Raw genomic sequence first — 72,089 nt, 5'->3', positions numbered from 1 at the left:
CTAACTCTCCCCTGTAGCCTAACCCTAACTCCTAACTCTAACCCACCTTTCCTGCAGCCTAACCCTAACTCTCCCCTCCCGCAGCCTATGTCTAACTCCTAACCCTATACCTAGCCCTGCCCCTAAACCTAATACTTGCCGTAGGGATGCTGGCAGTCGGGATTCTGGAGAAGGGATTCCGTCTGCTATCAGGATTACAGCGCGTTATTCTGAGCGCCGGCATCCTAACTCACCGAGATGGTAACTACATTCCATATATATTACTTACATACACATTATTTAGTCAATCATAACATCATCTTAAGGGTTATAAGATTAACTAGTCCATTCCTCAGGTCTGTGTTACACCTTTAATTCAAGTATTATAGTTATACAGTTCCTGGCTTAAGGTGGGAAGATGAGCAAGGGTAAGGATAAGTAATTAATGACAAATTAAGAAGACAAGATTGAGGTGAAAACAAAACAACCTGTGTTACTGTAGCTTGCCCTATGTTCTATACAGGAAGAACTAGTTAGGCCTCCTGCAAAATGAAGGACAGCTATTGCCTTCCATGCTTTTTGAGGAAATAATACTATATAGTCCTCCTTTGCAGTGAAGATAGCTGCACTGTCACTGCTGTATATCATCTTACTGGTGAGTATATAGCATTATCTAAGAATAGTACAGAATGCAACAGTGCTGTGAGTGTGTCTAGACACTAAATATGAGTAAATCACGTGTGCAAACATAAAATTATAAATATTTAATTAAGCAAAAAACAGCAGAAATATATGTAACCGACTGTATGAAGGACTATACAGTATTTGAAAATAAATGTATTTGTAACAACGACTCATTCCAGTGAAAAACAATTCTAATATTATAAATTCAAAGTGAAACACTGTATCAGTAAAATTGTATCAGTTTTTCCTAAAATAGAAACATTCACAATTGTCTTTTACTTTCTAGGGAAAAAATCATTCAAAGAGTTCTTAAATACAATGCATCTGGAAAGTATTCACAACGCTTCACTTTTTCCACATTTTGTTATGTTACAGCCTTATTCCAAAATGGAATAAATTCATTTTTGTCCTCAAAATTGTACACACAAATACCCCATAATGACAACGTGTACAAAGATTTTTTGGGATTTTTGCAAATTAAATTAAAAAAAACACTCTAAGAAATCACATGTACATAAGTATTCACAGCCTTTGCCATGAAGCTCAGAATTGAGCTCAGATGCATCCTGTTTCCACTGATCATCCTTTAGATGTTCATACAGCTTAACTGGAGTCCAGCTGTGGTATATTCAGTTGACTGGACATGATTTTGAAAGGCCTACACCTATCTATATAAGGTCCCACACTTGACAGTGCATGTCAGAGCACAAACCAAGCATGAAGTCCAAGGAATTGTCTCGAGGCATAAATCTGAGGAAGGGTACAGAAAAATATCTGCTGCTTTGAAGGTCCCAATGAGCACAGTGGCCTCCATCATCCGTAAATGGAAGAAGTTCGGAACCCCCAGTACTCTTCCTAGAGTTGGCTGGTCATCTAAACTGAGTGATCGTGGGAGAAGGGCCCTAGTCAGGGAGGTGACCAAGAACCTGATGGTCACTCTGTCAGAGCTACAGCATTCCTCTGTGGAGAGAGGAGAACCTTCCAGAAGGACAACCATCTCTGCAGCAATCCACCAATCAGGCCTGTATATTAGAGTGGCCAGACAGAAGCCACTCCTTAGTAAAAAGCACATGGCAGCCCACCTGGAGTTTGCCAAAATGCACCTGAAGGACTCTCTAGTCTGATGAGACAAAGATTGAACTCTTTGGCGTGAATGCCAGGCGTTATGTTTGGTGCAAACCAGGCACCGCTCATCACCTACAGTGAAGCATGGTGGTGGCAACGTCATGCTGTGGGGATGTTTTTCAGCAGCAGGAATTGGAAGACTAGTCAGGATAGAGGGAAAGATGAATGCAGCAATGTACAGAGACATCCTGGATGAAAACCTGCTCCAGAGCGCTCTTGACCTCAGACCGGGGCGATGGTTCATCTTTCAATAGGACAACAACCCTAAGCACACAGCCAAGATATCAAAGGAGTGGCTTCAGAATAACTCTATGAATGTCCTTGAGTGGCCCAGCCAGAGCCCAGACTTGAATCCAATTGAACATCTCTGGACAGATCTGAAAATGGCTGTGCACCAACGCTTCCCATACAACCTGATGGAGCTTGAGAGGTGCTGCAAAGAGGAATGGGCGAAACTGTCCAAAGATAGGTGTGCCATGCTCATATTCAAAAAGACTTGAGGCTGTAATTGCTGCCAAAGGTGCATCAACAAAGTACTGAGCAAAGGTTGTGAATACTTATGTACATGTGATTTCTTAGTTGTTTTATTTTAATTAAATTTGCAAAAAAAATGCAAAAAAACTTTTTACAAATTGTCATTATGGGGTATTGTGTGTAGAAATTTGAGGACAAAAATGAATTTATTCCATTTTGGAATAAGGCGGTAACATAACAAAATGTGGAAAAAGTGAAGCGTTGTGAATACTTTCCAGATGCACTGTATATAATGCACAAAGGGCCTGATTCAGCAGTGGTCGGGAATCTGCGCAGGCGCCTGACCCGTACTGCGCATGTGCATTACAGGTCCAGCGTGTTCACATGCAGACTGGCAGCAGACTGTCAGTGATAGTCTGCTGCCGTTTGTTGGTGGGAGGGGGCGAGAAAGGCGTGTCGCCGCTGTTGGGGGAGTGGGAAGAGGCCAGGATCTCCGTCGGCTGACAGAGATTTCCTGGCCTCTTTCTCTCATCTGCAGCAGATGGCTTGCATGTCCCCATGGCTCACTTAGCTGGCCGATGTTCTTGCACAATATCTGATGCTGTGTTGTACAATGCAGCTCGGATAACGGCAAGGACGGAATTACAAAGCTGCTTTTGTGCAGCTTTGCAATTCAATCCTGAGCTGAATCAGGCCCAAAGTCTCTATTAAGAAAAAAGATGAAGCAGTCATAACTGCACACTTACAATCCCAACCTAAAGCATAATAGTATGCTTGTGATACTTTAAACTAAACCTTTGGTGCAGGATGGAATGTCTGTCGAAAAGGCGGTAAAGTATTTATGCCCGCTGTATATCAAGGCCATAGACTAATAGCCAAAGAAGCATCTCTTTGTTCCAGATCATCACTATTATTAAGGGGTAAATTTACTAAGATTCGAGATTGGTCAAGATGACGATCTCGAGTGAGTTTAGGCATGTTTTTCATCTCGCAAATTTAACTCTGGTGAGTTTGGGAGAGAGTTCTCTCTTCTCACTCGTAAAACTCGGGTGAGATTGCAAACTCGAATCTTATCATCCTCGGGCAAACTCAGAAGTACTTTTCACCTAAAATGTACAGCTGGCAAATTTACCAGGAATCGAGATGACAATCTCGGGTGAGATGACAGCAAACTACAAATTGAAGTTTTAAGCACTCACCTCCGGAGCTGCGAGTTTGCCAGAAACATACACAGACTAGTGTGATTTGTGTATGCTTCTGCCTGTAAATAATAAAAATAGGGTTTTTTGTTTTTTTTAAATTACGTAGGGTCCCCCCCAAAAGCCATAACCAACCCCGGACTTGTCAGCCAGTCCTGGTTCCGAAAATTATGGGGAACAAAACGAGTAACGTTCCACCGTAATTTACGAACCAGCACCTGGCTGCAGGGACAGTGCTGGTTTTAAATATAGGTGGAAAAAAATTGCATAGGGGTCTCCCTATATTTAAAACCAGCACCAGACCCAAACCGACTGGGTTGTAATGCCACAGCCAGGAGACCCCATTACTGGGTCTCCATGGTCAAAGCATTCTCACCCCAAGTCGGTCAGGCCAAGCCAGGGATCTCAGGGGAGGTGGGGACCCCCCAAAAAAAGGTTTGGTCTGAAGCCCAGGCTTGGTCTGAAGCCCTGCAGTCTTCCCCGCGCCCCTGGAGTGGTGGGTACGGGGGTAATAAAGTGTAAAATAGATGAAAACTATTGTATTTTACAGTGGCACTACAGGTGCTAGCATGCCTGCCCTTTGGCACTTGTGGAACTACAAGTGCCAGCGGGCGGCTGGCACCCATACTGTAAAATAAATAGTTAAAAACCACAGTATACACACAATATCTCGTAAAACTTTATTCCATACACCTAATTCACTCACACATACTTACCAAATGTAATAGAGTGTGTAATAGAGTGCAAGCTTTAGTTAAAAATCCACCTTCTCACATTTTTTGAAGGTGCGAGTTGGTTCCGGGACTCGCAAATGTAATAACTTGCAAACTTTTGAGCTCGAGACTACTACAGTATGCGAATGTGTATGAGTATTTCCTATGTAAATTTAAAGGTGTGAGTTATACAGATGCCTTCACAAATCAGTGAGATCAATAAAGGCTTCTGCGTGTTAAATAAAAAGTGACACTAACTTTTAAAAAGAAAATGATGTGCCCCCTCCCCCAGAAGCATAACTAGCCCAGGGCTCTGTAGAAACTGTGCTGGTTTTTAAAATACACAGGACAAAGGGCCTGATTCAGACCCACTCGCGAGCGGCTGTCCGCTCGCAAGTGGGTCGATGTTATGGACTGAGCATGCGCACGACGGAGGGAGCTCCGTCGTGCGCATGCGCCAGACGCGACGAGCGAAGGAAAGTCCTTCGCTCGTTGTGTCCGATCAAAGGGGGCGTGCTGTCAATGTTGATTGACAGCACGCCCCCTTTGGTGGGCGTGCCGGGGGCGTGCCTCCCTGACGGGGGCGTTCCCACGGGAACGCCTCCCGTCAGAAGCCGGCCCACTGACATCACTAGTGATGTCAGTGGGAGTGATTTTGGCTCTGATAGAGCCAAAATCACTCCGGAGCTTGCGGTTGAAAACCTCAACCGCAGGCTCCGTCTCGCAAATTCGATGGTCGCGATGGGCTCGACCATCGCGACCATCACAATGCACGCTCGTATAGCCTGTGGGTGGTGACCCACAGCTATACGAGCGTCCAGGAGGATGCTCCATGAAAATGGAGCCCGGCCCTCATTCAGAGCGTGCGCTCTGCTCAGAGCGTACGGCTCTGAATGAGGGCCAAAATGCGTAGGTGTCCCCTGTATTCTAAGTACCAGCACAGGGCTTTTCTGAGCCGGTCCTGGTTGTGGAAATACAGGGGACAAAACCAGTAGGGGTCCCCTGTATTTTCTATAACCAGCACTTTCTATAACCAGCACCAAGCTCTTTCTAGCGGGAGTATAATGCCACAGCCAGGGGAACCTTTTAACCGGGTCTCCCGGCCAAAGTACCAGCATGCGGGGCATTATGGGCTTGCTAGTACCTGTAGTTCTACTGCAAATGAAATATTTAAAAAATCACAAGACACACTCTGTGACAGTACAATTTTATTTAAACTAGGGGTGAGCGGGTTCGGATTTCTGAAATCCGAACCCCCCCGAGCCCCCCCGATTCGAGGCCGATCCGAGTCAGGCTCGACTTTTCCCACCTGACTCGGATCTGAAATCGAGGCAAAACATCATCATCCCGCCTTCTGGGTCTCGCGGGTTTTGGATCCTATATAAGGTACCCGTCTCGGCGCCATTTTCTCACTCGGCTGTGGACAGTGAAGAGAGAGGGTGGGAGTTAGGGCTGACTGAGCTGTGTAGTGTAGTGTAGTGTAGTGCAGTGTAGTGTTGTGCTGTGCTGTGCTGCTGTTGTCCATAGGGGCTGTGTCCACTCCTTCAAAGTCCATAGGGGCTGGCTGGACTGTGTTGTGCAGTCAGTTGTCCAGAGGGGCTGTGTCCACTCCAAAGTCCTGTGCAGTGTCCCAGTCCTAAAGGGGTGCTGTAGTGTTGTCCAGGGGGTGCTCTGTCCATCAGGGGTGCTCCCCCCAAGTGCAAAAAAAAAATAAAAAATTTTTCTGTGTTTGTGAATTGTGTGCACTGTGGCTGCACGTGCATCAACAAAGGAGCAGCACCATGCGTGGGCCTGTGTCCCATTAGTAAAGGGCCGGCTGGCTTGTCCGTTAAAGGGTGCTGTAACCCCCAAAGTACACTCCAAACAAAAAAACTATATATTTTCTGTGTTTGTGAATTGTGTGCACTGTGGCTGCACGTGCATCAACAAAGGAGCAGTGCCAAGCGTGAGCCTGTGTCCCATAAGTAAAGGGCCAGCTGGCTTGTCCGTTAAAGGGTGCTGTAACCCCCAAAGTACACTCCAAATAAAATAAAAATATATTTTCTGTGTTTGTGAATTGTGTGCACTGTGGCTGCATGTGCATCAACAAAGGAGCAGCGCCAAGCGTGCGCCTGTGTCCCATAGGTAAAGGGCCAGCTGGCTTGACCGCTAAAGGGTGCTGTAACCCCCAAAGTGTACTCCAAACAAAATAAAAAAATATGTTTTTTTGTGTTTGTGAATTGTGTGCGCAGTAGCCATACGTGGATCAACAAAGTAGTGCCAAGCGTGCGCCTGTGTCATAAGTAAAGGGCCAACTGGCTTGACTGTTAAAGGGTGCTGTAACCCCCAAAGTACACTACAAACAAAATAAAAAAATATTTTCTGTGTTTGTGAATTGTGTGCGCAGTAGCCGCACGTGCATCAACAAAGTAGTGCCAAGCGTGCGCCTGTGTCATAAGTAAACGGCCAGCTGGCTTGACCGTTAAAGGGTGCTGTAACCCCCAAAGTACACTCCAAACAATATAAAAAAATATTTTCTTTGTTTGTGAACTGTGTGCGCAGTAGCCGCACGTGCATCAACAAAGTAGTGCCAAGCGTGCGCCTGTGTCATAATTAAAGGGCCGGCTGGCTTGACCGTTAAAGGGTGCTGTAACCCCCAAAGGGCACTCCAAACAAAATAAAAAAAAAATTCTGTGTTTGTGAATTGTGTGCACTGTGGCTGCACGTGCATCAACAAAGGAGCAGCGCCAAGCGTGCGCCTGTGTCCCATAAGTAAAAGGCCATCTGGCTTGTCCGTTAAAGGATGCTGTAACCCCCAAAGTACACTCCAAACAAAAAAAATATATATTTTCTGTGTTTGTGAATTGTGTGCACTGTGGCTGCACGTGCATCAACAAAGGAGCAGCGCCAAGCGTGCGCCTGTGTCCCATAGGTAAAGGACCGGCTGGCTTGACCACTAAAGGGAGCTGTAACCCCCAAAGTACACTCCAAACAAAATAATAAAATATTTTCTGTGTTTGTGAATTGTGTGCGCAGTAGCCGCACGTGCATCAACAAAGTAGTGCCAAGTGTGCGCCTGTGTCATAGGTAAAGGGCCAGCTGGCTTGACCGTTAAAGGGTGCTGTAACCCCCAAAGTACACTCCAAACAAAATAATAAAATATTTTCTGTGTTTGTGAATTGTGTGCGCAGTAGCTGCACATGCATCAACAAAGGAGCAGCGCCAAGCGTGCGCCTGTGTCCCATAAGTAAAAGGCTGGCTGGCTTGTCCGTTAAAGGGTGCTGTAACCCGCAAAGGGCACTCCAAACAAAATAAAAAAATATTTTCTGTGTTTGTGAATTGTGTGGGATGTAGCTGCACGTGCATCAACAAAGGAGCAGCGCCAAGCGTGCGCCTGTGTCCCATAAGTAAAGGGCCGGCTGGCTCATCAGGCTTTTGCAGAAGCAGCTGGAGAAAGTGAAGGAGGAGCTAAGACAGAGCGATTCCGTTCGGCATTTGGGACTTGTGGATGAAGCCCTTCATTCGCTTTGCCAGGATTCCAGGGTGGTCAATCTGTTGAAATCAGACCACTACATTTTGGCCACCGTGCTCGATCCTAGGTTTAAAGCCTATGTGGTGTCTCTCTTTCCGGCCGACACAAGCCTGCAGAGGTGCAAAGACCTGCTGGTGAAAACACTGTCAGCTGAAGCGGAACGTGACACGTCAACAGCTCCTTCTTCATTTTCTCCCACAACTGGGGAACTGGGGCTGCCAGGAAAAAACTTAGGTATCCTAAGCAACCCGCTGGCGGTGATGCAGGGCAGGCAGGACCAAGTTTGGATATCTGGTCCGGACTGAAGGACCTGGCAACAATTTCTGACATGTCTACTGTCAGTGCATATGATACTGTCACCATTGACAGAATGGTGGAGGATTACATCGGTGACAGCATCCAAGTAGGCATGTCAGACAGTCTGTACCTGTACTGGCAGGAAAAAGAGCCAATTTGGAGGTCCCTGTACAAACTGGCTCTATTTTACCTGAGTTGCCCCCCCTCCAGGGTGTACTCCGAAAGAGTGTTTAGTGCAGCCAGGAACCTTGTCAGCGAAAGGCGTAGGAGATTGTTTCCACAAAATGTGGAGAAGATGATGTTCATAAAAATTAATTATCAACTCTTCCAGGGAGACCAGCCTCCAGAACGTACAGAGGGACCTGTGGTGGTGGATTCCAGCGGGGACGAGTTAATACTCTGTGAGGATGAGGATGTACACAACACTGAAGAGGGTGAGGAATCGGTGGATGAGGAGGATGAGGACGACATCTTGCCTCCGTAGAGCCAGTTTGTGCAGGGACAGATTAATTGCCAGCTTGTTTAGTGGGGGCCCAAACGAACCAATCATTTCAGCCACAGTTGTGTGGCAGACCCTGGCACTGAAATGATTGGTTTGTTAAAGTGTGTATGTCCTGTTTATACAACATAAGGGTGGGTGGGAGGGCCCAAGGACAATTCCATCTTGCACCTCTTTTTTTTCTTTGAATTATGTACTGTTTGGGGCCTAGTTTTTCACACTGCCATCCTGTCTGCCACTGCAGTGTCACTCCTAGATGGACCACGTGTTTGTGCCGCCCACTCGTGTCGCTTAGCATATTCATCCATCTACCTCGGTGCAACCTTTTGGACATAAAAACACTATTGTGAGGTGTTCAGAATAGACTGGAAATTAGTGGAAATTAAGGTTTTTGAGGTTAATAATAGCATAAGAGCAGAAAAATCAGCACATTCTGTGATTTTAGCTGTTTTTATGCTTTTTTTAAAAAAAATACAGATCTAAAACACAAAACCCAGAACCCAAAACACTGAAGGGTGGTTATGGCAAAACCAATCCAGATCCAAAACACGAAGAAAGATCCAGATCCAAAACCAAAACACGAAAAGTGGCCGGTGCACACCCCTAATTTAAACATGCATGCACACTCACATACACACTCACTATCACACATACACTCACCTAGTATCCCTATAGCTAATCACGTCCCCTTGTCCATATAGAAATCCATGAATACCAGCCTGGGCTGACTAGCAGTCAGGTTAATGCTTTGGCTGGGGGACCCGGTGAAAGGGTTCCCCGGGCAGTGGCATTATACCTCCACTAGAAAGAGCCCGATGCTGATTATGGAACACGCAGGAGACCCCTACTCATTTAACCAGCTCAGAAAAGCCCTGTGCTGGCCCATGTATTTTAAAAACCAGTACAGGCTCTACAGAGCCCTGGGCTGGTTATGTTTCTGGGGCGGTTGCACGTAATTTTTTTATGTGTGCACACAGAAACATGCACGTATCTCATGGATATGTGCATGTTTCTGTGTTACTGTGACCTGCTCAGGAGAAAATTGTTATCCTTAAGCTGGTGAATTTTTTTTTTGTGAGTTCTCAGGCAGTAATATGTGCAAGTGAAGCACTGGCACTCTATTACATTGCCCGAGTTATATCTTGCGAATTGGAAAACATCTGGATGCGAGATGCTTTTTTGTGAGATATAGTAAAGCTCAAAAAATGCGAGTTTTACTATAGTCGCACCCTATTACATTTGAAAGTGAGTAAAAAATGTGAGTTTAGTGCTAAACTCGCATTTCTTTACAAATTCGAACTCTATTACATTTGGCCCCAAATGTTCCATTGTGACCTATTTTAGTACCACGGAACAATTTGAAATTATTGATTTTCTCAGCTGCTGGTCAAATTATGTGATTATTTACATAGGGCGGTATTCAATTGTTTACGCGGTCCGGATCCCCCGTTTAAAGTGACAGGAGATCGCGGGCCGCTATTCAATTGCTGCCGTTGTTCACGTAAAGCAGCTACCCCTGACCAAAGTGCTGGGCGCGCCCGCTAAAAGTGATGTTTGGCCAGCCCAAACAGATCACTTTTTGCACATTTCAGCTCGCACCCCGCTGGGCCTGAGCGCTGAAATGGTGCGCCGGCAGCTGATCACGCCCGGCAGGAGCAACAATTGAAAAGCTCCATCGGGCACGAAGGGGGGTAGAAACAATTGAATACCGCCCATACAATGTAAGTGAAGAACCAGTACAGTATGTTGGCAGGACCACAGGTTATTTTCACACTTAGCTTTTTAGAACATAGGAGCTCATTCAGACCCGCTCGCTAGTTGCGGCCGCTTGCTCACAGCGTATTTACATTTTGCAAAGTAACGTCAAGGCAGCCGCTCGCTCTGCAAGGCATAAGCACGCCCACTATGTCTTTGCGAGCGATCACTTTGCGTTTATAGATGCCCACCAGCCTGTCTTTAGCCGTCCACTAGCGTACGTCATCTCCAGGAAGTATATACAACCATCGGTACATCGGGAACCATCGGATCAGACCGCAGCGCTTGCGGTTGACTGTACCCTACCACAAGCACTGCGAGCACTTCAGTGTATAATTCATCCAGGTGGCGTGTACTATGATGCTGCCTGTTAATTATACACGCCCCAGAAACGGCTTAAAGAACACTCTGGCACGCCTGCATCCGCAACTCCACTCCCCCTGTTACCTCCCACAAACGGCCTCTCCTGTCAGTCATTCAACAGGGCTGTCTTTGCAGGGCGAGGGAGATAAATCTGATCGCTCGTACTTGTTTGCACACGCTCACTGCAAACAAAAAGCATGCGCACATTAGCGAACAACGAGCGGCCGCTTGCTAGCGAGCGGGTCTGAATGAGCTCCATAGACGGAATATTGTGAAAAACATCAAAACTCCAAGTCTATCAGAACATTTTGCCTTAATGGTGTGATATTAAATCCTGCCTTGTGTTAGACACTTAAGGTGCCATTTTAAAATACTCTGATGTTAAAACTTGCTGCAGTATATAGTGTATCCTCTGCGGGCACTATTGTGCAGGTTCTTTTGAGCACGCCGGTGGGTAGCAAGCGAGGAGAAGTATTAAACACATAGTTCCAGTTCCCAGCTCCAGAGTTACCCGCTGTCTTTAGACACTGCAGTGTCATTTTGCCTTAATGGTTTGATATTAAAAGCCAGACCATCTCCAAAAGTTGGAGATAGATTTAATTTAGTGTGCAAACATGAATCCTTCTGGATTTTCCAGTTGCACACTCTGCCTCCACACAGCCTCAACATCACAGTGGAACTGAATAATATTTAATATATTTTTACTCCCCCTCCCTTCCCCCACTCTGGGCAGTTTGATTGAACCGGTTACATTTCACACCTAAGTTCCCGGAGGGCTAATTGCCTCAGCTCCCTACATTCTGTTTCCTGCCAAATGCTCCCCCTCCCCTAATTTACATTCACTGTATTAATTGTGTTTTTATCAATTGTTGTATAAATAGCTTTTTTTCCATTTGCGCTCTCATACCATTTTTCATTTTATTTTACCACTTTTCTTTGGGGTTCAGCTCCCCATTTTTAGTGAGAATCTTTAAATGTTTTAAAAGTACCTGCTTTTTTTTCCCCCTTTTTAAGCCTACCACCCCTTGTGTGTCTTAAACGATGTCACCTTCTATTTAAGCATATCTGAAAGAGGAATGTCAGTTAGTAGTGCTTCATTTACTGTTGGTAAAGTGTGTATCCCCTACCGCACTCATCCTCTTAAGTATAGGTAAAACATGATTAAACATAGTTGGGTACAAGAAATGGGGGTATATGTACTAAGCCTTGGAGAGAGAAAGTGGATGATGATAAAGTACCAACCAATCAGTTCCTAATTGTCAATTTACAGGCTGTGGGGGAGATGTATCAAGCCTTGGAGAGAGATAAATTGGAGAGAGATAATGTACCAACCAATCAGCTTCTGTCACTGTACAGGCTGTGTTTGAAAAATGACAGGAGCTGATTGCTTGGTACTTTATCTCCATCCACTTTAACTTTCTCCAAGGCATAGTACATAGACCCCGGGATCTCTACAGGAATTTAGGTACTATATTACGGAACATGAAAATGTTAAATTATTGTGTAGCAAGGTAATAGTTGTCAATATTGTTTATTTTCTGTAACAAAATATAATGTACGCATTGTTTCTCCAAAATATTTATTGTTAAGGTTTATTTTTTATTTTACATAGAATTGAGCAATCCTTGAGAATATATTAAAATCTATACATTTGTTAGAGTCACCACTGAAATAGTTGAATTCATATAATACAGCACATATAATTTTGTCACATATGCGATTATTAGAAGCTTAGTGATTAGTAGTTCTGGATGTTCATATCCTGAGTTCACGGTGGAATATTTATAATTGTCTTATTTGAAGTTACTGGACAATCATAAATCAGTGCCCACTTTAACAATAATCTAGTATCATATTTGATACATTTTACCTAAAAATATAGCAACGATTCACTCTAGTTTTTTTCATGGTTATTATACTAATTGTGTTTCGACAGTGTCATCCGGATATAAAAGAAATCCTGTAAATATACTGTCATCTTCATTGCTAACATAAATGCCATTCCAGTCCCTTGATACTTCCATCCAGACCTGGTCCCCAGCATTTAATTTTAGAACCAACATTGCTGAAGCCTGGTCTATCTCTTGGCCATACAGGGTTTCACGACTTTTAAATATCTTCTTATTTTGGGCGACGATACTGATGCGAGCTGGGCGGCCTCTGACGGTCACATGAAATGCAAATACATAGGTTCCTGCAATTGTACAGTTAAATTTCCCTGTGGTAGGGTTGTATTCTTCTTGTTCATTGTACAATAATCTGTCAAACTTTACAGGTGCATTAGGAGCAGGAAAGGGCTTTGATAGACCCACAGTGAAGGCAGATCTTATAGGTTTGAGATTTTCCCCTTTGGTTCCTTTAAGACCCCTAGAACCTTTTTTTCCGGGAATCCCTCTAATTCCTTTTATGCCATAATTTCCTTTTGGTCCAGGTGGACCTATTAAACCAGGTAATCCAATCTCACCTTTATCCCCTTTAAGTCCTGGTTCTCCCTTCTCTCCACGTTCTCCTCCTAACCCATTTATCCCATTCAGTCCGGCATCTCCCTTAATGCCCTTATCCCCCTTTAACCCTCTCTCTCCAAGTTCTCCTTGATCACCTTTTTCTCCAATATCTCCATAATTTCCTTTGTCTCCTAAATCTCCCTTTTCACCTTTGTCTCCCTTCTCTCCATCCATGCCTATTAAACCTTGATCCCCTCTTTCACCTCTGTCCCCTTTTGTGCCATTTTCACATATATCGCCTTTGTTTCCTCTCTGTCCTTTTATACCAGCAAGTCCAAGATTTCCTTTTTCACCTTTTGGGCCGATCTCACCTGTAAAAGTAAAAATCGTTGGTTGTTTTACAATGGAACATGACGTCCTGCGTTTAGAAACCAAGTCTTTTTCATTAGGTTTAGTAGTAATAATAATAGTTATTAATAATAATAATAATAATATAATTATTATTATTATTATTATTATTATTATGTTTTATATATATATATATATATAGCACCTTTCTCCTAATAGGGCTTAAAGTGCTTTATATTTGCATTTAAGATACAAAATAAGCTGAACAGAAAAGAGAAACATTAGTAAAGGGACATTAGAGAAATGCGTGAGTGAACAGGTGAGTCTTGAGTCTGTTTTTGGAGGATTCTAGAGTGGAGGCTTCTCAAACTGGGCGGGAATCCAGCATCATAGAGTCGAGCTGCAAAGCTAAATGCTCAACCCCCAGTAATAGTAATAGCTTCACTTTTACCCTTGAGAGATGTAGGTAGGGAGTCTGTTATCTGTAATCATTGGAACAAATAATTTTCCTTATTTTAGAATAAGATATTTTTTATAACAGTTTTTTTTCCATAATTAGAATGGTTTCCAAAACATAGCCTAAAATATCCTACATTACATTTAAAAATAACATTAGTCTTCCCCACACTAACTTTGGGGCTCCCCACCCCCATTAAACTGTTGCTCATCACAGAAAGGTTAATTTTAGGACCTACAACAAAGTATAGACACTTTCCCTTATATATCTACTCTGTACATTTAGGATGAGCCTGGTGCACAATGTGTCACATGAAAACTATAGGACAGAATCTTATACCACCTTTGAGCAGGTGGAAAAATAGGTTCTGTGAAGAGAAATAATTCAGATAAGTACACATTCATTTAAATTGTCCCATCCTGAACATTAGTGCAAAAGTATGTCCATTTGTTTACAGAATCTGCAACTAGAAAGCATGCCACGGTCCATCCAAACACTACCATCAGCCTTTGTGGCTGCAAGAGGATACATTCAGTAGTCATATTAATGTGGATAAGGTTCCCGACCTATCAATGAGCAGCAGCAGTTATTTATTCTGGTTTTGTGAAATGACTCATTATTGACTTTCCAGGTAATAAAACCTGTTTTATGAAAAGCATACAGAAGAGTTCCATGCTTCAACTTATAGCTGTGATTCTTATTACATTACCAGTTCTCTTCTTTGATGTTTCATATTCTTATCATTTGTGCAAACATATAATATAACATGAGTAATATTAGTAATATCCAACATGTTGTAATGTTATGATTGGTGTAGAGATTAGTATATTCATGTTCTGTTTTTAGTTCTGGTTCGTTGTGTTTTGGTTTTGGCAAAACTACCCTCAAGTGTTTTGATTCGGTTTTGATTTTGGATTTCTTTAAAAATTTATAAAAACGGCTAAAATCATGTAACTTGGACCTGTATTTGTTCCTACAGATATGTTCACTTGCATCTTTGCTGCGTACACAGCAAATTGCGCCACGCATGGCGCGAGGCATGCGCCCGCATCTCCCAGATTCACATGACTCCATAGGATTGCATGGTGCGATCGCAGTGGGCACCATAGCATACGCTGCTGCGGGTAATCGCATGGCGCAATGCGTGCGCACGTTTGTAGTACGATCAGCAAGGATGTAAGAGGACACATCTGTATAGTATTATTATTATCAATAACATTCATTTTCTGCCATTTCCAGGCAAGGGAGAGAGGAACTGAAATGCAAACCAAAATATACGAGATTTGGTTTTAGATCCAAGTTCTGAACTTAGCGAGAAGCCCAGAGTCAGAACTTGGCTATACATAGATCCCCAAAGTGATTTGAGATGGGACTCTGTACGACTCGGAACCTCAAAGTTTGGGTGTGTTCAGTTTTCAGCAAAGCCAAACTGCCTATCTCTAGCCAGCGCTTAGCAAACTGTCTGGTTTATTTACTAAGCTGTGTTAGTAGATAAAGTGAACGGTGATAAGGTACCAGCCAATCGGCTCCTAGCTGCCATGTCACAGGCTGTGTTTAAAAAATGGCAGTTAGGAGCTGATTGGCTGGTACCTTATCACCGTTCACTTTATCTCCTAACACAGCTTAGTAAATAGACCCCTGTGTGTGTTGTAAAACCTTAGTGTGTCACGAGTTGGTCCCCAGAGTGTTACTCACAACAACAGTGGGGTGACAAATAAACGCTGGGTCGCACAGGACACGCTCCGGCCAATCAGTGGAGCGAGGGGAGGAGAGTGTGCTTTCCACCTCTCACCTCTACTCCACTGGTTACTGCCCGGGCTTGTCAAAACAAAATCCCATCCTTCAGCTGGCTTACTACAGAATCAGCTGAGATTAGTATCGCCGAAACTCAGGTGATTTGAGGCTCCTGAAACTCAGAAATTGACTAAGAAGTGAGTTTAGCTGAGAGTGAGATAGCCGATGGTGAAGCAGATCGAGATTTCTCCCACGAGTAGCAAGTTTGGAAGGAGATTACTCACCCGAGATTGCAGTGTCTTCTCTCTGCAAAATTCTCCCGAGCAAGCAGTCTGCACATATCAGTGAGATGTATAAGCTGCTTGTGTTTTGTACCTGTAAAAAACGGGTTCATTGTTTAAAAAAAAATTATGTGAGGTCGCCCCCCCCCAAAAAAGCCTAATTAGCCCTGGACTTGTCAGCCTGTACTGGTACCTAAAATTACAAGAACAAAATGAGTAGGGTTCCCCCGTAATTTAGGTACCAGCAAAAGGCTACAGGGCCAGTCCTGGTTTTAGATATAGGAGGGAAAAAAATGTGTAGGGGAACCCCTATATTTAAAACCAGCACCAGACCCAAAATGACCGGGGTGTAATGCCCTATTACCAGGTCTCCAGGGCCAAAGCACTATCACCCCAAGCTGCTCAGGCCAAGCTGGGGATCTCAGGGGTGGTGGGTACCTCCTAAAAAAGGGGTCCCCCCTCTCCCGAAACACCAGGCTTGGTCTGAAGCCCAGGGCTCTTCCCCGCACCCCTGGGCTGTGGGTACGGGGGTAATATTGTGTAAAATCAAAGAAAACTATTGTATTTTACAGTGGAACTACAGGTGCCAGCATGCCTGCCTTTTGGCACTTGTGGTACTACAAGTGCCAGCAGGCAGCTGGCACCCGTACCTCCACTGTAAAATAAATAGTTAAATAAAGACATAACACACACACACACTGTAGAAAGTATAACTTTATTACATACACCTACCTCAATCACACAAACTTACCTGCTGCCAGCTGTTTGGTCCCCTTGTCTAGTAGAATCTAATGGGAGAAGATGTCATACTCACCTCTACCCTTGCACTGGTCTCTGTAGAATCCCTGGACTTGGCAAAACAAAAAAGCGAGTGACCGATCCATGCCGGACAAGTATTGGTATGCGTGTTGTCACACAGACCAATACTTCGCGAATGAGAGGAGACGGGTCTCTTCAGGAATCCCACGGCCCAGCAGCCAATCAGAGGCTGCTTGACATATAGCGACCACTCATTGGCTGGTTACACGTGGGTCACCGCCAATTACAAATACACAGATCAGAACACTATGCTATTTTTAAAATAGGTGACATTGGACGATATTAGCATATAGTGATGTCATGACCTATAATAACTGAGCAGTGAAGTCACACCTTCAGTATTCATCAGGAACAAATATATACTATATGACATTGTATAAAGCTTCCTGCATGTTATGTGGATTTTTTTTCAGAATTTTCTTCTAGCAACATTGTATAATAAATCATTCCATTAATTCATCATAACTTTCCCAAATTAGAATACTATGATTACCAGTGAAGCATATGCATTAAGTGTGTCCCGGTTCCTCCAAAGATGAATCTACACATTCTGCAATACTGCAGTAATTAAAATGTATTTAAATACCACAAAATGTAGCAACTCACTTTAGTAACATTTATGTTTCTATAATTGCTATACAGTTATCAAGAACACATATCACATTCATTGCCTGAGGGATCTAGTGTAACAATATGTTAATGGCTTTCCTCTGGCACCAAATGGGTTAAATCAATTATTTAAACAGCATTCCGTAAGCAGAAGCACATGTTTGTTCTCCAGTCACACAGGCAGGATTCAATGTATGCCTGTCTGCTACCTGCAGTATGTATCTGACATCTCTCAGGGCATTGTTTCTCCTTCAACAGAATCAATTTGAACAGAGGTCACTGGAGCAGTTTCATTACAAGGGAGGTAGAATGAGAAAGAGACAAGCATAACTGTGCGTCATTCATTATCATTACCTGCTTCTCCTGGCCTTCCTGGGATTCCGGCAATCCCACCAGCTCCCTGTTCACCGTGCTCACCTTTCTCACCTACACATAAACATCTACATTAACATTAGCACTCATTAAGGATGTAATAGTCCCTAAACACTATAAGAAGGGGAAATGTAGTTATGTCATTTATTAAAAATCTGTTGCATTGAAAATAAAAACATTCCAAAAACAAGAAAGGAACAGTGAAATGAGTTTATTGAGCCCTTCATACTGATATGTATCAAAGTGTTTCTACTCCTTTTTTAGCTCCATGCTGTTAAAGAAAATGAAGGTGCCAATAGGTATAATTGATCCCTAAATAATATACAGGAGAGCAACATATAAAGGTCATGCACTGGCATGCTCCAAAGGGAACATATTACTTCCCATGCATCCCAATTCTGGCAAGTTAGTGCCGGTTTGTAGGAACTATCCCTCTGTCCGTGGTCAAGATGTTTGTCCTAATTTGGGAGGTGGGGGGTATTCCCCTGCTGCAGGAACCTTTAGTTGGGTTATAGTTATCAATGGCATAAAGCCTATCGGTTGCTTTGTGTCAATGTTTTTTCTAGTATATAATATAATCCATTCTATGGAAAAACTCTTTGTACATGCTCCTTTGCACATGTACACCATTGATGCTCAACAATGGTTTTCCACCAGTGGTAGCTTTTTGGAGACCATCAATGGTAGACACATCGATGGGCATCCCTTTGACTCTAGTGCATGAGGCAATAGCATGGCCATGCAGACTATGAAGTGGTTAAGACCCCAACATGCCACCTGCCCCAACTTCAAGCGTTCAGATATTGGGAAGTTTGCTTCATGTCAAGCAAAAATGAAATATGAAATGTTGCAGATTCATTTGAACATTTTTATCCCACAGAATACAATAGTGCATGCATTTGCTTAGCATGTACAGTAAATACCGCTGTTGGTGAAAAGTTCTGGGCGTAGGCTGCACCATTGCTCATAGTGCCTGATTCAGAGGTGGACGTAGTGTTGTTTTTTTCAGTCTGCAGATGTGTCCGAGTGACACTGCGAATGCATCCCAGCGGTTACTGTCGGGGGATGCTGCAGTGAGAGGCAATTTTGCTGGCCGTTCCTGGGTGGTAACAGGAGGGTGGGTGGCTTGCCAGCTGCGTGCGTGTAATGGAGCATACACACGGTCAGATTTTTCTTCAGATCTGAACGATAACGATTTTAAAAATCGTTCAATCGTTCATATCTGAAGGAAAATCTGACATGTGTACAACGATGAACGATGAACGATGCATGTTCCCGTTTGTCAGATAACGATATCTGACATCTGTAGTGATTGCAGTCAGTTTTGGATGATTTCCATTCATTTGAATACAGTCAAAAATTGTTTAATCGTTTGCAAATTGTTCAATCATTCATCTGAAATATCTGACCATGTGTATGCACCATAAATGGGCCTATCCTTTAGCAGATAAAATGAACGATTGAATGATATATATTGTTCAATCGTTCAATATATCTGCTATTGGATAGACCCTGAACGATGACAGATGCGCACCTATCATCTCTCTAACATGTTGAACAATTATCGCATATAGCTTGTACGATATTAGTAATATTGTGCAGTTTATATGCGGTAAACAACAAATGCCGAAAGATATTAGCAGCAGCTACAGAGCTCTGCAGAGACAAAAATCCACTCCCTGAATGATGTCATGCCATATCGTTCGTCGTTTGCCAAAATCTGTCATGTACATGACAGATATCGTTCAGCACAGCCACCAGAATTTTCAAGGGATATCTTTTGTCTTTCCTCGCTCAGAAATACATCTACTAATGGATAGGCCCCTTTATAGTCAGCGACTGCATCTTTTTCTGCAGTTGCACTGATGATGGTGGCCATGTTCAGATGGTAGTGTCGTTACAGGTCTTTATGCCACCCTGTCCGGCCCATCATAATGTCACACCTGGGGGGGGGCATCAGTAAGTAGACAATTGCATGGACCGTCCTAATGAAGTTCCGGGCCGCTCTGCAGTACCGCTAGTGGCAGGCACCCTGCAAACCACATACAAGTGCCATGGGGCAGCAACAGTGCCGCCCACAGGGTCCTGCACTTTGTGAAGCGGCAATTCTCACACACCCCTAGTTACAGCCCTGTCAGATGGACATTCTGATCCTCCATAGGGTTGGTTTCATGTTCAATGGTGTGACTGATGTGTGGCAAATGGTGCATCTTAGCACGCAAAGCGGTAGATTAGTGCCACAGCTGGTGGGTGTCTCTGTATGAATCCCATCAGCTCTGGCATTAGCATAAAGACTAAGGGGTCTAGTTACTAAGCAGTGTTAGGAGACAGAGTGAAAAGTGATAAGAAAGTGATAAGGTGCCAGCCAATCAGCTCCCAACTGTCATTTTTCAAACACAGCCTGTGAGATGACAGTTGGGAGCTGATTGACTGGCACCTTATCACTTTCTTATCACTTTTCACTCTGTCTCCTAACACGGCTTAGTAACTAGACCCCTCAGAGTCATGATGTGGAAAAAGACGCAGTGACGTCTGTATTAGCGCTCACCTCTGAATCAAGCTCTGAATTTGGTTACATTTACTCATAGTCAGGAATTGTGCTCATAGTCATATCTGTCTTTGTTTAAGATCTAGATTGTGTATAGAATAGCTTAGACATGTGTCCTAGGTTGCAAAATATAAGTGAAATAATTCAAGAAAAATATAGGGCATAAACCAGATTTAGAAAGCTTCACCTACAGAGACGCGCTTCCTCAAGGCACGAGATACAGCGGGAGGTGTACTTTGATCAATAAAGTACTTTTCTTCAATAAAAAAGATGTTGGTATTGAGAAAAAATGGTGAAAATATATAAAGTTGTTCTCAAGTTCTGGTTAAGTGTGCAGATAGTTATCTTATTAATGTCTGAAATGATTTATCTGTTTCTGGACTAGTTATAAGAATAAAAAATTAGGTGGAAAGAAAAATTCGGAACTGTGTGCCCCCGATTACCCCCACAACGAAAGCACTGTATAAATACCACCACTCAATGGCCCTCATACAGAGGCAGCCGGAGGATGCAAGCGGTCGCTCAGAAACTGGGCGGCCGCTTGCATCCTGACCGGCCGCCTCTGTTTCGGTCGTTAGGCTGTGGGTTAACACCCACAGCTCTAACGACCGCTAGGGTGATGGTCGCGATGGTCATTGACCATCGCGACCATCGGGGCTTACGACGTAGGGTCTCACTTGTCATAAGCCCCGGAGAGCTTCTGGATCTGTCAGAGCCGGAAGCTCTCCACTGACATCACTAGTGATGTCAGTGGGGCCTCCCCCAAATGGCAGGCGTTCCCATGGGAACGCCTCCGTTTGGGCTGCCACCCCCCCGGCCCGCCTTCCAAACAGGGCGAGCTGTCAATCAACATCGACAGCTCGCCCCCTTTGGAAAGAGACCCACTACAACCGGCGCTGTCGGTCGTAGCGGGTCTCACGCATGCGCACGAAGGAGCCGGCTCCCTCGTGCGCATGCGCACTACACAAACATCGAGGCGGCCGTGCGATCGTAGAATAAAGCCCAATGTCCCCAGTGACCAATGCAGGTTTTGTGGAATTTTTTTCCTCAGGAACTATAAATTGAGTTTCCTTGTTTTTTAATTGAATCATTTCATTTTTATTTCAATTGGATATGTCAATACAGATTTTAAGGGGTCTATGTACTAAGCCTTGGTGATAGATAAAGTGGATGACAAAAAGTACCAACCAATCAGCTGCTAACTGTCATTTTTCAAACACAGCCTGTAAAGTGACAGGAGCTTATTGGTCGGTACTTTATATCCATCCACTTTATCTCTCTCCAAGGCTTAGGGCCTGATTCAGACCCATTCACTAAGCTGCGGACGCACGCTATGGGCGATTATCGCACGTTTGCACATGCGTATGCGTCAAAGTATGTATGCGCGAACCAGTCACTGTGGCCGAGAATTGTGCGTCGTAGTACACAGACTGGACGCAATTTTGAGTGACAGTGCCGTTTGTGGGTGGTAACAGGGGATGGTGCTTGTGAACGGGATTGGAGTGGGAGTGGTGGAGCGAACGCTTGCGGCGGGGTAAAGTCTACCTGAAGCGTTGCGTGCAGCACCGATGGCTCTCAATGGTTCTGATTGTTCATACACTTCCTGGAGATGATGTGTTAAGAGAGAAAAGTGGGCGTCTTTACCGGCGTGCGTTCGCTCTGCCGTCGCTCTCTAAGACATAGTGGGCGTCCTTACACCAGGCAGTGCGATCGCTGCATTTGCATACCCGGACCCTTTTAGCTGCGTGAGAGCGCAGCTTAGCGTCCGGGTCTGAATGAGCTCCTTAGTTCATAGACCCCTTGGAACCACTGGGACATTTTGGCTTCATAATGTACAGAAATGTGTTTGGTATTCCTAGAGTTGAATATTCCACTATCTGACTTTTACTATAAATGTCCCTTACTGTACCTACTAGGTTTCACCCCATTTTCCATGTGCACTGAAATGCATGATACAGTATTGAGCAATCCTGCAACATACATATTTAATATGTTCCGTTATAAAAGACCATCCCAACAAGTCTGCTAAGCACAGCCAAATAGACTTCTAAACAATATTAATGACAGGTAATTCCTTTGTGGCTTAATGAGCACTGCCTTGGAAGTAAAAATGTTAACTCTCAGTCTACCATCCTCTTCCATTACTATATAACTTACTAAGCAAATATGCAAAGTATGGAAAAATGTAGCTGAATTATTGATAAGCTTGTATAATGGGTAGATCTATTATGGAGAACTGTGCACTAAAATATGCAATCACTGCTGATAAATGTACTGTAGAGTGTGGTCACAAGTCTGCTACTTACTAAACATAATTAGTTCTGGAAGAGTTATAGCTGTAGCTGTGTTCCAAAAATGATAAAAACCACATGTACTGCCACTTCCATATGATACCTTGCCCAGTCTATCAGTGAGATCATTACATTCATTATATACATTTGTAGGTAAACAGTGTTATTGTGTATCTAGATGTTTCAAACAAAAGACAAGTATTTTCACAACAAATGTAATTAACAGCTAATGCATTAACGAACATCCTGAGAAATAGTTACAGTATGTTACCATAAGTTCATTAACTATAGACGGGTTGAGTATGAAATATCGATGGCTTAAAAGCCACCGATTCAAATCCCGGCACTGCAAGCCCGACGGCAGAAAATCTCGACTGCGGCTTGTAAGCATGGGCGCCGAGATGGGGGGGAGCGGGTACAGTTTACTCGGGCCTGGGCCGCCCCCCCCCCCCACACACAGCAGCTCAGCACACAGCTTGTGCTGGGCTGCAGAATGAGACTGCTCGCGGCTGCTGCAGCAGCTGAAGCAGTCTCCTATGGCTGTGGGGGGGAGTGATCACACTGATCGCACCCCCCCCCTGCTTAGCGACGGGCTGGGGGGCCTACAGTGCTACAAAAGTGATATTCTTTTTTATTTTTTTAAAGGGGGCGTGGACACACCTCCCTCGATTAGGCCATGCCCCCCTCCTTTACCCAGGCCCGGCCAGGCTCTCTACAGCCCTGCTTGTAAGTATAGTTAACCCTCCCCTCTCCCCTCCCTAACCCTAACCCTCCCTTGGGGGTGCCTAACCCTAAAATTCTGGGATGGTGCCTAACCCTAAGTTGCCCCCATGGTGCCTAACCCCCCCCTCCCTGCACCCTAAACCTAACCCTCCCGGAGGGGTGCCTAACCCTAGCCTCCCACTGGTGGTGCCTAACCCTAACCCACTCTTCCCCTAGCCTAACCCTCCCGGGGGGGTGCCTAAACCTAACCCCCCCCCCCACGGCTAACAGCTCCTGACGCCTGGCTTACCTACGTTCAGTATGATAGGCTTCAGTATTTAGATGCCTATCTTTAGTCCCATGCCGGGTATTCAGTGTCGGGATTCTGGCGGTAAGCATTCCGGCCGCCGGCATCCTGACTACATCCCATCTCTTCTTAGAGATTTCTATGTGAGTTTATGAAATAAAGGATAAAGGGAGCTAAACCAGCTTAGATACCTCTCCCACTGGGACCCCCTCATATATAGCTAATAAGTAATAGTTACAATTGAAAGTATTACATTAGTTGTGCAATTAAGGTCAAGCAATTCTTGTTTTTAAAGGTACACTCCATGAAAAGTTATTATTTGGCCCATGCATGCGTCTATAGGTGATGTAGTCAGGATACCGGCAGCCAGAATGCCGACCGCCAGAATCCCGACAATGAATGCCCGGCATGGGACTAAAGATAGGCGTCTCTGTATGTTACACACAAGAAAAGAAGATGATGGAGCAGATATGGGATAAAATAGGACAAGCTCCCTTTTCTGTCATCATTTGGCAAAGTACTTTGTGCATTGCACTGGGATCACTCCATAGAAATGAACGCTGCGTATGGCATAAAATTATGGCCTTAATTTGAGTTGAAAAAAATCTTAAAATATGTGCTATCCAAACTCTGCTGTACCCTCTGGGCTTAACATAAAGCACCCAATGTAAAGATTCAGCCATTATCATATTCATTGTGATAAAGACGAGCTCTGTTTTAAAAATAAAATTTAATAAATTAGAAAATTGTCCATTTAAAATAAGTACCCAGCACCAGTACTATTGCCAAGGATAATCACTACTAAAGCAGAAATGCAGCAAAGCATTAATGGGCTATACAGCTTACAACAGAGAGACGGGTAGTATGGGTTCCCATTGCCATAATAAGAAACAAGCCACAGCCTAGTCAGCACAGGAAATACATTTCTCCTATCTCATCTATGTAAAAAAACAGGAGGGGAAGTGCACACTAGCCTTTAGTCCTTAGTACAGTATGTGTGCAGCATGTATGTATATAGCTGAAGTCCTAAGATTGAGCTTGTTCTGGTGGTCCAACCACCAGAACAAATGATATTATTACTTTAGTCCATATGGACATGCAACTTTTGTCAGATCTGGTATAAATTATGTTACACTTGCCATGATGCTCAGTTAGTGTTTCAGCATCACTGAGACAAGTAGGACACTATAGTTTAGCAAGAGTTAAAAGTTGTGCTTCACTGGCAGGATAATTGGTGTAACAGCAACACTGGATCGGTGTGCATGTATGATATACTGGACCTCTGTACATGTATGGAGTGTAATAGTACATTGTAAAGCTACTTTGTCAGATATCATTTGTCCTATGGGCCTGATTCAGCAAGGATCGCTGATGCGATCGCGCACGCATTTCTGCTGCGAAAGTATGCTAATAATTGCAATCGCAAAGCACTCGCACGGACAACATCCAGATGTCCACTTCCCCTCTCGCACATCCATAATACCTTGCAATCCAGCCAAAACATTGATAACATCGAAGTACATCAGAGCCACTCACACATGTAAGGCAGATCTGACCCTACCACTAAATTGCTAACTTTCCTGCACGCAGTGAGAGCTCAAGCTGCATATGCCATCACAGTGGCTAATTTATATACGCCTCTGCAACGGCATTCACACGCACTGGCACGCCTGCATTTCTCTGACCACACCCCCATCACCACCCCCAAACAGTACTGTACTTCCTTTCAATCACTCTACGATGGGTCTGCATACTCACTGTGATCGCAGTGCTGATCACAGTAAGGCATTCACGCATGCGCAGTACATAACAATCGACCGTCTGCATATGCTTTAGTAGTTGCGATCCTTGCTGAATCAGGCCCTATATTAATCTAGTTCCCTCATACACTGGAAGTGAAATCAATACACAATCACTCATACACACCTTTGTCCCCTTTATAGCCTTTTGCACCTGGGGGACCGATAGTTCCATGTGGTCCTGGCAAACCAGTGTCCCCAGTATCTCCTTTGGGACCTGCAAAATGAATGTGTTAAATACTGTATATCTGATAGCATTTTTTTTCAACAAATAAAGTAATTTATTTTCTTGACACCATCAATGCAATCAAGTACCAGTCAGGATCAAAATTAACATAGTGGTTTTCAATGATAGAAAAATCCTCTGGCAGCTCACAAGACCTATTAATGTTATTTGGTCCAGAGGAATAGAATCGATATATAGTCAAAATCACCTTTCATGAAACAAATGCTAGTAACCTTGAAGCTTAGCTTGAACGCAAATTCACTTTTTATTCAAGCAAGTACTTTTATGGTAACAATAAATACATATTTAGTAAATGGGTCACCTTTATGTCAGAACAAACTTTTGTTCATGATCTTCGTGACTTATGTGTAATTTGTGATTTCAGCCAATTAATAATGTTAATTATAACTCAAACAATAGTCCCCAGTTGGAAATATTTAAATCCTATATTTTGGAAATAATTTATTTTTCATTTCCTCCCATTGTACTTTTGTTTTGAGGTTAGAATAAAGAAAAATGTATTCACAATATTCAATCAGTAATGTAAAACATTTTAGAAGAGATTTAAATTAAAAAAATATTTTTCTACACATCTGATGCCAAGATGAACACAACTCAGCCGCAGAAGCTCCTACATTGCTTGTACAAAAATAAATGCATTTATATTCACACGTATATACAGTATGTATTGCATGTATCTTTGCAGTACACAATACCACTATCAGTAAGCTTAGTTTGATACTCATCATCATACTTACAACAGTCCTATACTTTGTGCAAGTGATGCAGATGATAAACTAGTATATACTTATTATTTTTATTATTATTATTATTATTATCATTTATTTATATGGCGCCACAAATGTTCCGCAGCGCCTTACAAAGTACATAAACAAGTTGTAGACAAGCGACTTGCAGAACAATACAACACAGGACCAGGACATGGATAATATATATTGCTACATTAGCGACCATAACACCCAGATAAGTAACAGAGCATAAGCAACCAAGTGTTAGGTGCCCTAGTGGTGAGTAAGAAGTAGATGAAACTAAAGTAGGGAGAAGCACAAGAGGGTAGAGGGCCCTGCTCATAAGAGCTTACATTCTAAAAACTTATAAACTCCTTCATTGAACTTTGCCTATGTGAGCCACAAATAGCCCTTCAGTGACAAGTGGAAATGCAGTTTAAATGTGTTTGACTCTGCATTGCCCGTACTTGGGCATGCCTGGTTCTGGTGTCCTTGGTATTAACTAGTGAAAATAGTGGAGCAGTGGACCAGTGCAAAAGTTGCCAATAGCCACCAATCAGCTTTGAGGTAGCATTTATCAAGTGCATTCTATAAAATAATAGGTAGAAGCTGATTGGTTGCTATTGGCAACTTCTTCACAGGTCCACTTCTCCACTCATTTCACTGCTTTATACATCAACCCCCTTTGTTCATTAAGAGACCGTTCGCCGAAATGGGATCACTGGGAGTATCTGTCCCTGTTAAGTCCAACTATTTTTAACTTGCAAATACATGAATACACAGTTGTTAACTAAGCTGAATTATCCTGTGCTACACTAAATTTCTAATGCTCTGGTTATGAGGTGCTTTACCATATTATAACAGACACACACAAATATATCAAATCTGGACTGTTCTATCCGTCATGTTTATTGGGGGCTGGAGTACACGCCTACACTGCGCAAAGCACCTCTGATAATGGCTCCTTTTACTGTGATAGATGGACAACATAAATAAACAGATGCCCAATCAAAAAGGAGATGCCCGATTTCACTGCAGTCCATGGCTCTGAGAGAAGCCAGAGTTGCCCGAATCTCAAATACATGCCAAACCTTCTCCTTTTCCTAATGGATACTTGTGTACCCCCTCTCACAGGGGTCAAGAAGCTCTATTGTCCATTTGAAGATCCCAGGCTGTGCTTTGTGTATCTCAGTGTTACTGTGTGTAACCAGACACAATCCCACGGGCCGCTCTCATTGCAATTCCTGGCAGTGCAGCACATATAGGTAGCAGAGCCAGGGAGACACAATCACACAGCCCAGCGTCGGCTAGATCACATAGCTGGAACATTAGGAGAGAGGGAAAGAGAGAGACAGAGAGAGAGACAGAGAGAGAGAACAAGCCAAAAAACTAAAGAATTCAAATTTACAAACAGAATAAAGAAAAATGTGACATCACAAGGAACTGTTGGGTTTTTCCTGATATTATGTAATTAATCATAAAGAACTGAATGTGTCTATGTTTCCATATGTGCATTATAAAGGAATATACATAAATTGGATATTAATTATTTCACAAAGCTGTTACATTTCACTGACTGGTGTTTAATAATGACATTATTCTCTTCCAGTTTACAGAATCTTGCAAAATCCCCCTTATTCGCCTTTCAGACATCCTGAGATTTTGGGGTTTTTGGCCTTAATTTTTTGGTGTGCATTAATTATCCACTTGAATGCCCCACGCTGCTTGTGTACTCACATTGTACAACAAAATTAGCAATTCCTGAGTAAGGTCAGAGCTTGTGCAAGTGTGTGTGAGGCTGCGATGGTACTCGATTTTACCAATGGTTTTGCAGTCTTGCTTAGGATTACGGATGTGTGTAAGGTAAAGCGGGGCGTCCTTATGATGTGCTGTGATGGCATAGCTATCACAGTGGATTAGCATACTATCGCAGTGAGACTGCGTGCGTAATCGCTATTGCAATCACAAATGTGATGCGTAATGAATCAGGCCCTTTATCTCCATCCACTTTATCTCTTTCCAAGGCTTAGTAAATATACCTCTTACTCACACAAATGGTCAATGTTTTCCAACTGCATGTAAGTCACTAAAAAGTCACACAGCGCATGCGTCCAGTGGTGTGAGCACATAGAGTCGTAAGACTAATTGAGATGCATGGTCTCAGAAATGTATTGGGCATTCCTGGGCGGTGACTGGGAGGTGGCTATTTAGTCTCATAGAGATCCACTGTCTTATAACTAGTATCTAACTCAGACACTTAGGGCCTGATTCAGAGATGTTTACGCAGATGAGCGATGTTTTGCTACCTCATATGCTCTAAAAATCCAGAAATCCCTTACTGCACACACATGAACTCAGATGTCCTGTGCCATTTCCAATTGCGTGTGGTATCACTAACACTAGAGAAGGGGTTTGTGTTCCTGGGCACATTAGGGTGGAGACTGGGAGGTGACCTAAGGCGATTGCAAAAAGGGTGTGTTATAGGCGTGTCACGGGCGAGTCTGGTAACGCTGCTGTGTGCCCAATCGCAAATACAATGCTTCAGAGGTCATGTTTAGTTGCACTAGAGGAGAGTAGCTAGAGTAGACCCTAGACTACCGCCAGAGCCGTAACTAGACTTTTTGGTGCCCTGTACCAGAGAGAGCATTGGCGCCGCCCACCCATTTTTAAATAGGGACATAAAATAGTGCACGTGAAAAAGGGCCATGGCCTCATGGGGAAGGGCCAGGGAAGATATAGGGGTACTCCTGGGGCAGCGAGGAGACACTGGGGATAAAAGAAGAGGAAGCTACAAGTGAGAATGATAATAAACAGGAAAACTGACAGGCCCAAACAGCACCCCCTGCCCTGCGGTGCCCTGTGCCATGGCACAGGCCACACTACCCTAGTTACGGCCCTGGCTACCGCAAATGTTGATGATGCAACCGATGTTGTGTCAATGTTGGTGTGTTTACAATCTCCATCACAAATGCATGGACCACACAGCCTGAAAGTATCACTGCTCATACATTCCATGGCATCGTTTCACACAAAGGGAAGGCTGAGTTCAGCACTTCCATATTCTCGCAGCCACTATTGAGAGAGCAGCTGTGAACATGTCAGGCTCTTAATAACTGTCATGTTCTGATGGAGATTCTGCACAGCATGGGGCTGGAGCAAGTTTTGATGGTGCGTCCGATTGTTGCTTCCAAAAAAGCACAAAGTGAGTATTCCAGTCATTGCACATTTTGATGCAAAGATCCACAACAAGGAAGGGCTGCTACTAGTATTTAGCCTAAAGTCAAACATGAATGCCTAAGTGTATGCCCCGGAATATGCCCTAGTTTATTTGGCCAGTCAGCACCTGCTCTGCAAAGAAGTAGCTTCCTGTCTGGTAAGTAACAAATCCTCTCTCTGTCAATGTATAAACAAATAACCATAGATGCAGCTACTGATCCAGTGCAAGGATGCACCCAGCAACTGCACAGTCACAATTTGTTTTTCACTCATATTATCATAAGTCTCTGCATCCCTTTGAATGTATGTTACGCTCTACTTTTTTCTCCCTTAGCATCAAAACAAGACCTAGACATGCCCACTTGCTGCATCCACCCCCTGACCAGTGCCATATAGAGCCGAACATCTATGTGGCGCTAATTCTGCCCGCAATGGAGATGTGCTAAGCCCCACCCATCACAGGTGCCATGCTAACCTGGCAGTGGGATCACTGCAATCTTTGCAAGAAATGGAATCGGTGCAGAGTGTGGTGGGCAATAATGTGAGGGTTGGTGAAGTAGTCAGCACATGGAGGATTAGCTGTATGGATGGTGCAAAGGGGATTGACAATGGTACCACAATCACTCAGTGTTACCCACTTGCTACACACAGGAAGTGACTGGCAAGTTTTAATCTGGGGTGGAAATGCAATCAAGTGGCCCTGGCTTTCTATCAGAGAAGGACAGTGCCCAATTACAACCGGGCTGCTGGGGATATCGCCCATGACACAGCCCATGACACAGCCCAAACACATAGCTACATCACGAGTATGATGGCACCATGGCATATGTGAACTGGGGTTTCTGTGTGGCATAATGTGAACTGGAACCACTACATTTGTAGTGCTGGGAGTATTTACACATTATACTTTTTAATAACATCACCAGTTTATCATATTGACAATTTTATTGGTAAGGGCCCACAGAAGTTAGTTGCTCTGGGGCCTGCACAAACCTTAATCTGGCCCTGGAGCAGGGCAAGTGATGCAGAGTCATACGCATTTCAAGCGTATCTCCACTTATGGTTGGAGAGGAGTAACTAACTGTAAAATAAAGTTCCATTTGAGTGTGTCATACCCCAGCTCTGGCAACCCTCCCTCCTCCCTCATTACAATCATACCCCAGCTCTGGCAACCCTCCCTCTTCCCTCATTACAATCATACCCCAGCTCTAGCAACCCTCCCTCATCCCTCATTACAATCATACCCCAGCCCTGGCAACCCTCCCTCCTCCCTCAAATACAATCATACCCCAGCTCTGGCAACCTTCCCTCCTCTCTCATTACAATCACACCCCAGCTCTGGCAACCTTCCCTCCTCCCTCAATTACAATCATACCCCAGCTCTGGCAATCCTCCCTCCTCCCTCATTACAATCACACCCCAGCTCTGGCAACCTTCCCTTCTCCCTCAATTACAATCATACCCCAGCTCTGGCAATCCTCCCTCCTCCCTCATTACAATCACACCCCAGCTCTGGCCACCTTCCCTCCTCCCTCAATTACAATCATACCCCAGCTCTGACAATCCCCCCTCAAATACAATTATATCCCAACACTGGTAACCTTCCTTCCTCCCTCAATTACGATCATACCCCAGCTCTGGCAATCCTTCCTCCTCCCTCATTACAATCACACCCCAGCTCTAGCAATCCTCCTTCTTCCCTCAATTACAATCATACCCCAGCTCTGGCAACCTTCCCTCCTCTCTCATTACAATCATAACCCAGCTCTGGTAATCCTCTGTCCTCCCTGAATTACAAATACGGTATACAGTCTCCCTCCTTCTTCAATTTAATCAATTACAGATCTCCCCTGGATCCACAACTGGGAGCATCTTGTGCCTGTCTCCCGCCTGCCAGACATGTGCATGCAGCAAGTGGCTGTCAGCAGTCCCAAATACTTAAAAGTGTACCATCCCAAATGCTGCACTGACCCCTGGCCCAGCCCGCCCCTGCATATTCCACCAAACACAAACACTAAGACACAAACATTACAGATTATATTACAGTGTGTCCCACACTGTGTAAAGTAAAACACTTCTATAAAGAAGTGTTTTATAACTTCAAACTATAGAACTTGCCTCTTTGTAAACAGTGTCTGTGCAATAATATGCTAATGCCGCAGGAGGTGACTTGTGTACTGTAAATAGACACCTCCTGAAGGCTATTCTGATCTGCTGCTGCTTCCGAAGATACATCATTAAATCATCTGCGTGACCATCGGTCATCTGAGTAATTCTCAGGTTACGCGGGATGACCAGGGAATTCACGCTGCTGAATGAGCTATGACCATGTGCAGTGTGGCATCTGCGCATATCACACACCATCAGAGATGTACACAAACCATCGCTTCTGCATACATCTCTGAATTAGGCCCATAGAACCTGGTTCCCATGACATGCGACTAAAGGCGCGACATCCACTAGGCGATGGGTTTAAACGATCAGGATCGAATTACAACATCTTGTAAGCCGTGACGCGTCGTTCATCCGCATCCTCCTGCAGTGCCTAAAACGACCAGCGATGCGCGCTCCCGCTGGTCATTTCCGATATCAATCATCGCCCGAACATGCAGGTCAATCTGCTGATAACGACAGATTGACCATGTTCTGGGATGAGGGAGGGTGCCTACACTGAACGATCAATTATTCAGTGTAGGCACTGCAGGGGATGGGGAACGACGGTACGGTTACAATGTTGTAATCATACTGTCGTTAACCCATCGCCTAGTGGATGTGCGCCTTTAGCCTCACAAATCCAACCCTAGCAACAGTAATGCCCACACCACTAAAACTGATACTAAGGGGGAGATTTATTAAATATTGGAGAGATAAAGTGTAGAAGTTACCCATATCAACCAGTCAGCTTCTAACTATATCTACTGTTTAGAAGGCTTGATACATTTCCATCAATATCTCTTGTGGCATAGGTGTACCGAGAATAAAAGGGAATATATTCAAGTGATACCTCTTTTGGTGAGATCAGAAGTTGGTATAAGAAAGGTTGGGATACACCCAGTAATCAGAAGTTCTATTACTACATCTGCCTACTACAATAAATTCCTACAGCAGCACTAGTACAACATTCATTTACTGTATTTTGGAATCAAAGTCAGTAAAAACAAATCTGTACAAATTGGCAAAATAGCAGCGATTCCAAAGAAACACTTGACATGTGTTTCATGGGTGTACTGCCCGCTTCATCAGAGAGTGTAACAACAATACACAATCAGTTGTGAAAGCTATAGAAAACTAAGGGCCTTATTCAGAGCCACTCGTAAGCGGCAGCTCGTTCGCTCCGAGCGATGTTTGGCCAACTGTGCATGCGTACGGATCATTATACGCATGCGCGAACCAGTCAGTGCGGTCGAAATTCATGTGCTCGCAAAATAGCGAATGCCTGATAATTTGAGTGACAGAATGAGGCGTATGTGGGTGGTAACAGGGGAAGGTGCTTGAAAACGGGGAGTGGAAATCAGAACGCAGGCGTGCTTAAAGGTCAAAACGGGCATTTTATGGGTGTGCATAATTAAAACAGCAGCGTCATTAACCACGTCACTGGGTTATTTTATAGCCAGAACTGCTCACAAAATTGTGGTAGCAAAAACCGACCACAAGAATAGCGAGCAGTTCATACCCTGTTCGATGTACTCGATTAATCTAATAAATAGCGGACATGACGTAGGATGCGAGCGGCCAGGGGGCGTAGTTTCCCAAAAAACGACCGCAAGTTTTATTCGCTCATTCAGACATAGAGGCGTGAACAGACCGCAAACAGCGAACGGTTCATTTGAATAGCCACCCCTATTTTCAGGACGAGTGAGCGCTAATTGCGTCCGGCTCTGAATCAGGCCCTAAGGGCCTGATTCAGAGCCACTCGTAAGCAGCAGCTCGTTCGCTCCGAGCGATGTTTGGCCAACTGCGCATGCGTACGGATTGTTATACGCATGCGCGAACCAGTCAGTGCGGTCGAAATTCATGTGCTCGCAAAATAGCGAATGCCTGATAATTTGAGTGACAGAATGAGGCGTATGTGGGTGGTAACAGGGGAAGGTGCTTGAAAACGGGGAGTGGAAATCAGAACGCAGGTGTGCTTAAAGGTCAAAACGGGCGTTTTATGGGTGTGCATAATTAAAACAGCAGCGTCATTAACCACGTCACTGGGTTATTTTATAGCCAGAACTGCTCACAAAATTGTGGTAGCAAAAACCGACCACAAGAATAGCGAGCAGCTCATACCCTGTTCTATGTACTCGATTAATCTAATAAATAGCGGACATGACATAGGATGCGAGCGGCCAGGGGGCGTAGTTTCCCAAAAAACGACCGCAAGTTTTGTTCGCTCGTTCAGACCTAGAGGCGTGAACAGACCGCAAACAGCGAACGGTTCATTTGAATAGCCACCCCTATTTTCAGGACGAGCGAGCGCTAATTGCGTCTGGCTCTGAATCAGGCCCTAAGTGCTCCTGTTGAGTGGTCCATAAATGTTACCACAATAGGTGAGTATCACTTGAATCACAAATAGGTCAAAAACCACCTTACAGTGTGCATTATACAGTATATATATTCCTTTATTCTCTGCACACCTGTGCCACTAGAGACATAGGGCTCCATTTACAACTGAGTTTCAGCTGTTAAAACTCGTTGCACATGATAAACAACACTTCATCCTATTTAGTAATGCACGTTTAGGGTTTGGGCATAATAGCGCTATTTGTTAGCGTTTTATCATGAGAACAAATGGCAACCTTTATTTACTAACGAACGGTAATGATAACTTACCATTCGTTTTCCTTAAATGAACTCGCCAGGTGCTGGCTTCTGATAAACAGCGCTCACAAGCGCTGTGGTCCATCCCGTCCAATCAGTGTACAGCACCCAGCATACGCCCCCTCTCTCTCTACACCCCCACCTCCCGTTTAGGGTACAGCACCCGGCACCTGACCCCCCTCTCTCTCTCCCTCCCCCCCGTAGAGTGCACATCAGCCGGCGCCCTCCCTCCATCAGTAGCCGGCGGCCCCCCCTTCCACCCTCCTGCAGCAGCACTCGGCTGTCTCCATCCCTGCAAGACAGCGGCAGCAGCCTTCCTCCTCAGCCCAGCAAACAACACCGTGTGCTGGACTGAGAAGGAAGGTTGCTGCCGCTGCCCAGCAGTAGTCGTAGTTGTACAGTGCATCCATGCAGTTAGCCGGCGGGAGGCCCACACCCTGCCCCACCACTGTGCATGCGCTGGACTTCACCCTCACTGCACATGTGCAAGGAATAGAAGTTGGAGAGAAAAAAAATCACCAGCGCTATCTGCATAAGAAAAATAGCGCTGACAGGGGCAATCTTCTTTAGCGCTCGCACCTAGGATGTGTTTTAATAAATACACATTAAAAAATGAAAAATAACGCAGTGAACCATAATGAAAATTATCACTGCAAGTAGAACTCGTTAGTAAATGGAGCCCATAGGGGTCTATTTACTAAACAGAGTTAGGAGACAGAGTGAAAAGTGATAAGAAAGTGATAAGGTGCCAGCCGATCAGCTCCCAACTTTCATCTCACAGGCTGTGTTTGAAAAAAGGCAGTTGGGAGATGATTGGCTGGTACCTTCTCACTTTCTTATCACTTTTCGCTCTGTCTCCTAACACTGCTTAGTAAATAGACCCCATAGTCATTATATACATAGAGCCAACTTATTTTGTACTGTTTGTAATCTCTAAACCTATAATAGGTATATAATTCCCTATCAAAGTAAAATTTCCAGTTCTACCAAATGTGTATACAATCTATACATACACACAGGGAATAGATAACCCCCCAGTGAACTGTGCAAGAGTCACAAATAATGTATCAAATAATATGTTTGATTGATTGACATAAAGGCTTCCTTTAGTATTAAAGTATTTATTCACAATACTCTGATTAATGCATGCAAATTGTTTAAAATATTAACTGAAATGCTCAATATATTAGAAATGCTGTATTACTTAGATCATTTTGGATTACTCCGAATAAACATTTATTATATTTAAACATTTTCCAATACTATACATAAAATTAGAAACAAGGTTTATACTGATAAGCTCACCATCTGGTAGCTAGTTAATTTATACAAAGTGTCTCTCTTAGTAGAGGCAATCCTCCGATAGTAGTAGTTCATTATTTTTAAAAAAGCTCTTAGATAAGAGCAAAATGCGTAGATCAGGGATGGAATCGGTAGCTCGAATCCCGGCAGCTTCAGGCCGACAGAGGAAGAGATCGCGGCAGCCCGACAGCGCTGGAAATCCCGATCGTCCCCAGGTAAGTACTAACTAACCTAACCTACCCCCTAACCCTCCCTTAGGGGTGCCTAACCCTAACCTCCCCCCCCAAGTGCCTAACCCTAATACCCCCATTTCCCGCTGCCTAAACCTAAGTCCCCCGGGGGGGTGCCCAACGCTAACCCCCCCTTCCCCTAGCCTAACCCTAACCCCCACGGGGGGTGCCTAACCCTAAGTCCCCCCGGAAGCCCTAAACCTAACCCTCCCCCCCCCCCGCGGGTGTCCGCTCACGGCGCCCGGCATCCCTTCGATCGGGATGCCGGGTGCCGGTCTCCCATCGTAGGGATAATGACAGGCATCTAGATTTTAGACGCCTGTCATTTAACCCTAGCCGGGATTGAGGAGTCAGGAAGACGGCGGTCGGTATTGCGCCACCGTCATCCTAAACGTATACCATCGGGGATACTGCCCATTATCCTTCTGCTGTATACGAAGTATCTAGCTAGAGACGGAAGCTCCCAACGGTATTGTGCTCCTTTGCGAATCCATCTGGAGACGGATCTAGTGTAAAGGTAACCAGCCGGGGACTCTGAATACCAGAGTCCCCGGCCGGGACAGCATGCTATACAGATCTCCTAGTTCTCAGTGATCGGAGGTGGGGAGACTTATCAGATGCACAAACAGTCAGCCAGAGCGAGGATCAGAGACTCCAGCCAGCACAACGTATTGTACATTCCCCGCTTGTGGAGACCCGAGACAGAAGGGAGGTTCTCCCTGTGAGTACTGGAGAACCGAGCTGGTGTAGCGTGCCACATCCCCCATTACTGTTGATTGGAAGCGGGGAGGTGAGAGGCACTGCAGGCCTCATAATAGCAGCACCCAAGTAGATAGCACACTTGCCAGTATTTCAAGATTACACCCTGCTATTGGGAAACTCTGTTATATCAAAAAGACCCAGCCGGTGAGCATACAAATGTTAAGATCTTAACCATCTAACTACTACTATCGGAGGATTGCCTCTACTAAGAGAGACACTTTGAATAAATTAATTATCAACCAGCTGGTGAGCTTATGAGTATAAACCTTGTTTCCAATTTTATGTATTGGACAAGCTCTCAGTGCACACACTGCTTAATAGAGAGAGTCACGAAAACTAGTGAAAATGTATCCAATCAGATTCAGTCATTTTCATAGTAGGGATTTGAAACTGAAAGCAATAGTGTGGCCTGCAATGCAATTTTCCTGTGCATCAGTTATCAAAATGTCCCTAAATGTAAAGGCAGGGGTATATTTACTAAGCTGTGGTTCTTTGAAAACCCCAAATTTTCAGTGGCTTTGCCAGCCGGATTTAAAAGGGCAATAATATTAAATGCAAAATCAGGCTTGTTTAGCAATTAATATTATTGCCCTTTTAAATTGGTCAGGCAAATTTACTGAATATACTTCCTAGGTTTACAGATCAAGGTTAGAGATTTAAGCTATTTTTGAACTTCACCTCTCAGAATTCTCTGCCAGTCACTAAAGCTACACATATTGTAGTCTATTTCAAATCTAAGCAACTAGCCCTAAGAAATAGTGTATAAAACTACCCTTTCACAAAACTGGTCACATGATATGATGGTTTCCCTAACCTTCTGTATAACATAAGAACATCCTGAAAGGCTTGTATATTAGCTCATAAATAGTTCACAACCTTGGATGTAATGAACTATAAAACTGTTGACAAAACAAATTAGCAACTGGTAATTTTCTATGAACTGAAACAAAAGAGTCATTCTTTTCATTACACTGTCATATAGTTTACTGTGCACAAGATTTCAGCTCTTGCTAGATTTGAGTACAGTGTGTTTTAGACGCTGGTTTCAGCAAGTGATTTGCAGAGTCAATAAAAATCTTTTTTTTCTTCAATAGTTTTGTACCTAATGCAGCAAAACACAAGCTGAATTATTAGTGAATACACAGTAGAAATAGAATAAGGGGCCCGATTCAGACCCGCTCTCTAGGAAGTGTTCGCACGCAGCCAGCCGATTTTTGCAATCTGCGCATGTGTATGCATCACAGTGCACGTGCACGAACCAGTGTGAGCGATCGGGAAGCGTACGCTCGCCATCCATAGACAGCCCTGTAAAATGAGTGACAGGAGAAACCGTTTGTGGGTGGTGACAGGGACTGGCCACTAGAAATGGGGGAGTGGAGGCGCGAACGCAGGCGTGCCTGAGCATCTTAATGCCGTTTCAGAGGCGTGCATAATTAACAGGCAGCATCATAGTGCACGTCCCTTGGTAGTATTTCACACTGAAGTGCTCGCGGTAGAGTATAGTCAACCACAAGCGCTGCATTCGTTTCCGATGGTTCTTGATGTACCGATGGTTACACACACGGCCGTAACTAGGGTATTGCAACCTGTGCCATGGCACAGGGCACCGCAGGGCAGGGGTCGCTGTTCAGGCCTGTCAATTTTCCTGTATATTATCATTCTCACTTGTAGCTTCCTCTTCTTTTATCCCCAGCATCTCCTAGCTGCCCCTATCTCTTCCCTGGCTCTTCCCCATGAAGCCATGGCCCTTTTTCATGTGCAGCATCGTATGTCCCTATTTAAAAAATTGGGAGAGGGGGGCGGCGCCAATGCTCTCTCTGGCTCTAGTTACATACACTTCCTGGAGATGACGTGCGCAAGTGGGCATCTTTAGACTGGCTGGTGGGTGTCTGCATACACAAAGCGATCACACGTCAAGACATAGTGGGCGTGCTAATGCCTTGCCAAGCAATCGCCTGCCTTGCCGAATTTGAATACACATTGAGTGAGCGAACGCATCTAGCAAGCGGGTCTAAATCGAGCCCAAGGTTCAAAGTGATTATATATGCAAGGGGTTTGGTATGGGTTGCCGGAGCTCAGGATCCTGGCGGACAGAGGGCCTGATTCAGAGCTGGACGCTATTTGCGCTCGCTTGTTCAGAAAAAGGGGCCGGATATTTAAATAGAGCGCTCGCTCTTTGCGGTCTGTTGACGTGCGCAAGTGGGCATCTTTAGACTGGCTGGTGGGTGTCTGCATACACAAAGCGATCACACGTCAAGACATAGTGGGCGTGCTAAAGCACCTTCCCCTGTTACCACCCACAAACGCCTCATTCTGTCACTCAAATTAGCAGGCATTCGCTATTTTGCGAGCACACAATTTCCGACCGCAATGACTGGTTCACGCATGCGTATTACAACCCATATGCATGTGCAGTTGTGCGAACATCGCTCGGAGCGAACGAGCGGCCGCTTACCAGCGGCTCTGAATCAGGCCCAGAATCCCAATGCCGGCATTCCAACAGGGTTAGGATACTATCACCTGCAGGTAAAAATCTAATCTTACACCAAGCTGAAGCAGAGTAGCTGCCTATGGTGCTGAAACAGCAAAGCGAGATCCAACCAGAGCTAGCAATGTGCCCTGTTGCTTAGCAGCCTCTTAGAGAGAGGAGGGAGCCAGGGAGTAAGCAGGATCATGTCTGAGGCAGACAGAGAGTGAGAGATAGCCTCCAATGAACCTATGAAGATACCAGGATGCAGTCACAGTAGCCAGGAAGGAGCCAGGGGAGGCATAACTAACAGAAATTAAAAAAAAAACACCATTCTATTCAATGGTAATGTAACCCTGGTTAGGGTTACGGAGATAATTCATATATACAATTGAAACAGGTATATATTTTCATTCATCTATTTACAGAAAAATGCCATTTATGAGGTAAATGTTATATATACTGTAGGGATAGATGTGATGTGATATAAATATAAGTAAATATGTGGAAATGTATGTACCCTGTGCATGTAAGATATCTATGATGTCAGTGGACTTTGGTGCTTCATGCTGCAGATATACATTTCACAGACATTGGTGATAGTTGCAGAAGGGGGCGGAGTAATATAGATGGGAGTGAATTGGTTCCTGTCAGGAAAATAGGATCCGGTGAGAGGGAGGAGATATAACAGTGGTTAGCAGCAGTTGAGAGGCAGTCTGCTGATCCCTCCCTCCAGTGCCTGCCCTCCTGTGACCCGGGCAGCCAGTGAGCGGCTATATGCTGCCGGGCGCAGGGGGGCAGAGCCGGAGATGGAGCCCAGCCGGAGCTGGGGAAGAAGGTGGAACAGTGGCACCCACCCTGCCTACCTGATGATGCCAAAGAGGCAGCGTTGTGGGACGTGGACTAGGCAGCATGAGTGGAAGTGGCTAGGAGCCACGCAGGAAGTCCCGGCGTCAGCCGCCACATCAGCGGGGAGGCAGCTCCGGAAGTTCTGGCTACTGTCCAGTGACAGGAGGGCTGCCTGCTTGGTGGCAGGCTATGACAGAGCCGGGGGAGAGGGAGACACTGCAGCTGATGGGGTGAGGCTATCAGCAATCATCCCTGCACAAGCAGCTGGAGAGCCTGTGTGCACACAGCCCCTGTCAGTGAAGCAGACTAGTGTCCTGCCGGGGCAGGCACTAAACGCTGACGTGGTCATAAAGCCGTCTATCTCCCTGGAAAGAACCAGTCATCGGCTGTGAGTAACCATAACTTGTGCCCTTACAGGATGCAGAAAAAGCTGTGCAGTCACACCAATAGCAGGCCGTGTTACCTGCAGTTACTAGCCTCATGTACTATATCTCTAATACTCTCTCATTAATACCAGACTGACTAAAGAGGTGGGGGAGAGAACAGTTTACTGCACTTATTCAGACAAAGCTGAAAACTGGTATATTGACATTTGATCACACAGTAAAGTAACTATTCAGTTTTGGCTTCTGATAGCAGAGATCCACAGGAACTGCAACCGGACTTTTAGAACTTAGTATTTAGGAGGAAATCTATATTGATATATTGTTATTATTTATGCATGATGTTACTGCATTGTTCAGATAAACATATGTATGTCAATATACAACACAGTACACTGTTATGTCATATAATGAGATGAATGTATATTCTTATTTACTTGGAATTTCGTCAATATAAAGAACGTTATATCTATATGTAATTGTGTTTACTTACCTGGAGGTGTGATGTAAGCATCCAAAAAGTATAAGGAACAGATGTCTTTGTGTTATAATATTGTTTTCAACTAACATGCCCCTTCTACACACTACACTATAGGGAGTAATATTAATACTTGAGTGTATCCTTGGGCTTACATAGGCAAGTCCTATATATATTCTATGGGTTTTCCCAAGTAGACCCATACCGACAACCAATACTTGGGTGGAGGCACTGATAAAATAATGGTACACCACTTAGAGAGAGGTTAAGGGTGGGTACATTAGGAGTAATAGAGGTGTTAGTAACCTGGTGACCCTTTAGTGGTAAAAAGGGGGGTTACAGTAACAAACATTGGACTACCACCATCAAAAGGCAAAAACACTACAATCGAACAAAAACATCAATGGTTAGTAACCACTGTATTCCAAAAACCATCCCTACACTGAACCTGCAGACGGACTCTGGCCACCACTTCTCCTGTCCAGCGTGATGTTCCCGCTCAGCCACATGCCCTTGGTGAACAGGAGGCACCACCCATGGAAGTTAATGTTGTTCTCAAACAGGGGTACCAAGGCAGGGAAGCTCAACAGGAAGGCCAGGAAATACAGGGTACATTGTGCAAAGAAGACATTGCTCATCACCATGTTTGGCAACTTGGGAAGAGTGTACATGGAGGCTGTGGAAATATGTACAGGTGCCCCAGCCCCGGGGACATGCTGCTGTTAATGTTTATGGTAGCTACAATACAAATCTCTTGTCCATAATCCTCCTGCCCTTCCCAGCACATCCCAGTGGCCATAGGGCAGCAGCAGTGGGGTTGTAGTGACACTGGATGCAAATGGGCAGGGGTGAGATGCAAGGGGTTGTGGTGACATTCAGGGGACTGGGGTGGGTTCCTAATATATATACAGCATATGTTAGTATTATGGTTCTCCTTACAAAGAAACATGAATGATAGCAGTTGCGCTTGTCAGATGGCTTTTACTGATGATGTTAAATCATCACATTTCCTGAACAGCATATGGCTCCCTAATACTAAGCTAACATTACCAGCTCTCTATCACCTGCCCAACTAATTCAGCATCAGGAGCACCTTCTCCCTGAATCACACAATCCTTTAGGCTTCACACTTTTGCAGCTGTTTTAAAGGTCCAGCAGGGAACAGCAACACCTTTACCCCTATCTATTCTTTGTTCCAGGGAATGAGTCATGTTCTTTATAGCAGAACATGGCAAAGAACCCTCTTTGCCACTGTATATATATCAGACCAAATCATTGCAATGTTGGAATTGCATTCCTGACTTTTGTCTAAATGACTTGATTTGAGTGCTGCTGCCATTGGTATCATATTATAACTTTACCTATTTGCTACTATTGAATGGCATCATAGTTTAACATATTTTCGGGGAGTACCGATCTTCCTTCTATTGTTTATATGATTTTATACAGTATCAGAATCCCCCAAAATAAAAATCACTTTAACATTTACAAGTGTGTTAGAAAAACAGCACATTATAAAGCTGTCTTTTTAACAGGTAAGTACTGTATTCCTGTTTTATATGCATCTGACAATGCAGTGCAATCAAGGACACTTTTTTTTGCTCGTTATTTTATAAGTAGCATTTCAGCACCTGCTGTTCTGTAGTACAGTAAAGGAGGAGCCACAGGAAAAACTGTTCAGTGTTCAGATCCCAAGGCTCTACAAAGTTGAAGGAGCAGAGCTGTGAAAATGTAATACAGTAACCAGGAATGCTGTTTAAGCAAAGTGGATGCTGTAGGATAGTTTCATTAAAAATGTAACAGTATTCCAGTTAAAGGTATAGTGCTATTTAAAAAGAAAATAGTAGTTTATGAAATGTGTGGTATCTTCACTAATGATAAAGAGGAGCTGAATGTGTAAGCAGGTCACTTGTGAAATAGAATTAATAACACTAAAAAAAAAAAATAGTATTACAAGGGGGCTGACTGAGACAGACAGATCTCTGGGCCTGATTCAGACCTGGTCGCAAGCAGGCCGATGTTTGCCCACTGGGCATGGGCACGACAGAGCCAGCTCCATCGTGCGCATGCGCGAGACCCGGCTAGCGACGGGTGCTCCGTCGCTCCGGGTCTCGCACCAAAGGGGGCGAGCTGTCGAAGGTGATTGACAGCTCGCCCCATTTGGTAGGCAGGCAGGGGGGGTGGCTGGCCTGTTTGGGGGCGGCCCCACTGACATCACCAGTGATGTCCGTGGTAGAGCTTCTGGCTCTATTAGAGCCAGAAGCTCTCTGGGGCTTGCGGCCACGAGACCCTACCACAAGGGTCTCGTCGCAAGCCCGATGGTCGCGATTGTCTGGACCATCGCGACCATCAACCTGGCCGCTCGCAATAGCTGTGGGTGGTCACCCACAGCTATGCAAGTGGCCAGGAGGCATCCGTCTCTGAATCAGGGCCTCTGTGTGCAGACGCAAATGGGGTGTTTTAGCATACAGTGCTTGCGCAGGTGCCAATTTACGCATTTTTGCATATCTCCGTCCTATTCATAGTTTGGTGAAACTTGGCTGGAACTGTCTTTCCATGCACTGGGTGTTTCGGTCCAGAAACTGGGTGGCGACAGTGCAATTAGAATTATTCTGACTTGTATGAGTATCGTGGCAGTTCCGTGCTATTCTGAGTCAAGTGTACAAAGTATGGAAGCCTGTTTCTGATGATCTCATGCACCCAGTAGGGGGATGGAACACAGGCGCGCCAAGAGTCGCACCGGGCCGGGTAAAAAAGGGGCATGCCTCCCATTTAATGTCAGTAGCTGGGCCGCCCCCAGCTCTCTCCCTGCACTGAATGGATCCCGACCGCCCGCAGGTGGAACAGTGCCCGAAAAACGGGACTGTCCCGCTGAAATCAGGAATGGCTTGGAGGGATGCGCCCTCTATGGGGCGACGCCCCTTTTTGACCGCACTGGTCGAACATGCCTTTAGCCGGCCCTGCCCTGCTGGTACAAGTGCCAATGCTAAGGATGATAGTTGCAGCCGTTGGTGTAAATACAGTGAGTGGCACAGCTTCCCACTTGGAGATGCACAGATTCTGCATTAGCTATACAGATTCTGGCATTAGCATTATGGTAGTAAATCAGGCTTCTGCGGCTGCCAGCAAATACAGCCTTTCTGCATCCGACTCTGAATCAGGCCCATAGTGACAAAGGGGTCTATTCAGTGTTATTTATCAAACATGTAATGCAGAAGATATCAGAGATATCTCCTGGTTACAATTGTCCTCCTATGATTTCCACAGTCCCCATACTTTAGTATGGGGATGTGGAAATTATGTAATTCATCAAGTAGCGAAAAGGGCATTTTTTTGACAGTTATACTGTCGCCACCCTGAGATGGCATACAGTATCCGATACAGCAGAGGGATCTGATAAGTTCCATCTCTGCTGTGTCCTCTTACCTCAATAAAGCTCTCTACTGGCTCCCAGAGCAGTCCTTCTGTGAGCCATGACCAGGAGAGTGCACAGCAGCGGCAGCGATGGACCCACACGGGGCAGCAGGTCTGACCGGGGGGGGGGGGTTGGGGGTATCTGACAGCGACGGCAGATGCGGCAGCGTTGCGGAGGATGGGGGCAGTGTTGAACATCGCACAGCAGCGGCGGCGGAGGACCTAATTAGGGCTGCAGGTCTGAGGTGGGGGGCACAGGCTTCAGCTGCTGCAGCAAGGATGGGGGGAGCCAGACACCGGTAGGGTTGGTGGGTGGGCGGACATGCAGATCGGAGGGGGAAGGAGTGTCTCTTCACAGCCTATTTACAAGCTGCACATGAGCAGCTTGAAGACAAGCAATGAAAACTGACCTGGTGCAGGAGAAAAGTCTCTCACTTCCGAAACACTTCTTCGTAGAAACGGCAGTTTTCGGAAGTGATAGCTTAGGGCAGAAAACATGATACATGCCAACTAAACTGTGTTTGAACTCGCAGCGAGTTCAAACCATAATTATCACATTATATAATTATGTTTCGATGAATAGGCCCCAAAGACACAGATACTGTACATCAAGTTCTCCCTTATATAAATTATATTTGTGTTGATTTAAATTAATTCAAAACAATATCCCTAGTGAGACAGTTGATAACTTAGGACCTAGGGCCTGATTCAGAGCCGCTCGTATGCAGGCGCTCGTTCGTTCCGAGCGATGTTTGCACAACTGTGCATGCGTACGGATCATAATATGCATGCACGAACCAGTCAGTGCGGCCGAAAATCGTTTGTTCGCTAAATAGCGAATGCCTGCTATTTTGAGTGACAGGAGGAGGCATATGTGGGTGGTAACGGGGGAAGGTGCTTGAAAACGGGGAGTGGAGATCCGAACGCAGGCGTGCTTAAAGGTCAAAACGGGCGTTTTAAGGGTGTGCATAATTAATACAGCAGCGTCATTGACCACGTCACTGGGTTATTTTATAGTCAGAACTGCTCGCAAGATTGCGGTAGGAAAAACCAACCACAAGAATAGCGAGCAGTTCATACGCTGGTCGATGTACTCGATTAATCTAATAAATAGCGGACATGACGTAGGATGCGAGCGGCCAGGGGGCGTAGTTTTCCAAAAAACGACCGCATGTTTAGTTCGCTAGTTCAGACCTAGAGGCGTGAACAGACTGCAAAGAGCGAACGGTTCATTTGAATAGCCACCCCTTTTTCCTGAACGAGCGAGCGCAAATAGCGTCCGGCTCTGAATCAGACCCCTAATTCAGAGCCGCTCGCAAAAAGCGAGTGCTCGTTCTGAATCAGGGTGGCCGCTTTTTTTTCTTTACCCGGCCTCCTGACCGCTCGCTAAGCTGTGGGTGACCACCCACAGCTTTTGCGAGCGGCCAGGTGATGGTCGCGACCATCGCGACCATCGGGCTTGCGACGAGACCCTTGTGGTAGGGTCTCATCTGCCACAAGCCCCAGTGAGCTTCCGGCTCTAATAGAGCCAGAAGCTCACTACTGACATCACTCGTGATGTCAGTAGGGCCGCCCACAAATGGAAGGCGTTCCTGAACGCCTCCGTTTGTGCAAACACCCCCCACCCCGCCTACAAAAGGGGATGAGCTGTCGATCAACATCGACAGCTACCCCGTTTGTAGCGAGCCCTGGAGCGAGAGAATTTCTCTCACGCTGCGGGGCTTGCGCACGCGCATTGCGCAAGCCGCACATGCGCAATGAACAACCATCGACCCGCTTGCGAGCGCATAGCGCTTGCGAGTAGGTCTGAATCAGGCCCTTAGACCAATGTGTGTACACGGGGATCCAGTGACGTGGTCGACAGTGACATTAGAATGACGGCATGAGGGTAGGGATAGGCTGTGGGAGGAGGGTAGGGTTAGGATGCGGGAGGATGCGGGAGGAGGGTAAGTTTAGGCTGTGGGAGGAGGGTAGGGATAGGCTGCAGGAGGAAGGTAGGGTTAGGATGCGGGAGGAGGGTAGGGTTAGGCTGTAGAAGGAGGGTAAGGATAGGCTGCAGGAGGAAGGTAGGGTTAGGATGCGGGAGGAGGGTAGGGTTAGACTGTAGAAGGAGGGTAGGGTTATGCTGCAGAAGGAAGGTAGGGTTAGGCTGTAGGAAGAGTGTAGGATTAGGATGCAGGAGGAAGGTAGGTTTAGGCTGCGGGAGGAAGGTATGGTTAGGCTGCAAAAGGAGGGTAGGGTTAGGCTGCGGGTGGAGGGTAGGGTTAGGCTTCAGGGAGGAGGGTTTAGGGTTAGGCACAAGGGGAAGGATTGGGGTAGGGATTAGAGATAGGGGAATATTACTAATTGGAACACCACTCCTCTGATGTCTCCATCGTAACTGCTGCACATATGACCACTATGACCTGGAAGAGGACGCTAGAGCCACTGTAGCTGCACTGATACATTTGATATGTACATCTGTGTGTGACTGAGTCTGAGTCTGTGTACAAAGTGCTACGGGGCTTTTTTCACACTAAGGGTCTGATTAAGAGCTGCTCGCTAGGAAGCGGCCGCTCGTTGCAGACAATGTTCGCTAATGTGCGCATGCGTGTAGTTTGCAGTGCACGTGCGCAAACTAGTACGAGCAGAGCCGGATTTAGACCTCATGGGGCCCTAGGCAAGTTACCGGCTTGGGGCCCCCCACCCTCAAACAATGCTGTGCATATATCACAGTAGGTGTCGCTGGAGCAAAATACACACATCAAATTATATACACACATCTTTGTATATATGTTTAACTTGCTTCAGTGACACTACTGTAATATATGCAGTTATTATTACTGTAATCAAATACACACAAAAGCAAGGCAAAAACATCAAATATGACACAGATTAATGCCACTTGCACACACGCATGGACGCACACACACAATTTTTAAGTGAACGGCCAAGGCCCTTCTTTTGCAAGCCTGCAATGTAGAATGGGATATGGAGGACAAAGTGGAAGACAGGAGGAATGGGGGTAAAACAGAGGTAGACAGGAGTATATGGAGGACAAACATAGGGAGAAGGAAAAGGGGAAAAACATGGTTAGAGAAGGAAAAGGGGAAAGAACAGAGGTAGACTCAGTGTATATATATATATATATACATACATACAATATTTACAGTATATATACACACACAAGAAGAGGTGAAGGGGGAAGGTGATCGATGCCGGAGGAAGGCTGTCTGCTACACTGCAGGGGGGAGCGGCGGAAGGCTACATTTCGTACTGCGGAGGAGGGGGGGGGGTAGGCTGCCCGCTATACTGCGGAGGGGGAGGCGCGGCTTAGGCCGCCCGCTATACTGTGCGCGTGCGCGGCTTAGGCTGCCTGCTATACTGCGGAGGGGGGGGCGCGGCAGAAGGCTGCCTGCCATATTGCGGGGGGGGGGCGGTGGAAGGCTGCAGTGCGGAGGGCGGGGAAGGCTGCTACCTACACTGCGGAGGGGGGACGGAAGGCTGTTTGCAATACTGCGGGGGAGACTGAAGGTTGCAGTGCGGAGGGGGGAAGGCTGATTCCTATACTGCGGAGGGGGGGGCGCGGAAGGCTGCTCGCTATGCTGCGGGGGTGGGGGGGGCTGCTTGCTACACTGTGGGGGAGGGCTGGCTACAGCAGTGTAGACTGCTTCGGGATTGGTTAAAATGGGCTGGCTAGGGGCAGGGCCCTGGACCATGATGCTGATGCTGCTTTGTATGCCAGCAGCAGCAGTTCAACTTCGATCACAGGCATAGCACAGCTGAACAGGTTCACTCCAGGGCAGGATTTCGAGGGGTAGGGGGGCCCGGCAACGGGTCCCTTGAAACCCGACGGGCCCTAGGCGGGTGCCTATGTTGAATAATGGTAAATCCGGCCCTGAGTACGAGCGATTGGAATGTGCTCGCTCGTCCTGCCATGACTGCCCAGTGGAATGAGTGACTGGAGAGTCCATTTGTGGGTGGTAACAGGGGCAGGGCAGTAGTATCTGGGGAGTGGAGTTGTGGACGCTGGCGTGCCAGAGTGTTTTAACGCCAATTCAGAGGTGTGCATAATTAACAGGCAGCATCATAGTACACGTCACCTGGTTGATTTTTACACTGAACTGCTCGTAGTGCTTGCGGTAGGGTACAGGCAAGCGCTGCGGGCAGATCCGATGGCTCCCGGTGTTCTGATGGTTGTATATACTTACTGGAGATGACGTACACAAGTGGGCGGCTAAAGACAGGCTGGTGGGCATCTATAAACACAAAGTGATCGCTTGCCAAGACATAGTGGGCGTGCTTATGTCTTGCTGTGCGAGCTGATGCCTTGACGTCACTTTAGCTGAATTTCCATACACTGGGAGCGAGCGGCCGCATCTAGCGAGCGGGTCTGAATCAGGTCCTAAGGGCCGAATCCAATTAGCTGTGAAAAGTGCCATTTGGAGAAAAGTTTTTGCACATTTACGCTTTTTGCCTGTTTCGAGTATCGCCGTATTCAATTGCCCTGAGTTTTTGTCTAGGCGACAACTGCGTAGGCAAAAACTGGCAAAAAAGTTTATCCAGCAAAAGGCAGGAGAAAAGAAGTGCAAAATCCATATTTTTGGGGTACAAATGTGGAGACTTGGTTCAGAACCCTTTGGACACCCCCCTCCCCCAATAACTAATTTGTCTTAAAAAATTACAAAAATATATCTTAATTCAACCCAAAAAAGACATTTCATTTTTGGGGCGAAAATTTAAAGAGTGTTTTAAAATGGGTAAAAAGTGGGGGCCTGGTGTTTGGGGGCCTATATGGATGAGACATGTGTTTCTGAGATTGCAGGAGGCTGCAGCAGGTGAATTTTTGAGGGCTTTTTTTATCTTCATTTTAGAAATATCAAAATATACTAGTTCCCATTTTCAGGTACCCTAAATTTAACTACGGTACTTATTTTTCAGAACCATTTATCCACACATATGCAAATATTTTGTTGCAAAGGGCTGTTCACTTTTATTAGGGCTACTACTACTATTTTATATTGATTCTCAGGGTCACTGAAGCTTTTTATGGGGTACAGACTGATTTCCCCCAAAAAAGATGTCCTTTTCGCTAGTTTTGCTTTGTAAAAATTTGCCTATCCGCGTTTTCATGTTTTACAATTGAAAAAGCAGGGACGCACATTGAGAAAACATTGTATCAGAATAGGCAAATGACGCGAATTAAATTCGCTTTTCGTCAGACGCTACTTTTTTGCGGTTAATTGAATTCGGCCCTAAGTTCCATTGTACAGATTCAGACTCAGTTGCACACAGACAATATAAGTGTTGCATATCAAATTAATCAGTGCAGTCTCATGAAACTGTTTTGTCACATCACGTGCGACTAAGATGCACAATCAGGTGAAAAAGTTGAGTTGTACAGGACCCTGCTCACTCGCACCAGGTATCTCGCACCGCATGGTGTACTGAAGCTAGGTGTATGAGGAGGACACATCTCTATGTACAACTTATTACCTTTTTATATTTAGATTTTATTTTACATGGATAAGGATGTCTTCAGCAACTGGAAATATTCTTACAAGTGTCACACGAGTGGTTTTATTTTCCACCTGGAAAGCGCTGTATTAAGTGGCTGTAATATGGCACCTCCCAAATGTAGACGTGCCTGGCTTGGTATCTGCGGAACCTACTATGGGAAAAACTTGGCTTGTTAGTCACCAGCTTACTATACTTCCACATACAGTAGTCTAAGGTGATGATTAGGGAAATGCAATAAAATAACCTTTCGCACCAGAGAAACCTGCAAGACATTGCAATTATCTAAACATTATTATAACATTGCCAGCCTGAACATAAATGGTTACTAAAGGCCACAACATCTTTTTCATAGATGTCTACAGTTGTATATGATAATTTAATGGTGGAACAATTAGTTCCCTCGTACAGCAGACTTGATTTACCTGGTTGTCCCATAGGTCCTGGATCACCCGTTGGCCCAGGCAGAGGGGTACAGCAATCGCAGCAGTTAAAGAAAAAATCAGCTGTTTCCAGAGTGAAATTGTCAAAAGGGTAAAGGGTTGTAGCAGTTCTGAAATCAGGGTTTAAGGTGGCTGGTTCAGTGGTGGTGTCACTTGTTTCAGCCATGTCAGTGAAAACAGTCTCCTCTGTTGGTGGAGCAACTGAAGTCTCGAAAGCATTCCCGATCTCCATGTTATACACTTTCTTTGTGTACTTTATCGGCTGAGTCGTTTTGGCTTCCAAGTAAACGGTAGCAACAACAGTTATAAAAGTAGCTGTGGGCCAAGATAAAGTTCCCATTCTTGTATCTGTGAAAAACAGAAATGAATGCATTATTCATGCCAGACTTCTATATTTCAGTGGGTTTCCTGTTAACAATACGGTATTATGGAAACTAGATTTAAAATGTGTATATGATATGCAAGGTCTTTGTGCCATTCGTGTCTGTGATCTCCTGCCTGACACTTCCATCTAGGCCGCTTATTGTGCTGCTGGATTTATAGTGCTGAGAAGCGAGGCCGATGTAGACAAATGTGTCAATTTAGAATTACAGTAATGCTGAAAATGTACCCGAGTCTACCATTAAACCTCTGACTGAAAGAGTGCTTTTAAATCTAAACACTATATACACACTAAAAATTACATCACAGGAAAGAAAAAGGTCCACAGTTTACAAACACCTTCAGTAAGCAGTAATATATTAACTCTTGGTGCTGCTTTAGTTTATAAACCATAAGGATAGATTATTAGACTAATCAGCAAAAAAAGAACATTTAAAAAAAAGTGTAGTTTTCTACTACTTGTCAACTCTTCATTACATTCTACCTCCCAGGATTATGGAGTTATTTAGGGCACTGCAATTTGTTGGATGGCAACATCTACCAATTCTAAAACACCAGGGGAGTACAAGGGGTACACCCGTCCCGGGTCCTAAGGTTGAGGGGCTCCTAGTTTCATAGGTGCATAAAACAGAGCAGCTCTGGGCATAAAACATAAATATGTTTACACACTGACCACACCGGCTGGCCAGTGCTGCAAAACTAACCAAGAACAAACAATTAAGCCAGCCAGGGTATTACCCCCCTCCACCCCCGGCGACACCCTCCCTGGGTACCCAAGTCACTTTGTGCGTACTGCATAGTGTAATTAATGATGCCACTGTGGTGGCGTCATTACGTGAGGTGCTGTTCCCGCCCCGGCTACTCTGCCCCTGTCTCCCTGCTGCGGCCACAGTAGAGAATAAGGGCTCTATTTATCAACATTATTTTTACTAAAATAAAGTGAAAAAAGGTGTTTTCATACCATTTTCACATTATTTTAGTATCACCTATAGTTATTACAGAGCAATTGGAGTAGACTTTGTAAAATTCTACTCCAACCCCTAAGTATCACTTATTTTTAGTAAGCAGATCGTATTTCCTATAATTGTAATGGGAAATGTGATCTGACCAAAGTTACTAAAAATAAATTGTGAAAAAATACCGGGGAAAGCCCTGTGATAATAACGCCACCTGGAGGTGGCGTTATCCAGGGTCTCCCCCGGTTACCGCACTCCTACTCCGCTCTGACGGGGAGAGCAGAGCCCGGAGCCGGCCCCAGTGATCAGCTGTGTGGTCTAAACAGACCACACGCTGATTCATTGTAAAAAATAAGTAAAAAAAAAAGCTTACCTGACTCCAGGGACCGGAGTTCGGGGCTCCAGTGATGTCCTCTCTCTCCGGTCAGCTGGTCTCCCATGCTGCACTGCGGCCCGGTCATCACCTGACAGGGTCACAGTGCAGTATGGGATGTCAGCTGACCGGAGCACATGGAGGACATCACCGGAGCCCGGATCATGCAGGTAAGTGAGGGGAGAGGGAGGGTCACAAGAGGGGGAGGGGGGGTCGCGGCGGTACCGCGATTGCGGGGGCGGGGCTTAGTGCCGGGGGAGTAGCTGCGGTGACCGGTCGGCGCATGCATGGGGCACTTGTCCCGGTATTTTTTTGCGAAAATACCGTGACTAGTGTGCGGAAAGGATTCGCAGGGACAAAGCTTTCTCGCAAGCTCTATCCCTGCAAGGGATATGTAGTAAATCCCTGTGATATTGCCTGAATTTGCAATGCGACTTCACTCAGTAATATCACACTACAATCTGCATTAAAAATGCGGATTGGAGTAAATAGAGCCCTAAGGATGCAAGATGAGAGCAAGCTTGCAGCGTGACCTGGCTACAAGTCTACAAGCTGCAACAGAGCAGCACCACTGTCCGTTCCGCTGACTACAGACAACCTTTCCCTCCCTGAGGCAGCTGCAGCAACACTGTCAATCAACAGGAAGAACTGCAAGAGACAAGTGTGTGGTAAGTATATTGTTATTTTATTTATTTTTCCATTCTAGTTAAATATATATATATATATATATACCGTATATATACAAATGCAAAAACCAGAGGGTAAAAACCAGAGGGTGCAGAAGAAATATTAAAATACAAGAGTGATAAAATCATATGATAAGATCAGTGGCTCGTCTTTACTGTGTCTACAAGTCCTTTCCACTAGGATACCTCAAGGTGTGGAATTGTGGAGGCTGATATATCTTATATTTTAATATTTCTTCTGTATTTGCATTTGTGTATTATTGTCTGATGCTTACTAACAGGATTTACTGAGAGGTGCAGCTTTTACAACTGCCAGTTTTAGCGCAAGATAAGGCATTGTTGTGTGGGGGGTCGAGGGGGGCCCCAACATTTCTGTTGCCAACCCTGTAAAGCAGTGTGGAATTTGCTAGAGTTAAATAAATACAAAATAATAATAATAATAGTAATAATCTTGCTGTATGTGCAATTTTAATAGTATTGTCCTAAACAAACTTACAATATAGAAGTCTTTGGCTTATTTCTATGTTATGTATGCTTTCTCTGTCAACCTGGGGATCAAAGTAGCTCCCATGAGGGATCCTCATAGAAAGACGGACAGGAATATTTTAGCTCTGATTCAATTTTTCCAGAACTTGTGAAACAAAAAACTATAGAGGAAAGCTGTATATCTTATTAGAAAATAAAAGGGTTGTCAACCTTAAGATGACCTGAATTTATTGGGTGTTCATCACATCAGGCAACTTTTACTAAACGCTTTGATTTAGTTTTCTGACTTCTTATGTGCCTTTAGCTATAGTATGCATATAAATCATTAGCTAGAAGTGTTTAAAAAGAAAAAATACATTAAAAGTCATTTCAATAAAACCTTTTTAAAATACTTTTGTCTAAGAGCTGGAAGAAAAATGTTCTAAAAATATTTCACTCTTTTTACATAAAATCAGTTTAGTTATTAGTGGATTTATGTGAGATCAATAACAGAACGTACACTACCAATCCAGTAGATCCCACAATCACTGGATTATCTGGTTATTATCGCTCATGGCCAGTTCATGCTTTTTAGCAATACTGTCAGGGTCCCTCCCTTTCCCCATGAGCTTAATGTTTAGATGAAGGGTAAGGCCATGCTGTGGGCAGTTTTAAAAGAAAAGTACACCCAAGCAGGAAAGAGGATGTCCTGCTGTCATCATGTATTGTAGTTCCTTCCCAACATGCCAAAAACAGAAATATGGGATGGAGTCCTTACTTATATAACACCAATACAGACATTTACATTGTGTTTCAGCTTAATTGCCTTCCATATATTGTTTTTCAGTAATACATTTTACTGTCATTTGTATTTTTATTATTTGAGTTTACTATACAAAGGTGTCCATTACTACATACAGTATTTCCCATTAAAGTAGAGAGCCACCCATACTAGATATGTAACTGCAACATCACTGTCACCCCCAATTAAAAGAACAGCAGGCAGTCCTATGTACTAAACCTCTTCAGTTCAGGGCACGCTCACCCCTGATTCCTCAGCAACAGACGTCTGTAACATCCAATCAGTGCTCTTTTGCACCAATGGTGTCAGCAGCTGTAAAATTTAAAATTCTCCTGACAGCTGCCACAGGAAAATAAACAGGTACCCAAATATAAATACCTCTATGAACCTCAGGGGTATAGGACTATAGACACAGGCAGTTCTGTTATTTTGAGGGGAGAATAGTCTACATTTAAGTAATAGTACGGTTGAACATTTCTGGGATTTAAACTACATCCCCCTTTAGCACATATCTTTTGGGCATGAACTGTTTTTTCGAAAAGCTGATTTATGAATATATTCTAAAGCATTTGAGACAAATGATTCATTTCTGTGTTTAATTTACTGAGTTTCCCAAAGACTGATGAAGATTCCTGAGGATTACATCCCATTTATTATAGCTCTATTTATGACATCTCTTTTTATTTTCATAATAAACCAAAACAAATCTGTTTCTCTACGTTCATGCGAGATTACTGTAGCTCTTGGTTCTATATCTTCTGCTTTCCTTGCAGGTTCATATACAAACTGTGCTATGCAATTGAATTTATACTTGGCACACTCGGAACATGCATCATACATGATTCATTCAGTTTTATTAAGAATGTTTAATATAGAACAAACAACGTAAGATGCATAATCCAAATACGGCAAATATATATGAAATGTAATGATGTTTACTGTAAGAAAATGCAAAGACGAATGTGTTGACCCTTCTGAGAGTACTTTCGAGATGTTGTATTCATTCCAGTGGGAGCAAAAATAATCATTCTATCTCATATGTCAAAACTGAAATACATTAGCTTCATATCAAAAACATGGGTGAAATGCTGCATGTTTCAGCATCAGTGTATTATGTTCCAGTAATTCCTGCCTTCAGCAAATGTCGCCTCTCATTTTACGGAGGAGTGTCAATCATTTCTTACTCTTCTCTGTAATAGATAACTTTCACTTTGATTTACTGTCCTATCAGATATTGAAAAAGTAATCAGGATCTCTTGGCATCAGCTGTATACTTTACATATATATATACATACATGTGCGTCTCAATTAAAGGAGTATTATACTGAAAACTTGACCTGCAAGAAAAGATGGTTTGAGAGGATCTAGATTTGATTTTATGTTGCATTCAAATAGTTGGCACTTCAAAATGATTATGTCTGTTCCCTGATTGTCAGAAGCCTTACAGCCTCTTTATCACCTGATGAAAGATTGTTAGATGATGGAACTCAGACCACAGTCTATTCTTTCATGGGGATGCATCTGGCACTTCCCACATGGGAAATTACATTTGTACAGTCGGTGAATTTCGAACAATGTAAAACAAACATTGAACTGTATTACGGATTAGTGACACATTTAATTTTAATAAAATCAGTCCCATTGCAATCATGATTTATTTAGGGCAGTGGTTCCCAAACTGGGTTGGTGGTCCAGGACAAAGTCTAAATATTCTTGTCAAAGTGATAGGCAAAACTAATAATAATGGCTGCCAATCATAAAATGTGTGGACCAACAGAAGCACAACCTTGTCCACTACCACATAACTGAACCTAAGGATGACTGGTAAGCACAATTTACTTTTAGTTTTATAATTTTTTCTGAATTCTCAATAAGAAACATTTGGCTTAGGGGTTCCGTGAAGAAAATGCTGATACTATAGTGCACCGTGATTCAAGAAAGTTTGGGAACCACTGATTTAGGACATAAATGAGACTTAATTGAGTAGTATTTGTGGGAAAAAAATATATAAAGTTAAAATTAATAAAGAGGGTGGCCTTATACTGGTGGTATGGGAGTAGGTTGGAATTTGAAGTAACATTTTTACTCTTGCCAGCATGCACAAAAATGTTTGCTGAGTGTTTTTCAGTGGGCAGTTGCAAAAACTGAAATGCAAGCACGCACCTTGTTATACTTACTAGACACATCTGTGTAAAATGCATCTTATTATCATTATTATTATAATGATTATTATTATAATTATTATTATAATTATCATCTATGTTAAATACAGCACCCTGCATGCCCACATATTTAGCAGTATACAGATTAGTTGTATTGCCTTGCTGGCAACTTTTTGGGCCAGTAGGGGCATTGCTCTGCTATCTACAAAGGGAAGTCATTCTAATATGATAACTACAGATCAATACATTAAGTTGTTCTTTAAGTTTGTGTGTGTGTGTCCATGTGTGCATGACTCTGAGTGTGTGTGTCCATGTCTCTGAGTGTGTGTGTGTGTGTGTGTGTGTGTCCATGTGTGCATGTCTCTGACTGTGTGTGTGTGTCCATGTGTGCATGCCTTTCACTGTGTGTGTCCATGTGTGCATGACTCAGAGTGTGTGTGTGTCCATGTCTCTGAGTAAGTGTGTGTCCATGTGTGTGTGTGTGTGTGTGTCCATGTCTCTGAGTGTGTGTCCATGTGTGCATGCCTCTCACTGTGTGTCCATGTGTGCATGTCTCTGAGTGTGTATGTGTGTCCATGTCTCTGAGTGTGTGTGTGTCCATGTGTGTGTGTGTTTCCATGTGTGCGTGTCTCACTGTGTGTGTGTCCATGTGTGCGTGTCTCTGACTGTGTGTGTCCATGTGTGCATGTCTCTGAATGTGTGTGTGTCCATGTCTCTGAGTGTGTGTGTTCGTGTGTGTGTTCATGTGTGCATATCTCTGACTGTGTGTGTGTGTCCATGTGTGCGTGTCTCTGACTGTGTGTGTCCATGAGTGTGTGTGTGTGTGTTTCCATGTGTGCGTGTCTCTCAGTGTGCATGTACTTGTTTTCTTTAACACAACAAATTTTACCAAGGGATTGAGATAAAAAAGAAACTAAAGTAAGTTTTAGTGAAGTGGTGATGAACTATGCAGGACAGTTGCACTATATTCTGCACTATACCTAACAGGCAAAGTAAACTTATGATATGTAAAAGGTGTGGCTAGTGGATAGAGTGGGCATTTAAGGGTCAAAAGTTGTACTCATTAAGGTTGTAATCATATGATCTGAAAAAAAATGCCCTGGTACATTTTATATAAGGCAACATTAGAGCGCTGTTCAGGTGGCAGCATGCTTTTCATAATCATCATTAAGAAGAACTGTTGGCAGTGGCGTCCCTTCCCGCGATGACACCCAGTGCAGGGAGGGATGCCATGCGCCACAGGCCGTTGAAAGGGGGTGTGGCTGTGTGGGCAAGGGGCGTGGCCCAAACCTCAGCCTGTGGTTATCACTGGGGTGGTGGGGGGTGTGGAGTGCTGGCTCCCTCACTGTGACAGGAGCTGAGTGCTGTACTTAATGCTACAGTGTAGCACCCGGCTCCTGTCACTAAGGGGGAACCTGCACCTTGGTATCACCCCTCGACGGGTGACACCCGGGTGTGGCCAGAACCCCTCACCCCCCCCTTGTTACGCCACTCTGTTGGTTTTCCTGTACATATGAAATGGGTGGGGAGGTGTAAGCGTTATTCACTCACATTGTCTGGGAAAGCACAATCATTAAGGGGTTGATGTAGTATGGGGAGATAAGTGGGTCAAATGGAAAAGACAAAGAAAATCCCTGTACATATCATTTCTCGGTATGTACGAAAGTGATTTCTCTGTTTTCTACCTGCTTGCGCTAATAGCAGGCTAGAACATTGGCGCTGCCATGAACACCTATGGCAGTGCTATGTGACCCAGCTATTACTAAGAAGTGAGGTCACTTACTGTACCATCAGCTGTCTTCTCTAGCGTCAGTTTCAACACACAATGCGTTTCCCCGTGAGCTTTACATTCACTCTCCTTGGAGGGGCTATTTTTGTACACATTGCGAACTGCTTCACAAGGATAACAGGTGAAGCAGGAGCATCTTTTTCTCAACCTTCAGGGGGACTATGAGTACATGGACCCCTAAATGTGGTACTAGTAATCTTGTATGTAGACAGGGCCAAATACCATATATCAGTATACTGAATTGTACTTTTACTGCAAAAAAAAATGTTCATTCATAAAGTGTCTATGTGTGATGGTATCTCAAATTACACTAATCTAAAATCCTAACCCTAATCTTAATTGTAACCTTAACCCGTCCCTAACCCAGTATATTTGTGGTAATATGAACATTTGTGAACAGCCAGTTCCAATCAATGGGCCTGATTTATCAACAAGTTTTATCACTCACATGGAGTGATAGAACTCACTGTGTATGATAAATGGTGCTTCAGCCAATTAGCTCCCAACTGTCATTTTTCAAACAGATGACAGCTGGGAGCTTATAGCCTGAAGCACTATTTATCATACACAAAGGGCCCTATTTAACACCGAGCGCTAAGCAATTTAGCACTCATTGAGTGTGCTAACAGTCAATTCAGTATTCATCATTGGTGGTCAGTGCAGTGTTTTTCACTGTGCTGCTAGCACTAGGCACTTTTCACTACCCTATAAGAAATGACAGGGACATGTATTCATCAACGAACGCTAATTGTAATTTACCGTTCGCTGACTGTAATTTCTTTCACTGGCTTCTTGTTGGCAATGTGAAGCCTTGTCGATCCTTAAGGGGCAGTGCATACACAGAGTCTGGGGAGCCGACCGGCCCGGGCAGAAGCACGGTGGTGGAAAGCGCCAGTTACACAAAGAGAAAAGAAAGGGTACTGATCTCAGGGCCTGATTCAGACCTGCTCGCAAGCGCTTGAGTGCTCGCAAGCGGGTCAATGGTGGGCTCTGCGCACATGCAGCGGCCGCACTGCGTGTGCGCAAGCCCCGGAGTGAGAGAGAATTCTCTTGCTCCGTGGCTCACTACAAAAGGGACGGTTGTCGATGTTGATCAACACCTCGCCTGTTTTGTAGGCGTGTCGGGGGGGTGGTTTCACAAATGGAGGCATTCCCAAGCGAACGCCTGCCGTTTGTGGGCGGCCCCACTGACATCACCAGTGATGTCAGTGGGAGAGCTTCAGGCTCAATTAGAGCCGGAAGCTCTCTGGGGCTTGGGCCACGAGACCCTACCACCCGAAGGTCGCGATGGTCTTGACCATTGCAATCATCATCCTGGCCACTCGCAATAGCTGTGGGTGGTCACCCACAGCTAAGCGAGCGGCCAGGAGGCCGCACAAAAAAAGAAGTGCCCTGATTCAGAGCGAGCGCTCTTTCAGAGCGTCCGTCTCTGAATCAGGCCCACAGCCCACTCCCCCACCCCTGCCAGCATGTATTTACTGTCTGATGGATTAAGTTACAGTATATATAATAGTACTGGCTGGGGGGCCAAATGACACCCTGCCCCACTGCCTAGCCCCTGCAGCAGCAGCAGCGACTAACCTAGCCCGACACACAGGAATCAGGGTGCCGCAAACATAAAAAGCCCAAGCTGCTCCAGCACCATTGCCATCCCAGATATAACTGGCGCTTACCTTTTTAGAGCGGGCATCTGGCAGAGGCATGACCGGTAAAAGGTCTCTGCAGCTGCTCTGGTGGCGTCCTCACTATCCGACTGCTCATGCTCCAGACATAGCTAGCCCCTCCTTGCCAATGCCAATCATTTTAGCCACTCCTCCGTAATTCTCTCTTTGGCACTATATCAAGAACAGATAGCGCTGGATGCCTTTTTATCATTTTCACTCGCTGGCTAGATAAATCTTGATAAATCAAGGTAGGGATAACTAAAATAGCGCGGCGAAGTTTGGTGATAATTTACACTCATTTTAGCACTCGTTGTTAAATGGGGCCCAAAGAGTTTTATCACTTATTGTGAGTGATAAAACTCGTTGATAAATAAGGCCCAATGTGTTTAGTTAATTCCTGTGACCTGATCAGACCAGGCCCTGGTTTTGGCCATATAGGCAAATGCCTAGGGCTCCATTTCTCCAGGGGATGCCTATCAGGCATGGCGACCCGCCCCCATGTCACTCAACACATATTGACTGGAGAAGCTACCAGACCATGTGACATCTCAGCAGCTGCACAATATTCAGTGCTTTTTTGGCATTGTCACAATGCTGAAAAAAAGCACTGACTGTAGCGCCATTGCTGGGAGAGGACGCATCTGCTGGTGGCTCCTCACTGCTTATCTCCACCACATCAATGCCAGTGAGGAGATGAACAGAGGAGCCATCAACAGACCATGTGACTGCTCCCAGCAGTGTGACTACATTAGTACTAGCCACCAGTAAGAGGGATTATGCCACATCAATCTGTGGCATAATCATTTGAACTGGGGGCAGCAATGTGTGGCATAATCAAGTGAACTGGGGGCAGTACTGTATGGCATAATTATGTGTACTGGGGAAGTAATGTATGGCATAATTATGTGAGTAATATGTGGCATAATCATGTGAATTGGGTGCAGTAAAGTGTGGCATAATCAAGTGAACTGGGGAGGTAATGTGTGGCATAATCATGTGAGTAATATGTGGCTTAATCATGGGAACTGGGTCAGTAATGTGTGGCATAATCATGTGTACTGGGGAAGTAATGTGTGGCATAATTATGTGAACTGGGGGCAGCAATGTGTGGCATAATCAAGTGAATTGGGTACAGTAAAGTGTGGCATAATCATGTGAACTGGGGAGGTAATGTATGGCATAATCATTTGATTAATGATTGGCACAATCTGTGGCATAATCATGTGAACTAGATTCAGGTCAGCAATGTGTGGCATAAAAATGTGAGTAATATGTGGCATAATCATGTGAACTGGGTCAGTAATGTGTGGCGTAATCATGTGTACTGGGAAGTAATGTGTGGCATAATCATGTGTACTGGGGAAGTAATGTGTGGCATAATCATGTGAGTAATATGTGGCATAATCATGTGAACTGGGTCAGTAATGTGTGGCATAATTATGTGTACGGGGGAAGTAATGTGTGGCATAATTATGTGTACTGGGGAAGTAATGTGTGGCATAATTATGTGTACGGGGAAAGTAATGTGTGGCATAATTATGTGAACTGGGGGCAGCAATGTGTGGCATAATCAAGTAAATTGGGTGCAGTAAAGTGTGGCATAATCATGTGAACTGGGGAGGTAATGTGTGGCATAATCATTTGTTTAATGAGTGGCACAATCTGTGGCATAATCATGTGAACTAGGTGAGTAATGTGTGACATAATCATGTGAGTAATATGTGGCATAATCATGTGAACTGGGTCAGTAATGTGTGGCGTAATCATGTGTACTGGGGAAGTAATGTTTGGCTTAATTATGTGTACAGGGGAAGTAATGTGTGGCATAATTATGTGTACGGGGGAAGTAGTGTTTGACTTAATCATGTGAACTGGGGCAGAAATACGTGGCATAATTATGTGTACGGGGGAAGTAGTGTTTGACTTAATCATGTGAACTGGGGGCAGTAATGTGTGGCATAATTATGTGTACGGGGGAAGTAGTGTTTGACTTAATCTTGTGAACTGAGGGCAGTAATGTGTGGCATAATTATGTGTACGGGGGAAGTAATGTTTGGCTTAATCATGTGAACTGGGGGCAGTAATGTGTGGCATAATTATGTGTACGGGGGAAGTAATGTTTGGCTTAATCATGTGAACTGGGGGTAGTAATGTGTGGCATAATTATGTGTACGGGGGAAGTAATGTTTGGCTTAATCATGTGAACTGGGGCAGAGATACAGTCAGGTCCATAAATATTGGGACATTGACAGAATTTTCAGATTTTGGCCTTTATTCACCACCACAATGGTTTTGAAATGAAACAAACAAGATGTGCTTTAACTGCAGACTTTCAGATTTAATTTGAGGGTAATTACATCCAAATCGGGTGAACGGTGTAGGAATTACAACAGTTTCAATATGTGCCTCCCACTTTTTAAGGGGCCAAAAGTAATGGGACTATCAACTCAAAAGCTATTTCATGGACAGGTGTGGGCTATTCCCTCGTTATTTCATTCTCAATTAAGCAGGTAAAAGGTCTGGAGTTGATTCAAGGTGCGACATTTGCATTTGGAATCAGTTGCTGTCGACTCTCAATATGAGATCCAAAGAGCTGTCACTATCAGTGAAGCAAGCCATTATTAGGCTGAAAAATCAAAACAAACCCATCAGAGAGATTGCAGAAACATTAGGTGTGGCCAAATCAACTGTTGGAACATTCTTAAAAAGAAAGAACACACTGGAGAGCTCAGCAACACCAAAAGACCCGGGAGACCATGGAAAACAACTGTGGTGGATGACAGAAGAATTAGTTCCCTGGTGAAGAAAAACCTCTTCACAACAGTTGGCCAAATCAAGAACACTCTCCAGGAGGTAGATGTATATGTGTCAAAGTCAACAATCAAGAGAAGACTTCACAAGAGTGAATATAGAGGGTTCACCACAAGATGCAAACCACTGGTGAGCCACAAAAACAGGAAGACCAGATTAGAGTTTGCCAAACAACATCTAAAAAAGCCATTACAGTTCTGGAACAACATCCTATGGACAGATGAGACAAAGATCAACTTGTACCAGAGTGATGGGAAGAGAAGAGTATGGAGAAGGAAAGGAACTGCCAATGATCCAAAACATACCACCTCATCATTGAAGCATGGTGGTGGTAGTGTCATGGCGTTGGCATGTATGGCTGCCAATGGAACTGGTTACTTTGTATTTATTGATGATGTGACTGCTGACAAAAGCAGCAGAATGAATTCTGAAGTGTTTCGGGCAATATTATATGCTCATATTCAGTCAAATGCTTCAGAACTCATTGGACGGCGCTTCACAGTGCAGATGAACAATGACCCGAAGCATACTGCAAAAACAACCAAAGAGTTTTTTAAGACTAAAAAGTGGAATGTTATGCAATGGCCAAGTCAATCCCCTGACCTGAATCCGATTGAGCATGCATTTCACTTGATGAAGACAAAACTGAAGGGGAAATGCCCCAAGAACAAGCAGGAACTGAAGACATTTGCAGTAGAGGCCTGGCAGAGCATCACCAGGGATGAAACCCAGCGTCTAGTGATGTCTATGCGTTCCAGACGTTAGGCTGTAATTGCCTGCAAAGGATTTGCAACAAAGTATTAAAAAGTGAAAGTTAGATTTAGGATTGTTTAGTTTGTCCCATTACTTTTGGCCCCTTAAAAAGTGGGAGGCACAGAGAGAAACCGTTGTAATTCCTACACCGTTCACCTGATTTGGATGTAATTACCCTCAAATTAAATCTGAAAGTCTGCAGTTAAATCACATTTTGTTTGTTTCGTTTTAAAGCCATTGTGGTGGTGAATAGAGGCCAAAATCTGAAAATTCTGTCAATGTCCCAATATTTATGGACCTGACTGTATGTGGCATAATCATGTGTACTGTGTGGGGCATAAGGAAGCACACTAGTTTTGAGGTTTTCTGTTTGGATTGCATTTTTCACAATACCATGTATGAACACAATACTTGGTGTTGTTATATGGTTGCATGTTAAGAAGCACCAGCTAAAATCTTGCCTAATATATCAAATTGGTCAGGGACAGGTCTGGACCTGATCTCTTACATCTGACTATATGGGACTTCCTTTTATTGATTTAAAAAAAAAAATATATATATATATATATATATATATATATATATATATATGATTTATCTTATTTGGCCCCTGCAAAGACATAGGGGTGGATTTTCTAGCTTTGATAGTCTTCAGGTCTAATGGATGTCTTTGATTTGAAATGTGATGCACAACATTATTCATCTGTTTCCAAATTGCCATCTTATTAATGAAAACTTGCACCAGAAATACAAATGACTCCTAGTGAGTAGGATTTTTGTTTCTATTACTTCAAAGCATTCAGCGACCCAAAAATCTATACTACCAACAAAGGCAAACAGCATTCTTTGATAATGGTGAATTGCTCATAAAATCCTTTGTTTTCCCTATAAAGAAGGTCTAACAGTGATTGTACAGTATTGCTTGAAGCGCAATAGGCTTTCCATGAATACGACACTCTTGAACTTCAGCCTTTTCTGAGGCACACAATGTTCCTTCATTTACATGAGCAAATGAAGGTGGTTTACACGATCAATATTACAGTGGTGAACTTGCTGTGATAAGCCTGTGCCAATACGTCCTCCAGAGATCACTGGCTCAGAAGTCAGTCTGGATCTGAAAACAGTTCAGGGGAGTCTTAATCTCTAAGAGTCGCAGAACCAGATGGAGCACGAAATGAAACCTGTCCCATTGACTTTTCTTTGCAAAAGCCATTTGCTTTTGTTTCTAAATCCCTCAATACCACAGAACAATCCCTGCCATTGTAAACGACATGCTACTCACGCAGTTACCAGGGATATGAACTCTGCTTCTTAAGAGGGCTGTGTATCAATTGGAAAGACTGCAGAAAACTAGGCACAGCGGGTCCATTACCAAAAGAATAGACACATGCCAAAATAAGATGGAATATACTGAAGGCACCTGATTGAAATCACAGTTGTACTATAATAGTGTGTAGGTTACATGTCTCTAGTAGGGTGTAGGTCACATGTACTATGTACTGTAGGTCACATATACCGTAATATATGCTTGTTAACTCATATAAAACTATGCAATACAATGCGGTTAAATGTTAGCATAGCACAATTCTGAAAGTTTAAGAAAAGATTGTAAAGTATGTTCATGAAGATGATTCTGTTATAAACGTGCAAGGCTAAAATAGTATTAAAATTAAAATAAAACAATTATACAGCCACCTATTGAATGGAAAAATGACAGTATAGAGATATTTAAAAACTGCGAGGTGGCAAGACTTTGTCCCCTGAGGAATGGTATAAAATCTGCTTAGAGGTCGCTAAAATCTCCAACTCAGTATGTATTAAGGAAAATGCTTATAAGCTATACTTTTGCTGGTACCGAGTTCCCACACTACTTCATTTAATTTATCCGCCTTCTACAGACCTTTGCTGGCCCAACTGTGGTCAAAAGGGATCTATGCTGCACATTTGGTGGTCCTGTCTGCATATACAGCCCTACTGGTTGGTAGCTCATAACCTAATCAGATCAATTACAAGGATACAAATGCCTAATAATCCGTTATATTCTCTATTATCACGTCCTATTCTTTATCTCTCTCGATCAATGCAGAAATTAATTAAACATATCTTAAACTCAGCAAAATGTCACATTGCCTCCCACTATAAATCGACCACACTCTTGTCTATCTCAGCCACCATCAATGCTATGTGGACCAAATATCGCATGGAGAGAATATCTTTGATTTTACATGATACCTCAGCCAATTTCATAAGAGTCTGGAGGCCTTGGACAGACCATTTTGAGGCTGAACCCCCTTTATTCACCATATAGCATTATTTCAATATATTATATATATATTATATTATATATATTATTGATTAGATCCCACCAGTGGTGCGTGCTGGCTGGCACCCCTCCCTTCCCCTCTTCCCCCTTCATTCCCTTTCTTTCCTCCCCCTTCCTAACGTCTCTTTATATCATACTTATTGCTGATTTAACTTTAATAATTCATCTGTGAATGATGTAACCTTAAGAGTGATCATCTAGCATTCACTTCCTTATTGTTAGGTGTCTTTTCAAAGGTCTATTTATATCTGTTATTTCTAATTTCTAACCTTATCTATATATGGAAATGTTTGCTATGTTCTGTAATTCATTGAAAAAATTCAATAAACAAATTTTTTGGGGGGGGTTTAAATACTTTTTTATAGAGGATTTCTGTCTGCAATCTTTCTTTTTGTTTATTTAATGTCTATTTAATGTCTATTATAAATATGCAATATTAGTTTTCCATTTACAGGCATTCACCCATTTGCTTATTAACTTTGTTTATTTAGCTAAACATAATTGAATTTTTTTCATTCAGTTGTAGCAATTTTAGCTTAGTTTTAACATTTTATGTTACCTGCATATTTTGAGCGTGAGTTTTATTAATAAGTAATTAGATGGTAATGTATGTGAATTAGTAAACTGTGTTCAGAGCCCTAGTCTACTATGTAAGGCACTGCATGATTCCTGCACAAAAAAGAGAATCTGATCCATCTTGCAATAAGCTGGGGCCTTGGAGAATCGGCAGCAGTTCCTCTCTCACTGCTTGTTAGTGACCTAGAGGCTGGTGGTTCTGAGCAAAAGACGTTGCAGTTACACAGGTGAGGAAGGAATAATATAGATAAGTAGGAATTATTCAGAAAGTGAATCTGTGTCTGATTATTGTGGTTACAGCAAGAATCATTTAAACCAAACCCTTAGAGAACTTTGTGCATGAAACTTTCATAAACACAAATAATAACTAAACAGAAATATATGGTTCATTGCAGAAAGATCATATTTGTTTTGTTCGTTACTAAATAGGGCCATCTGACGTATTCTTACACAATGACTATATTGTTTTATTTTAATATGGAAGGCAATTTTAAAAGGGTTGGCTGTTATCTGAGTACTTGAGAACCTGCGTGATGCGTTCACATTACATCCAGTCCTTTAGCTGATTTCTGAATGTTCTTATTGAACAGTATGCTCAGACCTGCTGATCATGGATTGTGTTTTGTGAAATATAGATATTTCAATTGCAGCAACAGTGCTGGTAATTACTATGTGCAATTGCAGTTTTCAGACCTATTGCTCACAAAATTCTGATCAGTCTACCAGACACATAAGCCAAATGCTTTGTTCTCACATTGCAAAAGAAAACTAAAGACAAAATAGGCAGCTTCAAGATTATTTCTTACCTTATGTACTTACCTTTTGCTTTTTATCATGAATACAGTCCTTGGAAGGAACATTGGAACATTGATCATGGAAACAATCTATTTAATTGCTTTCGTCATTCCTGTTTGAGCCAATAGAATTGGGACAGGCAGTCGTCTAACTCCAGTGATTGGAGAACTCTGTAAAAGTAATACAAATTTATGTGAAATCTGAGGCAATGCAAATGTACTGGCCCCTGCTCTGTCGTACACTATGCTACCTCTTCTCAATGCCACAAACGGTGCTAGACAATAAAATAGTTTTACTAGTTTTACAGCACTCACTGTAGATGTACATTGGTATGAATGGTTTGGTGACTATGCTGTAACTGTTCTTTTTCCTTAAGTTGTACAGAGTGAATAAAAATCTAATTTATTACTTTTAATAGCATAACAAGTACAATACATGCTGTACCTCTATGGAAGAGGATTCTGAAAGATTTGCAATTATCTGATATATAAACCTTTAAAAGAATGTACAAAAAAAGGTCATATAGTCAATGAGATTTCTACAGTGTTCTCGTCCAGGTTCTTTTCAGTTTAATAATCGCACATACTGTAGCTTTGTAATGTTCTTTTTCACTAGCCCAAAAATGTTTCAGGCAAAGAAAAAATTGGCAGAAAGTATTCCCACACTCCCCAGTACAATAATACTGTGTTTGCTGGGTGTAATGTTAGTGTTCAGATATTTAGAAAAAAAGAGAGAGAGGGTGAAAAATAAAAAGAGAGAGAGCGAGAAAGAGAGAGGTAATTGTTAAGCAGTAGGATGCCTTCTCTCTGTCTCCCAGGAAAGTGAAAGTGGTTATACACTTACGCTTTAACTAGGATAGAGCCCTTTATAGCCACTGGCCAAACTATATGCCATCAGACCATCAAGTAAGTAGGTAAATAGGCAGAGCGGGAGTAAGTTGGAGTTGGACTGAGAGTGATTACTGTGCATACTGGCAAGCACAAGTGTCTTATGCAAATGCAGAGCCAGTTGTGATACCATTGATGAGTCTACCCATCCCATTCAATGTTGTATGGCTACCATCATATGGAGTGCATAATCCGTGCTACTGGCCTTCCCTTTAATGCCACAAACATTTTTTCCCCATTAGCGGGACTCCAGGAATTCCATGCTGAAGCTGTTTTATCCCAAGGTTCCTCTGTTTCAGTGAAACGAGTCCTGGCTTGTTTGTCCTGGCTATATATAGGGGCATGAGTGACTTATTTTGAGACACATAAAGGGACATGAGGGGCTCTGAGCTGACCTGGTATAGAATGGCATAAGGTGGCTCTAAGGCATATATAGGGTCATGAGGGGGCTGGCTCTGAGGCATATAAAGAGGCATGATGGGCTCTGGACTGGCCTGGTATATAAGGGTATAAGGGGGCTCTGAGGCATATATAGGGGCCCAATGAGGCTCAGAGGTCTTTATAAGGGCATGTGTGGGCAGGCTCTGATGTATATAAAGGAGCATGAAGAGTTCAGAGGCAGATAAAAGTGCAGGATGGGGATGATGTATATAAAGAAGAATGGGGGGTCTATTTATTAGAGTGGAAAAAGAATGGCCTGAAATCTGACACATAAAATGGATGTAACCCTGTGCAGTTTTGGCCATGTCCCCTGCCTTAAACAGTGCCCATCCCTCTTCCATCTCCTTCCCTCACAGCCTGTGAAGAGGCAATTTCATACATGTAACTACTACAAAGGCATATCCTAATGTTAGTTTCTACAATCTCTCTGGACTCCATAGTCGTGGGAGCCATAGATTGCACACTTAATGGTCTGAGACCCCCTCACTAGAGAGCAGAAATGTATATCAATCACCATCATTATGGATGTTCACTAGTGATGCCTCTATGTTTAGCTCTACCACTGTCTTCCCACTGAACATTTCATCATAGTGATGTTGCTGTGACTGTTGTTGATGGTGAGATGGCAGCACTGTTTTCCGTTAAAAGGGCATGCTAAGATAGGCATAGCTAAGAAATCATGGCATAACTGGGAAACAGCAGGATAATATGCACTCACACTTTCAATTATGCCCAGTAAGATTCAATCATTTTTACTAAATGTTTATTTGTTAGCTCCAGAGTATTTGCTTTACAATTGTTTTGAATGTTCTGGCATTTCACAAAAAGTGGGCATGAATTTGCAGATTTCAGACATCCATGAAGTCACCTTAAATTCAACAGAGATTATGCATAATAGCAGCTGTCATATCAAGAAAATGGGATTTGTGGTGAGGGAGGAAAGACATCATGCTGAGCTTGTGGAGGGAACCAAATCTCAGCAGCAGCAAGTGGTGCAAAATTCAGGTTGACAACAAATGATGTCCGAATCTTCCTCTGTCCTTGCTGTGTGCCACAGTGCATTTTAATAGCCCACTGCATTAACAGCATGGCAAACGCCATTCAATAATAACTATTGTAGTATGTGTGGATCAGTGGCGTCTTTTTTCCCTGATCCCCCAAAACTGAACATCACAGATACTATGGGGTCTATGGACTAAACCTTGGAAAGAGATAAAGTGGATGAAGATAAAGTACCTGTCAGCTCCTAACTGTCACTTTACAGGCTGTGTTTGAAAATAACAGTTAGGAGGTGATTGGTTGGTACTTTGGAGCTGATTCAGACCCGGACGTTAAGAAGCGTTCGCTTGTAGCTGGCCGTTGTTCGCATTCTTCGCTTGCATATGCATCGCAGTGTGTGTGCGAACCAGTGCGAAGGATCAAGATGCGTTCGCTAGTCGAGCATTGACAGCCCAGCAGAGTGAGTGACAGGAGAAGCCGTTTGTGGGTGGTAACGGGCTGGCCACTAGCAACAAGGGAGTGTAGATGTGAACGCAGGCGTGCATAATTAACAGGCAGCGTCGTAGTACACGTCACTTGGTTGTATTTCACACTGAAGTGATCGCAGTGCATGAGGTAGGGTATAGTCAACCTCAAGCGCTGTGTACGCTTCCGATGGTACCCGATGTACCGATGTTTGCATACACTTCCTGGAGATGACGTGCATTAGTGGGCGTCTTAAGACAGTCTGGTGGGTCCGCATACACAAAGCGATCGCATGGCCAGACATAGTGGGCGTGCTTATGGCTTGCTGTGCAATCGCCTGTTGTGCCATCACTTTGCTTTGCATCTAGCGAGCGGGTCTGAATGAGCTCCTTTATCTCAGTATACTTTATCTCTCTCCAAGGCTTAGTACATAGATCCCTATGTCACTAATGAGAACAGAGGGCTTGATTCAGACCCGCTCGCCGGGGGCGTGAATGCCCAGATGGAGGCGTTCCCATGGGAACGCCTACCGTCTAGGGCCGGCCCCACTGACATCACAAGTGATGTCAGTGGGCGGACTTCTTGCTCTGTAAGAGCAAGAAGGCCACTGGGACTTGCGGCAACGAGACTGTACCACAAGGGTCTCGTCACAAGTCCGATGGTCGCGATTGTCTTGACCATCGCGACCATCATCCTGGCCGCTCGCACTAGCTGTGGGTGGCTACCCACAGCTATGCGAGCGGCCAGGAGGCTGCTCTAAAAATACAATAGGCGGGCACTGATTCTGAGTGAGCGCTCTGAAAGAGCGTCCGGCTCTGAATCAGGGCCAGAGTTCTGATCATGTGAGAAGTGGATGTTGATGTAGTGTTGGCCACTTAAGCATTGTGATCACTCCGTGTCTCCTCATCACCCTCCTGTGCTCTCTCTGCCATAACCTGCCCTACTTCCTTCCAACACCACCTCTCTTTCTCTCTGCTTTGCCATCCCCCAATACAAATACACACAAGAATATAACTACATTACCAATCAGAGCCAACTCATACACAATCAACACAGAAAAGACTTAAAATACAAAACACAACAAACAGTATAAAACAAATAAGTAAGAAGACCACAAAAAAAGCACAAAACAACTTTTAGACAAATGCCGTGACTATCCATCCTCTCATCTCTTGTCTCCTCAGTTCTCAGGTCTCTGTCCTAAGCAGTGACAAAGTTTTTGCTAAGGTCCTGAGGTGTGTTTTGGTAGCAATTGATATCTGGACAGTATAAAGACATGTTTCAAACACAAACCAATTTTTGCTCTGGAAACACTGGATGCAGCTTCTGTTTTCATCCTCCAAACTGACAGTAAATGCGTCAGTTTGGATTTGGAAGAGCACGTGTCGTGTGGCTGCTGCTCAGTGTCACCTCTTTAGAGCTGTTGGGCAGAATTAATTTTGTCTTGAAAAAAAATTGTCCTCTTTTATTTAGCAATTTAGCAGGTATAGAAGAAGGGAGGAAATATTGAAAAGGAAATTGGTAAAAAAAAAAAAAAAACAGTCTGATAGTCCCGAGCTGTAATCTCCCATGCCCCAGCACGCAGGAGGGTCGCATGCAGCTCACAAGTCACCAGTGCTCTGTAGTAGGTAATCACATGTGCTTATTATAACTTAATTGTGAATTTATCTTAACCCTGTGTGCTTTGGTGTCAGCTAATTATTATTAAGTATGTACATTATTTCTATGAGAAAGGGATGTGATGAAGCAGGGTACTGTGGGCCCGATTCAGACCCACTAGGATGCGTTCGCATGCAGCCTGCCGATGTTTGCAATGTGCGTTTGCGTATGCATCGCAGTGTGCGTGCACAAACCAGTCCATGCGGTCGTGAAGCCCCTTGTGCTTAGACGCCTCGCTAGCTTGAGTGACAGGACGAGGCATTTGTGGGTGGTGACAGGAGTTGGTCGATGGAAACGAGGGAGTGGTGGTGCGAATGCAGGCATGTCTGAGCGTCTTAACGCTGTTTCATAGGCATGCATAATTAAGATGCAGCGTCATAGTACACGTCACATGGCTGAATTTTACACTGAAGCGCTCGCAGTGCTTGCGGTAGGGTAAGGTCTGCCACAAGTGCTGCATATGCTTCCGATGGTTCCCGATGTTACCGATTGTTGCACACGCTTCCTGGAGATGACGTGCATTGCTAAGAGTAGTGGGCATCTTAAGACAGGCTGGTGGGTGTCTACATACACACCGCGATCGCACGCCAAGTAATAGTGGGCGTGCTAATGCCTTGCTGTGTGATCGCAGGATTTGCATACATCTAGCGGGCGGGTCTGAATCGAAACCTGTATACCAATTTACCCTCACCCTAATGCTGGGTACACACTTGCCGAAGTGTACCCACATGATATGTCGGCATGACAGGCCGACACATCGTACCGCGGGTACACATTGAGCGATGTAATGAAGGATGGAGCGATCCTTTATACCGTCCTTCATTACCTGCAACAGCGCCGCATGCGATATTGTAAAGTTGGTCGTGCAGCACGGCTAACCGGGCAATATTACATGCGACTGCGGGAGCGCGCAGATAGTCTGTACAGACTATGCGATACGCACGATCTATCATTCCGATCATGTGTATCCG

The 72,089-nt window shown here is 44.1% G+C and overlaps 1 protein-coding gene across 2 annotated transcripts; it reads right to left on the bottom strand.

The window, feature by feature from the left end:
* Positions 1-12,221: 12,221 nt before the first annotated feature.
* Positions 12,222-66,719, bottom strand: LOC148538693 (uncharacterized). 2 transcript variants are annotated; one of them, XM_088452309.1, is made up of 5 exons: positions 66,692-66,719; positions 50,114-50,479; positions 25,438-25,527; positions 17,646-17,717; positions 12,222-13,414 (listed from the first exon to the last, which is right to left on the bottom strand). In XM_088452309.1, the coding sequence occupies exons 2-5, from the start codon at positions 50,469-50,471 to the stop codon at positions 12,513-12,515; spliced, it is 1,422 nt and encodes a 473-aa protein (XP_088308435.1). In that variant the 5' UTR covers positions 50,472-50,479; positions 66,692-66,719; the 3' UTR covers positions 12,222-12,512. The 2 variants fall into 2 exon arrangements, with proteins under 2 accessions (XP_088308435.1, XP_088308434.1); XM_088452308.1 differs by lacking the exon at positions 66,692-66,719 and having other exon boundaries at positions 50,114-50,504.
* Between the last annotated feature and the right edge of the window lie 5,370 nt (positions 66,720-72,089).

The sequence above is a fragment of the Taudactylus pleione genome, unplaced genomic scaffold (genome assembly GCF_031769625.1).
Source record: "Taudactylus pleione unplaced genomic scaffold, aTauple2 ptg000037l, whole genome shotgun sequence".
NCBI classification, from domain to species: Eukaryota; Metazoa; Chordata; class Amphibia; order Anura; family Myobatrachidae; genus Taudactylus; species Taudactylus pleione.
The sequence above is the reverse complement of the archived record's forward strand: the minus strand, read 5'-3'. Positions and strand labels throughout refer to the sequence as shown.

Bases quoted from the DNA above. Each gene is read 5' to 3' on its own strand.
- LOC148538693 (XM_088452308.1), bottom strand. From the start codon at position 50,504: ATGCATTCATTTCTGTTTTTCACAGATACAAGAATGGGAACTTTATCT. The intron at 25,528-50,113 runs GTAAATCAAGTC...TTCATTTTGCAG, and splicing joins AGGACCTATGGGACAACCAG to GTCCCAAAGGAGATACTGGG. The intron at 17,718-25,437 runs GTGTGTATGAGT...GTTTATGTGTAG, and splicing joins AGGCTATAAAGGGGACAAAG to GTGAGAAAGGTGAGCACGGT.